Source organism: Cherax quadricarinatus, chromosome 54 (genome assembly GCF_038502225.1).
Source record: "Cherax quadricarinatus isolate ZL_2023a chromosome 54, ASM3850222v1, whole genome shotgun sequence".
NCBI lineage: Eukaryota > Metazoa > Arthropoda > Malacostraca > Decapoda > Parastacidae > Cherax > Cherax quadricarinatus.
Window position 1 is genome coordinate 14,694,846 of NC_091345.1, and position 72,089 is coordinate 14,766,934.

General features: G+C 40.9%; 1 protein-coding gene across 1 annotated transcript; it reads left to right on the forward strand.

Moving 5' to 3' along the window:
• Positions 1 to 3,365: 3,365 nt before the first annotated feature.
• LOC128699171 (angiotensin-converting enzyme) lies at positions 3,366 to 24,236 on the forward strand. Its single transcript, XM_053791729.1, has 14 exons — positions 3,366 to 3,532; positions 6,559 to 6,710; positions 8,877 to 9,041; positions 10,916 to 11,012; positions 11,802 to 11,942; positions 12,426 to 12,562; positions 12,679 to 12,828; positions 15,173 to 15,342; positions 15,501 to 15,625; positions 17,125 to 17,368; positions 17,899 to 17,997; positions 18,980 to 19,120; positions 19,384 to 19,550; positions 20,471 to 24,236. The coding sequence occupies exons 1-14, from the start codon at positions 3,469 to 3,471 to the stop codon at positions 20,578 to 20,580; spliced, it is 1,962 nt and encodes a 653-aa protein (XP_053647704.1). The 5' UTR covers positions 3,366 to 3,468; the 3' UTR covers positions 20,581 to 24,236.
• Positions 24,237 to 72,089: the final 47,853 nt, after the last annotated feature.

Here is a 72,089-nt window from a genome sequence, read left to right on the forward strand (position 1 = left end):
TGGTTGTTGTTGTTGTTGTGATTGTTGTGTAGTTGTGGTTGTTGTTGTTGTGTAGTTGTGGTTGTTGTTGTTGTTGTTGTGATTGTTGTGTAGTTGTGGTTGTTGTTGTGATTGTGTAGTTGTGGTTGTTGTTGTTGTGATTGTTGTGTTGTAGTTGTTGTTCTGATTGTTGTGTAGTTGTGGTTGTTGTGATTGTTGTGTTGTAGTTGTTGTTCTGATTGTTGTGTAGTTGTGGTTGTTGTTGCTCTGTCGTTGATGTTGTGTGTTTGTTATTGTGTGGTTGCCCCCTATTACTCTCTTAACCCGTTAAAGGGTGTGGGAATGCTAACTCCGAGAGAGAGAGAGAGAGAGAGAGAGAGAGAGAGAGAGAGAGAGAGAGAGAGAGAGAGAGAGAGAGAGAGAGAGAGAGAGAGAGAGAGAATGTGACAAGAGCGGGTCTCAAGGCTGCGACGCCTTGAGGTCAAGGCTAAAAAACTCCTCCTGGAGCGAGGTTGTTTCTCGAGACCTTGACTGCTGCTGTTGTTACTGCTGCTGTTGCTGCTAGTGCTGCTGTTGCTGCTAGTGCTGCTGTTGCTGCTGGTGCTGCTGTTACTGCTGGTGCTGCTGTTGCTGCTGGTGCTGCTGTTACTGCTGGTGCTGCTGTTACTGCTGGTGCTGCTGTTACTGCTGGTGCTGTTGTTGCTGCTGCTGTTGTTGTTCCTGCTGCAGTTGCTGTTACTGCTGTTGCTGTTGCTGGAGGCAGCGACGGAGATGACACGTAAATCAGCACCCGCAGGAACCGTAACTTGCTAACCAAGAACAAAACCTTATTTGGATTATTAACACCCGTGGATTAATAATAATCTGCTGGAATAAAGAGATCGGCTAACACGAAGAATTGGTTAGAACAAAGAGTTGGCTGGAACAAAGAGTCGGCTGGAACAAAGAGTTAGTTGGAACAAAGACTCGACTGGAACGAAGACTCAGCCGGAAAGAAAGGTCGGCTGGAACACAAAGTAAATAAAAACTCTGAGCTGATTTCAGTGGAAAATCTGCTATAACATATCAATAAAGCTGACTGGGGCACGAGAGGCTGCAGTACCAGGGAGCATGGAAGACAGCGAACATCTTCAGCGAAGTCCGGTCTTCATCTTTCGGCTCTGTCCAGGACTATCTAGGTAGGGCTCAGTACGGCGTAAGCTGCCGAATGGCCCTATAATCCCCCAACAAGAGACCCTCTGGGTGTACCTTCACGTCCTCGCTACCTCCTGTGTATTCACTCTCCCGGCTCAGGGGTTGACAGATTTCATTATCTTGTGTGCAAACCCATCCTGTGTGATGGAGTATGATAAGAAAGCCGTCCTGCGTGATGGAGTGTGATTGGAACACCACCCTGTGTGATGGAGTATGATCGGAACACCATCCTGTGTGATGGAGTATGATCGGAACACCATCCTGTGTGATGGAGTATGATCGGAACACCATCTTGTGTGATGGAGTATGATCGGAACACCATCCTGTGTGATGGAGTATGATCGGAACACCATCCTGTGTGATGGAGTATGATCGGAACACCATCCTGTGTGATGGAGTATAATCGGAACACCAGCCTGTGTGATGGAGTATGATCGGAACACCAACCTGTGTGATGGAGTATGATCGGAACACCTTCCTGTGTGATGGAGTATGATCGGAACACCATCCTGTGTGATGAAGTATGATCGGAACACCATCCTGTGTGATGGAGTATGATCGGAACACCAGCCTGTGTGATGGAGTATGATCGGAACACCATCCTGTGTGATGAAGTATGATCGGAACACCAGCCTGTGTGATGGAGTATGATCGGAACACCAACCTGTGTGATGGAGTATGATCGGAACACCTTCCTGTGTGATGGAGTATGATCGGAACACCATCCTGTGTGATGAAGTATGATCGGAACACCATCCTGTGTGATGGAGTATGATCGGAACACCAGCCTGTGTGATGGAGTATGATCGAAACACCAACCTGTGTGATGGAGTATGATCGGAACACCAACCTGTGTGATGGAGTATAACGGGAAACCAAAATGCGTGATCGAGAATAACAGGAAAAAAATCATCCTACTAAATGAGCATGATATAACATGGGATGGCATAAGGCAGGAAAACTGTCCTGCTGGATGATGAATGTGAGTACAACATCATCCTGACGGAGTGTGCCGGGGGGGGGGAGGGGAAAGGAACATCCTACGTGATAGAATACGATAAAAAAAATCCCGTGTGAAGGAGTATGACCAAAACCCATCCTGAGTGAAAGCCGTGTTAGAGGTAAGAGTTACCCTTCTAACCTAAAATATCACGTAGACGAGGATAAGCACTCGATGAGACTTTTCTTAATATTGACATTAATAATGAATCAAAAATGTATCTGCTTCCCTCACTTGGTTATTAATGGTGCTGCCACTCTGCAGACTCACGTACCCCGTCCCGTCCTGTACAACAACAGCAACACTGACTTACCAGAGGCAATAAGGTTGCTGCAGGGAACCAGGATAATCACTGGTCTGACCAGTTTTGGATACAGATTGCCGTAGGTGTCTCCCTTTGGCGATACAGGCTGGATCCTCTGTCTTCTGATACATATGGACACGTTTTTATTTTATGCCTCTGCTCACCTGGTAGTAAAATTATATATCTGTCTGTTAGCCGACTATTGTGGATTGCATCCAGTGAAAAAAAATCGCTACGCAAATGTATTAGAAACTGACTGGTAGGTTTATTGGGTTTAAGGCATGTCGACTACATGTGGGTTATTAAGGTTGCATGTCACCTGTGCAAGTCAGAGGGATACCTTGGTTCTGAAATAAAAAAAAATTATTTATCGTCTGGTTTCATTATTTTTTTTAATAAGCGTACCTGACTGAGTGTCATATCAAAGTTTCAGTAATACCTGAAATACGTATTAAAGTAAAAACTCAGCGTATATATACACTTGAGACATACACACTTTTCTGTATATATACCCTTGTTAGAAAGTTCAGTCTTGTTGGAGGTCATACCCAGGGTAAACCTCTCAATGCATAAGACAACTTCAGACCTCTGGTATTGTTAGTGTTGGGAGTAAAGGCATCCGTGCAATGCTATGTAATTATGTTGATGAAAATACGTGAAATGCTTCATAGTTACGTATATAAACTAGGATGCAGTAATTTTCATTAATATTAAGTTTATTGAAAATACCACTAGGGATATTTACTAACAAACGTGTATCCAATTACAACCAGTTACCTTAAAAAATTTTACATTTTTTTTTACGAGTAAGATGACGCATCCAATGAGTGTGAGAGGAGGGTGCGCATGCGTGGTGGTGCTGGTGTGAGCATCACGACATAAGTGCTGCACATGCGTGGTGGTGCTGGTGTGAGCATCACGACATAAGAGTGCTGCACATGCGTGGTGGTGCTGGTGGTGGAGTCATCATCACAACATAACAGTCCTCACCATGTTGTTACTGAGGTTGTGTCTCCTCTTAGCCACTACCTCCCTCACCCTCCACGAGAATGTAGGTAAGACTGAAAAATCCTTCCTAATATAAGGAAGACTGATGACAGGATAAGCAAGGCACGTGTGCAGCACTATAGTATCTTCAATGTCGAAACGTTTCGCCTGCGTAACAGGCTTCAGTTCAATACAGGCGACTGAAGAAGTGAAAAATTTCAACATTAAAGATACCCAACAGCTGCCCATGTGTCTTGCTCATCAAGTTGTCGGTATTATGTACCATTTATATTATGATAGAGATTAATGGTATGTTCAACACATGAACGTTGAGTTAGAAGATGGAGTGTAACTAGAATTACGGCGGCAGTGAGTTAGAGACAAGTAGAGGAACTAAAACAATGGAATGTTAGTACGAAGTATGAGCCAGTGTTGAAAGAAGAATAAAATTTTGTTTAGGTTATTAACCGGAGGGTTAATTAACCGGATGGTTATTAACCCAGTCAGGGTGACATTACACTGGTTTTTTGCCATTTAAGTCCTATTAACCCTCTCTCATGATGGAACCCACGCCAGTCGCCTATCACCCGAGTACCTACGTACTGCTAAGTGAACAGGGACAACAGGATCAAACCCCAATCCCCCTCAGTGTTTGAGCTGAACATGATACCAATTACTAAACCCGTATGGGTGAAAGGGAATTAATCAAGCTTGATTCAAAGCAGCGAAGGGTAACTGGAATCGAGATCCCTCCACCTTGAAGTGTGAGTGTGCTGGAGTGAGGAGCAGGTAATGAGGAGGAGGTCGAGGAGGCGTGGTGAGGATTTACAAACACTAGCTTGCCCAGCAGATGTTTGTGGTTATAGAAGGGTGGGTGCAGGAGGGATGAGGAATGATTGGTGTAATGACGAGGTGGAAGAGGTAATATGGATGAAAAGATAAACAGCATGTGAAGTATTTTACAATGGGTGGACTGCGTGCAGAGAAAATTATAGTTATAAACCAGTGATGAAAGAGGCGAAGGAAGACACAAAATGAAAGCACAATTGTATAACAAAATGGTTTATAACCAGATGCTGAAGAATTGAGACACTTATGCAACACATGGGAATCTTTATTGAAGAAACGTTTCGCCACAGTGGCTTCATCAGTCCAATACAAAGTAGAAATGAGTAAGGAGAGGAGGAGTTCGAGGTAATCAGTCCCTCAACCTGGAATCGATGTGTTCAGTCCATCACTCTTGTAGGAAGTGCAGCATAGTGCCAGAGAGGTGGCTTATATACTGCAGTCAGATGAGTTGAAGCAGGAGGAGGCGGGATCACAGTGGGACCTGCCACTTGTGTAAGTAGGTCGTCGTCCAAAGGTTCGGCAAGCGTAGAAGTCTTTGTACCAAGATCCCATGATGTTGCAGTGTCTGACAGATGTGGTGAATGGTTTTGAAAACCGACAAGTTGAAGAATTGTCGGTTTTCAAACCAATTCACCACATAACCAGATGCGTAAAAATGCCATCAATTATTTCCAGAATTTATCACCATTACAATTTTATATGATTAAGAAAAACCGTCCATTTATTTTAGCATTGCTCTCCCTTCAAGGGAGGTGCCTGGACGCTGGTAAACGGCTCTTGATCCAGGTAACTGGAGCTACCACGCGCTTTCTTGCATTAAACCAGATTGCAGGAGCAAGGAATGTTATATTGTTATAGCGAATACTGGCATGTTACAGTGGTTAAGAATGAAATAGCATGTTAGTTTTGTTAAGGACTATCATAGTCGTACCAGATGGTGGGAAGGGCTTATTGACTCTTGCTTTCCAGTAATGACACACAGGTGGTACAGCTGGACACGCTGCCACCACTGTACCTCCTTGCTTATGTACCCCAGTACATGGTGACGTATGGCGCCCTGTGATACTGTGTATATCATGTAGGGAGCTCCTGAGGACCTGTGAAGAGCTTTGCCACCAGTGATGACATATGTGTCATGTAAGGAGCTAATGGCTACTTGAGAAGACCTTTGTCACCTCTAACACTGCGGTCTGTGGTGAGCTTCATGACCCTAAGCTCACCTTAGGTTCGAAGTGCGTATCAAGGATGACTTGCACTAACTTATAATTGTTATTGGGTATTTTTTTTGTTTCACTGATAGTGTAGAGTGAACACGTAGTCTGTTCTTCCTTCCCCTTTAGAGGTATTCTCTAACTAGCGCACTCAGTTCACACACTAAGGTCTGTGGTTCGATCCCCGGTACGGGTGGAAACATTAGGACGTGTTTCCTGGTGACACCTGCTGTCCCTGTTCACCTAGCAGTATATAGGTACACGGGTGTTAGCCGAATGGTGTGGGTCGCATCCTGGGACAAAATTTATATAATTTGCCCGAAATGCTCTACATAACAAGGGGCTTTCTGTATAGTCGTATGTCATTGATGTCAGCTAGGCCTGTATACCTTGTAGATGCACTTGTAAAAATAATTATTATTATTATTATTATTATTATTATTATTATTATTATTATTATTATTATTATTAATGTCGTCATGTTTAGTTCCTCTAGTATTCCTCTTCTCAGTTCTGGGACTAGTCTCGTTGTAAACCTTCGCACTCTTTCCAACTTTACTTGCGGTTCGATACTGGCGTTGCATACTCCAAGATGGACCTGACATATGCCGTGTATAAGGTCGTGAGTGCCTCCTTGTTGAGGTTCCTGAAAGCCTCATATTTGCCAGTCTCGAGTTGCTGCAGCAGTTATTCTACTGATGTACACCTCAGGGGAACCACTTGCAGTTATGCTCACCCTGAGGTCCTTCTCTATCATGGAGGTTTGCAGCCTTTGTCCCCCGAACCTGTACTCTGCTTCCAATCGTCTTTCCCCTCCCCGATTTTCATAACCCTGCATTTCCTGAAGTTAAGTTTTAATAGCCACTTGCTAACCCAATCCTGCTGCTTGTTAAGATACATTTATAGGCTTTCTGGTCTGCTCTGTATTCTCTTTATTAGTTTCACTGTGTCCCTCCCTTCCTTTATGAGAGGTAAAGATGTCACCAGCGGTGCTGGTGATGAGTGAGTGTTATTACGTACCTCCCTCCCTGCAGGAGAGGTGCTGGTACCTTCAGCAGTGCTCGAGTCGGTAGCTCAGAAGTTCGTAGCGGAGCGGAATAATTTGTTGTCCCAACAGTGTACCAAGACAATCACAGCAGCATGGAACTACCATACCAACCTCACCCTCCACAACAAGCTGATCCTGGTATGTAAGGGCCACAAGCCTGTTCATTATACCAGGTTATGTGTTCGATATAGTTGTTAATGAGAGAGTTAAGAGACAGACACACTAGTTCCAAGGTGGAGTTAGGTTTCAGATTAAATACTATAAATGAGTAATAGGAGTAAGAAGTAATTTGTTGCATTTATTGATTTGACAAAACAAACTCATTATGGGTTGAATGAGGCAGCAATGTTGCGAGTGTTGCAGATGACAGGAACGGAAGGTAAGGTATTGGTGTTGCAGATGACAGGAACGGAAGGTAAGGTATTAGTGTTGCAGATGACAGGAACGGAAGGTAAGGTATTAGTGTTGCAGATGAGAGGAACGGAAGGTAAGGTATTAGTGTTGCAAAGTGATTACTCAGTAGCCTGTATGCCGCCACTGCCAATATTACTATCATATTTAATGATAAACACTAAACCCTTATGGGTCTTACAACGCAAGGATGTGTGAAGACTCCACCCTCCGTCCTCTAACCGCTAGACAGACAGAATTATACTCAACAATCTTTTTTTTTTTTAAAGACTTAAAAAAAATTATTGGACCCGTTCCCTCACTTCTCTGAATTATATAATGACGAAGAGTTTCATTATCCCAGGAACTATAATGGAGATGAAGAAAAACATTATACCTGAGATCAAACTGAAAATGATGGAAAGTAACAGAGGTGTGGTACATGTTACTCTCAGAGACATGACTGGTACATGTTACTCTCAGAGACATGACTGGTACATGTTACTCTCAGAGACGTGACTGGTACATGTTACTCTCAGAGACATGACTGGTACATGTTACTCTCAGAGACGTGACTGGTACATGTTACTCTCAGAGACATGACTGGTACATGTTACTCTCAGAGACATGACTGGTACACGTTACTCTCAGAGACATGACTGGTACATGTTACTCTCAGAGACATGACTGGTACATGTTACTCTCAGAGATATGACTGGTACACGTTACTCTCAGAGACATGACTGGTACATGTTACTCTCAGAGACATGACTGGTACATGTTACTCTCAGAGATATGACTGGTACATGTTACTCTCAGAGACATGACTGGTACATGTTACTCTCAGAGACATGACTGGTACATGTTACTCTCAGAGATATGACTGGTACATGTTACTCTCAGAGACATGACTGGTACATGTTACTCTCAGAGACATGACTGGTACATGTTACTCTCAGAGATATGACTGGTACATGTTACTCTCAGAGACATGACTGGTACATGTTACTCTCAGAGACATGACTGGTACATGTTACTCTCAGAGATATGACTGGTACATGTTACTCTCAGAGACATGACTGGTACATGTTACTCTCAGAGACATGACTGGTACATGTTACTCTCAGAGATATGACTGGTACATGTTACTCTCAGATACATGACTGGTACATGTTACTCTCAGAGACATGACTGGTACATGTTACTCTCAGAGACATGACTGGTACATGTTACTCTCAGAGACATGACTGGTACATGTTACTCTCAGAGACATGACTGGTACATGTTACTCTCAGAGATATGACTGGTACATGTTACTCTCAGAGATATGACTGGTACATGTTACTCTCAGATACATGACTGGTACATGTTACTCTCAGAGATATGACTGGTACATGTTACTCTCAGAGACATGACTGGTACATGTTACTCTCAGAGACATGACTGGTACATGTTACTCTCAGAGATATGACTGGTACATGTTACTCTCAGAGACATGACTGGTACATGTTACTCTCAGAGACATGACTGGTACATGTTACTCTCAGAGACATGACTGGTACATGTTACTCTCAGAGACGTGACTGGTACATGTTACTCTCAGAGACATGACTGGTACATGTTGCTCTTAGAGACATGACTGGTACATGTTACTCTCAGGGACATGACTGGTACATGTTACTCTTAGAGACGTGACTGGTACATGTTACTCTCAGAGACATGACTAGTACATGTTACTCTCAGAGATATGACTGGTACATGTTACTCTCAGAGACATGACTGGTACATGTTACTCTCAGAGACATGACTGGTACATGTTACTCTCAGAAACATGACTGGTACATGTTACTCTCAGGCTATTAGTATTATTAATGTTTATGTTTAATTGTCTCCCTCTTCCTCCTCTTCCTTCAGCTGGGGGCGCAGGAGGACTACAGGGTCCTACAGAAGGATTCGTGGATGTTGGCACAGAGCTGGAAGGAGGTGAAGCACCACCTTCAGGATCCCTCCCTCAGACACCAGCTGAAGATTATGCTGGTCCTGGGTCCCGCAGCGCTCTCCTCTCCCTACCTGGCTGCGGTAAGGGACGAGAGGGATGAGGGAGATTGAGGGGTCAGGGCTGAGGAAGATTGAGGGGTCAGGGCTGAGGAAGATTGAGGGGTCAGGGCTGAGGGGTAAGGAATTGAAGGTCAGGGCTTGAGGGTGAGGGAGCTGAGAGTCAGGGCTTAAGAATGAGGGAGCTGAGAGTCAGGGCTTAAGAGTTAGGGAGTTGAGAGTCAGGGCATAAGAGTGAGGGAGCCGAGAGGAACTGGAAGAGTCACAACCACATCAGAAAGATTCTCCTCTTAGTAAATGAATGCTCGAGCCTTCAGTCCTCCCTGCGCAGACTGACCCGTACGGGCTTAGCGCCTCTCAACAATAATATTATTATGCGAGAGCTATTATTTAATCAGTAAGCTTGACATGGAAGAAATATTTAAAACCCCATTTACACACACACACACACACACACACACACACACACACACACACAGCCAGGATCTGCGACTCGACCCTTGCAACACTAATTGGTTAAGTACATGTACATCAAAATGGTATACAATACCGACAGGTTGGTAGGTAAGACACATAGGCAACAGTTAGGCAACTTTATTCCGAAACGTTTCGCCTACACAGTAGGCTTCTTCAGTCGAATACAGAAAGTAGGCATGAACAGTAGAGATGTGAAGACGATGTAATCAGTCCATCACCCTTGAAGTCGTAGAATTTTGAGGTTGTCAGTCCCTCAGCCTGGAGAAGTTCAGTTCCATAGTCAGGAACTGTCTGATAGTTCCTGACTATGGAACTATCTATCAGGAACTATCTATCAGATAGTTCTAGGCTGAGGGACTGACAACCTCAAAATTCTACGACTTCAAGGGTGATGGACTGATCACATCGTCTTCACATCTCTACTGTTCCTGCCTACTTTCTGTATTCGACTGAAAAAGCCTACTATGTAGGCGAAACGTTTCGGAATAAAGTTACCTAACTGTTGCCTATGTGTCTTACCTGGTTAAGTACACTTGTCTGATTACTGCAGTACATTGTAAACAGGTGTAAGATCATGCAAATGACTGATACATAATATTTGCCGGGAGAGGGGAAGACCAGCCTTTGCGAATCACATTAGTTCACTCAACGTATCACCAGAGGCGCATATACCGTCAGCAGTGAGTGGAACATATAAAATCTTGCAACTGTTTTCAAGCATCGTTGTTTGCAACGTGCGTCAGGAGAGAAGTAGACTTTCCAGCACTGCATGAAGCGCATGCTTGAACAGTGTGTTCGGAAACCGCAGGAGGTGCTGAGGGTTATAAGTGAGAATGTTGATCTGTGAGGAGAAACTCAAGGAACTGAACCTTTGAAGAGTGAAAAACCAGGGAAGACATGATAATGACGTACAATATACCCTGTTTACTGTAGACATGTCAGACGGACACATACATGAATAATAATAATAATAATAATAATAATAATAATAATAATAATAATAATAATAATAATAATAATAATCTTTATTCCTACCAGTACATAATAATACAGCTGATACAGACCTAGCTGACATTAATAACATACTATATAGAAAGTCCCTGGTTATTCAGATCATTTTTAGGAACTTAGGCTAATCTTGTCCCCCAGGATGCCACCAATAACTGTCGTCTAATACCCAGGTTCCTACTTATGGCTAGGTAAACAAAGGTAACAGGTGTTAGGTAACATGCTTAACGTTTCACCCGTGCCGGGGATCGATTCCTGGACCCTCGGTGGGTGAACTAAGGACGCTACCAACCAAGCCAGAAGCACCACTACCTATAAGAACAAAGACCAGTAAGAAGGAACCCTTCCACCTCAAGACAAAGTGAATTTTTAGTGTTCAGAAGAACTGACGTTTGTTTACACTTGTGTTCCAGTATCTAAGAACTGTGGAGGGGATGAAGGAGGTGTACAGGAGCGCCTCTGTCTGTGACTACTACACCCCCGACCTCTGTGGCCTCACCCCCCAGCAAGGTAAGGAGCAGGGGTAGTAGGTGCTACCCCAGCAAGGTAGGGAACAGGGGTAATAGATGCTACCTCTGCTGTTACCTCTTCCCCCAGCAACGTAAGGAGTTGGGGTAGTAGGTGCTACCCCAGCAAAGTAGGGAGCAGGGGTAGTAGGTGCTAACCCTTTGGCCTCCCCCCCACAGCAAGGTAGGGAGCAGAGGGCAGTAGGTGCTACCCCTGCTGTGGCCTCACCCCTCCAGCAAGGTTGGAAGCAATGTGCACTAGGTGTTACCCCTGCTGTGGCCTCACCCCGCAACAAGATATGGAGCAGAGGTTGTGGCCTCACCCTCCCCAGCAGGTAGGAAGCAGGGGTAGTAGATGCTATCCCTGTTAGGACCTCACCCCTCAGGAAAGTAGGGAGCAGGGGTAGTAGGTGCTACCCCTGCTGTGGCCTCACCCCCCCCCCAACTCAGACTAACACATTTCAGCACCTTGTATGAGCAACATCCTGCTTGATGGAGTATGGCAGGGAAACGTAGCTAGCTTTTGCTCCCACTGTCACATAGAATAGTGTAGCAGCACACTGCTGGTGATTCTAATTTTGCTAAATAAACAAAAATAGTTACGGAATAGGGAACACCTATATATTTTTATATGGGGCCTCCACTAGCGAGGTTTCCCACTTCCATTCCACTAGCTATGGCCTCCACTCCCAACTAAGCACCTCCAGGTCACACTCTGGGTGGCACTCACAAGTTACTACCCAGGGTAGTACCCTCAGGGTGGCACTAACATGGCACTACCTCCGGGTCACAGGAGTGCAGGAGATCTTCAAGAAGAGCACTGACGCAGCTGAGTTGGCATATATCTGGAGGTCGTGGAGAGACCAGACTCGTGGTATACGCAAATCGTACCGTCGCTACATGGACCTGGCCAACCTTGCGGCCCATACCAACAGTGAGTGTTAATCAGTTACCACTTTGTCCTAGGCACATGTCGATTAGACATATGCGCGCGATGTGTGTGTGTGTGTGTGTTCAGGTGTGTGTTTTACATGTGTTTGGGCCTTTTTACAGTTGTGTATGTGTGTGTGTATTCTACAACAGGTGATATGTCTATTTGCAAATGTGTGTGAGCTCGTGTTTTACAGGTGTGTGTATTTATATGGATGTGTTTTTACTGGTGTCTATGCGTTTATTTTGCAGGTGTATGTGTCTGTTTAAAGATGTCTGTGGGCTCATATTTTACAGATGTGTGTACAGATGTGTGCACCGATGGTGTGTATGTGTGTACAAGTGTGTGCACAGGTGGTGGGTGTGCACATGTGTATGTTATTCAAGGAATGCATATAATTCCTTACCTTAGCTGCAGCAACATACAAAGACGCTCTTCGTAGCGACCTTAGTAACCCACGGCAATCCTGGCCGGTCACCTTATCAGATCTGGTCAACAAGGTGGAGTTGGAACTAGGTGAGTACGGTGGCGGAGGCTTCAGGCAAGACCTGCAGGAGGCGTGGCAGCAGCTGAGGCCACTCTACCTCCAGCTTCACGCCTACACCAGGAGGAAACTCCGTCAGGTAACCACTTCCTTAACTCTTGAAGGGAAGAGAAGGGGTACTTTGATGATAGTCTGCTTGCAGTCCTTTCTTAAGGAACAGTCTTTCTCACCTGTCACCTTGGTGGTCGTGGACAGGTGTACGGGCCCCAGGTGGTGACGGAGCGAGGCCCCTTACCTGCCCACCTTCTGGGAGACCTGTGGGCCCAGCAGTGGAAGGTTTGGGACCTCATCATACCTTTCCCTGGCAAGACCAACCCCAACGTCACCCTCGAGATGAAGAGACAGGTGTGTATTACTAAGTAATAGGCAGATACAAGTGTGTGTGTGTGTGTGTGTGTGTGTGTGTGTGTGTGTGTGTGTGTGTGTGTGTGTGTGTGTGTGTGTGTGTGTGTGTGTGTGTGTGTGTGTGTGTGTGTGTGTGTGTGTGTGTGTGTGTGTGTGTGTGTGTGTGTGTGTGTGTGTGTGTGTGTGTGTGTGTGTGTGTGTGTGTGTGTGTGTGTGTGTGTGTGTGTGTGTGTGTGTGTGTGTGTGTGTGTGTGTGTGTGTGTGTGTGTGTGTGTATGTGTGTGTACTTGCCAATTTGTACTCTTCTATTTGCGATTGCAGGGATTCGGGTCTCGGCTTTTTGGTCATATCATATATCATGTATAGTGTATTGACTGGCTCTTTGTCGAAGTTCCTGAAAAAGCTAATGTTATATTTGTCAGATGTGCGTATGCTGCAGAAGTTAATCAGTTTATCTGCGACTCAGCTGATATGTTCGGTACTATGCTCACCCCGAGATCCTTTTTCTTTGAGCGAGGTTTGCATCCTTCGTCCCTAGAGATTGTACTGCACTCCATTTCTCGTCCTCTTTACCTCCCCAATTTTCAAAACCTGGTATTTGCTGGGGCTGAGTGTCAATAGCCACTTGCCAGGCCAGTCCTGTTGTGTGTCCAGGTTCGTTGCAAACTTTCAGTGTCTTTTCCAGTTTTTATTTTCCTTAGTTGCACATCACCTACAGACAGGGATTCATCAGACTATGCCTTCTGGCACGTCGTTTATGTACACCAGATATAATGCTGGTCCCAATACTGATCCTTGTGGAACCCCACTTGTCACACTTGCCTAAGCAATCGTGCTTTGTTTCCTTAACTTTATGTATTGCTTGATGTACTGTAGTGCATTCCTTGCTCCTATAGCTTGTGTCCCAGTTTCTTGTGCGGTACTGTCAAAAGCTCTTACAGTCCAAGAATATGCAACTCACCCATCCCCCCCTCTCTCTCTCTCTCTCTCTCTCTCTCTCTCTCTCTCTCCTGTCTCACTACTGTTACCTTGTCATAAAACTCAAGTAGGTTTGTGCGACAGGATTTATCATCTTTAAAACGGTGCTGGTTGTTGTTATGAATTCACTCCTTCCCAGGTACTCCACTACTCTTTTCTAATTATCCTCTCAATAACTTTGCACATTATCCATGTCAATAACACCGACCTGTAGTTTAATGCTGCCTATCTCTCCCCTTTTTTAAATGCTGCAACTACGTTTTCTGCTTTCCACATCTCTTGCAGTTGCCCTATATCAATCGACTTGTTGAAGATTTTAACTAGCGGTACACACTGCATTCCTGCTCCCCCTCTCTGGGGAAGATAATGTTTGGTCCCATTGCCTTCGAGGTATCTAGATCACTCAGTAGTTTCTTCACCTTTTCTCCCGTTGTGCATTTTGTCCAGTACTCGTTGATGTATTCACTCTCTCTCTCTTTCACTTTCTGGTAATGTCACCTATTTTCTTTGTGAGCACCTTCTTAAATCTTTTTTTTTCGACTCCTTGCAGACTTCCTGGTCAATTCTTCTGGTTCTCTTCCTTCCTTTATCAGTCTTATTACCTGGCCATTTATTGTTGTCTTCCCTTTATGTGGCTGTATGGCAACTTTAATTCAGATTTGCGGTACACACACACACACACACACACACACACACACACTCACACACACACACACACACACACACACACACACACACACACACACACACACACACACACACACACAAGGAATCATCAGTGATTATACACCAGGGAGATAGTGGGTAGGTAGAGTGGCCATGAACAGGGCGAGGAGGAGGCCTCTCGATGTTATGACATTCTCACTGCGTCTCTCAGCCCTTCTTACCCTTACGTGTTCATTTCTGGCTCTTCTACTTGCTTTCCTGTTTTCTCCTGTTCTTTGTCTGTTGTGCCCCGTGGATCGATTAGTAACGTACTCTCCTATTCTTTGATTTCTTTATTTTTTTGCCATGCTCTTGCACTTGTATCTTTTACCTCTCTGTACCTCTAGTCAACCATGAGCTCTATTCTTACATAGGTCTCTTCTGCTCCTGGGTATGAATTCCTCCTCTGCTTCTAATTACTTGTCGGCTACATACTCCATCATTCCATTCGTATGAGTATGTGTGAGTGTGTGTACTCATATGTACTCACCTATATGTGGTTGCAGATATCAAGTCACAGCTCCTGGCCCCGCCTCTTCGCTGGTCGCTACTAGATATATGAGTATGTATGCATGTGTGAGTATGTGATATATAGCATTTGTCTGACACCATCGCAATCCTTCTCTGGCCCTCTCTTCCCTGAGGGTGGTGGCTCCTGCAGTGGTACACTCCGAGGAGGATCTTCCAGCTGGCTGAGGACTTCTTCACGTCTTTGGGTCTGCCACGTCTTCCAGCATCCTTCTGGCGAGACTCTCTCCTACAGAAGCCCCGTTACAGGGACGTCCTCTGCCACGCCTCAGCCTGGGATTTCTGCAACGGCAAAGACTTCAGGTAAGGACACACACACACACACACACACACACACACACACACACACACACACACCACATTCTTCGTAGTTGTAATGAACTAATATGAGCAGTTTACATTAGATGCCGATAATACGAAGTCTGAAAGATGACGCATATTAACACCAAGATATGAGACAGGATGAGTCAGTGCACGGAGGTGCGACAGGAGGACCTGTCTTCCACCCACCACGAGATGGCCCACGTCCAGTACTTCCTTCACTACCGTCATCTTCCTTACACCCTCCGCCAGGGTGCCAACCCAAGTAAGTCTTGTTACTCCTTATGTGTATGTGTGTGTGTCTGTGTGTGTGAGAGAGAGAGAGAGAGAGAGAGAGAGAGTGACTTTCATCATTTGCTTTATCTCTGTGAGTCAGACAGCTCCTCATCACTGCTGTCTTCGGTTCTCTTATTTCAACACTGAATGACTTACAAGTTTAGCGCTTTCCATAAATTCAGTATAATAACATTGTAAGCTCCTATTGACAAAATTTAATGTAAAACATTAACAAAGTGAGAACACGCACGAGAACACCCAGAAAAACACACACGAGAACGTTCTTCTACCTCGCGTATCAATCTGCTGTGTTGGACGCGCTTGTTCCAGCAGCGTTCGTCCCATCAGAGTGACAGCTGGAACGCTGCCTCAATATCGACAAGAGTTTCTCTATATAGTGCGATATTTTTCTCTCTCTGAATTTGACTGAAAAAAAAGTTCACTCATGAATATACTTCGTGTGAAAAATGTCTGCACTGAACCCTCTGATTAATTCTGAGTGCACTTTTCTCAATTGCATTTATGTAGCTCGATGGCTAGCGCACTCGGCTCATACACTCTGGTCCGAGGGTCGATCCCCGGTACGGCTGGAATAAAAAACATTAGGACGTGTTTCCATAAGACATCTGCTGTTCAGTGTTCATCAGTAAAATAGGTATCTGGGTGTTAGTTTACTGGTGTGAGTCGCATCCTGGGACAAAACTGACCTAATTTGCCCTAAATATTTTGCATAACAAGCGGCTTTGTATATAGTAGTATGTCACTGATGTCAGCTAGACCTGTATACCTTGTACATGTACTTATGGAAATAAAGATTATTATTATTATTATTATTATTATTATTATTATTATTATTATTATTATTATTATTATTATTATTATTTTATGGGGTCCACCTATGGTGTAAATTATGGGATCCACAGCCTCGGAGAAGTGGATAAAAAGGCTTCAAGGAAGAATATTTGGATTTCTTCCTGAAGCCATTTAAATATTCCACTTATTAAAAATTAAAAATTATTATTAAAAATTTATTCAGTGTGAAGGAGTCGTAATCGAGGGCCTAATGTAACTTTATTAACAGCAACGTTTTTCCCACACAATGGCTTTATAGAACTAGTTTAAGGGCGAAACGTTGTGGTTATTGAAGGCATCCAGTTCATATCAGTGTTATTCCACCACACAGAACCAAACTGACGACACTAGTTCCACATCTTAGTATCATTGTTGAGGAAACGTTTCTCCCGCCAGCTTTATCAGTCCCATGAGAGAATAAACAGTGGAAGATGTGAAGAGGACATTCGCGGTGACTAGTCCCTCACCTTGATAAATCAAGGCTGAGGGACTGGTCGGCTCACATTACGGCACTACTGCGCTCTGCAGAGGCGAAACGTCTCCACAGTAAAGATACCCAAGTGTTGCACATGCGTCTTGTAAGCCACTAACAGAATAAGAGAGAGAGAAACGTCTTCACCTGTGACATTCGTGTAGGTTTCCAGGAAGCCCTGGGTCACGTCGTACAGATGAGTGCCTCCACGCCTCAACACCTGCAGAAACTGGGACTCCTGCGAGGGCTGAAGGAGGACCGAGAGGTGGACATCAACTTCCTCCTGCAGGAAGCCACCGATAAACTGACTTTCATGGCTTACGCTCACGTGATGGACTCCTGGCGCTGGGATGTCTTTGACGGGACCATCCATGACAAGGACTGGAACTGTGCTTGGTGGGACCTCAGGTGAACTCAACATTATTATTGTTATTAACATTATTATTATAATTATTATTATTTTCCTCATCTTCTTATTATTATTAATCATTAATTATTATTATTTTATAATTAACATATTATTATTATCATCAATTATTATTATTATTAATTATTATCATTATTATTGTTATTATAATTATTATTAATTATAATTATTATTAATTATTATTATTATTATTATTACTATTACTATTATTATTATTAATTATTATTATTATTATTATTATTATTATTATTATTATTATTATTATTATTATTATTATTATTATTATTAATTATCAGTCTCTCCTCACGGTTCATACCCTTCAGATGTGGGACTAGTCTTGTTACTAACCTCTGCACTCTCTCCAGTATCTTGACATGCTTTGTAAGGTGTGGGCTCCAGTCCCTCCACGATGGTGCTGTGTACCCCGGCATGGCCATGATGTATACCTGTTTCTTAATGGCACTGCACTCTACTTCTTGATGTCACTGAACTCTGGTGGTGTTCCACACAGGTTCACCGTGCAGGGGGTCAAGCCTCCAGAGCTGCGCACTGAAGAAGACTTTGACCCAGCAGCCAAGTACCATGTGGTCGCAGACCTATCCTACACCAGGTAGATCTGAAAACCATTCCCTTTCCACGCACACAAAAACGACACACACACACACACAAAAACGACACACACACACACACACACACACACACACACACACACACACACACACACACACACACACACACACACACACACACACACACACACACAGGGAGAGAGAGAAAGAGAGGCATAAACTAGCAGAAACAATATATTATGCAATACTCCAGCAGGGCACCACATACTGAGGAAAACACTGAGAGAGAGAGATGAGGTAATATTCAGATATTGTGTCTCATGAAGAGGTAAACTCATTTAGGTTATTCGGCTCAAGGAGCGTTGAAGGCTTGATCCTCCTTCCATTAATCACCTTCCGGTCTCCGTCTCATCAGGCTCTCCTAACACGGAACTTTTCAATTAGACAAGAAATAGAATACGAGTCTCCACTTGGAGATAGTGATCATGCAGTCCCCACCTGGGGCTAGTAATCATGCAGTCTCCACTTGGAGCGAGCGCTAGTGGTTGATAGTATTGGAACACCCTAAGTTGATAGTAAGTAAGTAAGTTTATTCAGGTATACACAAATACAGTTACATAGATTATCATACATAGCAGCATATGTGTAAAGTACCTAGGATAACCCATAAAAGTCAGACAACGTGACTTATTTCCATTGGGGTCCTTTATTCCATTGGAACACCCTACCTAGTAGTTGACAGTATTAGAATACTCTAGCTAGTAGTTGATAGTATTGGAACACCCTACCTAGTAGTTGATGGTATTGGAACACCCAAGCTAGTAGTTGATGGTATTGGAACACCCAAGCTAGTAGCTGATGGTACTGGAACACCCTGCCTAGTAGCTGGTAGTATTGGAACACCCGAGCTAGTGTTCGAAATAATATCCCAGTATAAACGCGTGTTATTATTGAGTAAAATATTTTGTGCTTTCGTTGCATAAATTATCGTGGTGTTGATCAGAGGTGTGTTGTCTATTGCAGATATTTTGTGAGCCTTGTGTTGCAGTTCCAGTTTTACAAGGCTCTGTGTGTGAGGGCCAGTCAGTATGACCCTCTCCAGCCCTCCACACCTCTCCATAAATGTGATTTCTACCAGTCGAGGGGCGCTGGTGATGCTCTGAGGTACGTGGGAGTCTGTGAGAGTACGTGGGCTTTTGTGAGAGTACGTGGGCATCTGTGAGAGTACGTGGGCATTAGTATGAGTAGGTTGATAGTCACAAAAAAAAAAGTTTTAAACTCGCATGGATTTACGTTGTATATCCTCTCTTTTTCATGCATAGTATAATAACCATTAATTTTCCAATTATCATTATTATTGTTTATTATTATTATTATTATTATGCACAAAGAGAGCAGTGGTTGTTATTGAAGGTGATTCTCGACAGGACCATGATGAAGCTGGGACGGTCGAAGCCATGGAGCGAGGCTCTTCAAGCACTGACGGGGAACAGCAAGCTGGACGCCTCGGCCATGAGGGACTACTTCAGACCCCTGGAGGAGTGGCTGAAGGAGGACAATCAACGACACGGCGAGTTCGTTGGGTGGAGAGCAGGTGAGTTCCACGAAGTAGCAGCCAGAGGGCTGCTACTTCCCTGAGTATCTACCTTGTAAATCAGGTGAGTTTAACGAAATAGCAGTCAAAGTGATTTACTAAAACCGCAATAACGCGATCACAAACAAATCACATAGCACATGTTTTTAACCTGGATTTTTGCATATGTGAAGTATTTTGGATTTATCTCAGTTTCACTTATTTCTTTTAAAAATCCCTCTGTACTCTCCTGTATGTGATTACGGGGGTCGATTCACAGCTCCTGGCTCTCTCTGCGTGATGAGGCAATTTGAGCTCAAGGTTTCCTAGTTCTCCAGCCAGTGTTACTTTTCATTACTCAGAGAGCCCGCTGATTTGAGGAGCTCTGTTAGTCGTTACCTTGGCCTATGGAGAGCACGACTCTTTCCAACCTGCATTTTCTCCTTCGTAACGATGTGTCTGGAGCGTACTTCTACTGTCACTGAGCTCATCCTCTCCGTATGCTGGTTTAGGTCGTGTTGTATCATACTGGCTGGCGAAACGTCTCCACAGTAAAGCTACCCAAGTGAATATGAAAATGGTATACAATACCGACAGACTGATAAGTAGGACACATGTGCAACAGCTAGGTACCTTTATTTCGAAACGTTTCGCCTATACAGTAGGCTTCTTCAGTCGAGTACATGTGCTACCCAAGTGTTACACATGTCTGAACCATCTTTTGAGGTTAATCTTGCATAATAATGTCTGATATGTATGTACATCACAAGAGTCCAAATTAACCTCATCCTTGAAGCAGTCACAAGGCATCTAGATCAATTTTGATCATATTTTTGCCCGTGATTCTAATTTTTAAAGTTCCGCAATTTCCCTTCGTCCCCCCCCTCGCTATTCTTGTTTTAAATTATGGTTAGCCAAGTTTACTTTGGGTTTTTTTTCAGATGACCAGTATTGTTTGTATAAGAAACCAGCAGAGACCCCTCTTCCTGTAACACCACCTCCCTCATACGGCAACTCCCGCACCAGTGATCGACAGCAACAGCAGCAGTGATCCACAACAGCAGCACCAGTGATCCACAGCAGCAGTGATCCACAAAAACAGTACCAGTGATCCACAACAACAGCACCAGTGATTCTCAACAACAACACCAGTGATCCACAACAACAGTAACAGTGATCCATAACAACAGCACCAGTGATAAACAACAACAGTAACAGTGATCCACAACAACAGCACCAGTCATTCACAACACCAGTGATCCATAACGACAGCAGCAGTGATCCACAACAACAATAGCAGTGATCCACAACAGCAGCAGTGATCCACAACAACAGCGGCAGTGATCCACAACAGCAGCAGTGATCCACAACAGCAGCAGTGATCCACAACAGCAGCAGTGATCCACAACAACAACACCAGTGATCCACAACAACAGTAGCAGTGATCCATAATAATAGCAGCAGTGATCCACAACAAGAGCACCAGTGATCCACAACAGCAGCAGTGATCCACAACAAGAGCACCAGTGATCCACAACAGCAGCAGTGATCCACAACAACACCACTGATCCACAACAGCAGCAGTGATCCACAACAACAACAGTGATCCAGACAGTGGCGGATTTGCCAATAGAAAGATTAAGTGGCCACTTAGAGACCCTGACTACTGATGAGTCAGTGGCGGACCTACATTTTTGGGGCCTTGAAGCTTGAACTGTTATGGGGGCCCCTTCGCAAACCCTCCTCATGCAGTAGACCCAAAATTCTTAGTAATGTTGCTTCTGTGGTCCCTCCGGGATTAGGGGCCCTGAGGCTTAAGCTTCATAAGTTTCATAGTACATCCGCCTCTATGAGGGTACCTGACTACTGAGGGACTCCTGACTACTTAGGGACCCCTTACTACTGAGGAGCTCTGACTACTGAGGGGCCCTGACTACAGAGGGGCCCCTGACTACTGAGGGGTCCTGTCTACTAAGGGGTCAAGACTACAGAGGGGGTACTGACTACTGAGGGGCCCTGACTACAGAAGGCCCCTGACTACTGAGGGCCGTCCTGAGTACCGAGGGGCCCTACTACAGAGGGCCCCTGACTACTAAAGGGCCCCTGACTACTGAAGGGCCCCTGACTACTAAGGGGGGCCCCAAATCGTTAACTATCACTTTCTTAACCTTCCTGAGTTACTCCCGTCTGTAACATTTTCTAGCAATTTGTGGCACTGTGGTCTACAAATATTGATGCGCATATCATTAAAAGCTATTTTGATTCTGGAATCAAAAATATTTTTAACTTGCTCTCATATTTTGTTGAATATTTTAGGAAAAAATATTCATTTATATGACAACATGCTGGCAGCAACAGACATAAAATCAATTGTATTTCAGGCTTATAATGTTATTTTTTTTTTATTTTCATTAGGGCCAGAGCTGGCAGCAGTGAGGAGGGGGGCCCCCTTGCTTCCTAACGGGGGCCCTCCTTTCGTAAGAGGGTCCCCCTCCCCTAAGGAGACCACAATAGAATTAATTGTAATATTTGGCATTAATGGTTTATCCTAGGTAAATTTGTATATAATTTACGACCATATGGTGCTTTTTGTTGGGTGGTATGGTTGGTTGATGGTTTCTTGGGGTCACCGCCCCCCATACCCGTGGCCCGGTCCATTATGGACATTTAAAACATTGGTCTGCAACATATTTTTATCCTCTTCATTGCTCACCAATGACTAATTTCTCCCAATAACTGTGCTACACCGGCGAGGAGTGGATTAATAAAGGTAAGGAGTGGGGGGTGGCACTAACACCAGTCATAACAACAGTCAGTGATCAACCCTCATCACGCACTTATCCACCTCAAACTGCCAATTTTTTTGTTGTAGTTGTACACAAACTTCTTACTCAAGCTTAGGTGAGTACAGAATAACACTTAAGTGCATATATTAATGTGTGTCGAGTCAAAACTTGTGTACATTAGCTGTGTGGTGATTGTGTGTGTGTGTGTCAGCCTCCAGGGAGGCTCCTTGATCTCACAAACTGGACCAGTCCTCGTCTTCCTTGGATCAGACTTAATTGCCTCCCATTTCTACCCAGGCTGTGTGTGACCCACTGCGAATTTAACGCTTCCTTATAAATACAAGCAATGGGGTAAAAAATAACTTCGCGTGACCTAATTTTGTGTTTTCCTGGTGGGTAATTTACACACACTTCATTATGTATAATTAAGTTTATTCAACTACAGGTATACATAAATACAGTTATATAAATTATCATACATAGCAGCATATGTGTAGATTACCTAGGATAACTCAAAAAAAGTCGAAGTGACTATTTACAATAAGGTCCATGTGATAATTCTAGTTACCTAAATTTGTATAGCTACTTATGAGTACCTGTACCTAAATAAACTTAAACATTGCCTACACATGTCAAAGCCAGTCCTAGCATGAGACAGTTTAGGAAGAGAGCTAAAAGGTAGCTAATTTCTTGTGTAGTTAACATTGATGTACTTATTATTGTAAGCTGATTATTTTTAATGTTAATGTAAGTAACTCGCTCTACTTTATTCCTGTCCTGTCGTATCTTATTTTACTATAACTGGTTTTCACACACTTGAGTTATTTAGCTGTTTTAACTTTTTATTTTATAATCATGATTGATTTCTACTGCAACATACAGTTAAGCTTTAAATAATAACGATAATTGTACTTATGTGTACCTGTACCTAAGTAAACTTATTTACTTAACTTTTAGTCCAAGGAATTTTAATTTGACTCGCCTTCCTTGTATCAGACTTGATTGCTTCCCATTCCACCAGGCACTATGTGACCCTTACATATTTAGTGATTCCTGTGTATGTAATAATAATAATTAGTGTGGTGGTGTTTGAGTGGTGTGTGCCTGGGAGTAGGAGACTTGTCTGGGAGGGGTGCCACTCCCCCAAAGGGAACCACACAGGGTGCCACTCCCTCCCAAAGGGCACCACACAGGGTGCCACTTCCCCCATAGGGCACCACACAGGATGCCACTTCCCCAAAGGTTACTACTTTTCACAGGGGTGTCACTTATCTCACAGGGCCACTCCTACATTGTGCCACTCCTCCCACAGAGTGCCACTCCTCCCATAGTGCTGCTCCCACAGTGCCACTCCTCCCACAGAGTGCCACTCCCACTGGGGTGCTAGCTTTAATAAACCCAACATCTCTGACAGCATAAATGGTAGGGATTTTTCTCTTTTTCATCTAAATTTGGTGGCACAGCCAATGACAAGAAAATGCATATGGATTGCATAATGTTAAAAATTCTGCACTTTGAACATTTTTACTTGCATTTTGATTATGATTCATATAGTATGAGCATGAATTACCTATTCAAATTCAAAATTTTATTTCTTTTTATGCTGTGCAAAGATAATATAGTTTACATGTAATATAGCATTGTTAGGCATAAAAGGAAACCATTAGTATGTAATGCGTTTTGGGCAAACTAATAATAATGCTTTAAGACTACTTAAGAATTAGACATAGGCTATTTAGTAGGATTTTTTCTTTAGTTAACTACAGTTATATGCACAGTAAGAAAGGTAGCTAAATGAACAATGGTATAATTTTTTAAAATATGACTTATTATTATGACAGTAGAAGGTTGCTAATGGATGTTTATATGATAATCAACTGGTTGTAGTAGTTTGTAAATAAAATAAGATTTGCCTCGCATACTGAGTGTCCATGATTCAACCCCTGTGGCATGGTTGGAACTGTTCACACACAAGTCACAGGCTCCACATGATCATAATGTCAACAACCCCCCTTTCCTTATGAGTATTAGTCAACTTGTGGATCACATCCTGGGGGACATGATTAAAGGACCCCAGTGGAAATTAGTCCTCGATGACATATTGACTTTCTTGGGTTGTTCTGGGTGGCTAAGACTACAAGTTAAAAATCCAACCAAATCTTATCTTAAGACCTAATCCTCACACTCCCTTCCACACGTATACTCGACCCCTGAGCTCCATGCTTCCCAGGGCACAGGTTCCACCATGATCATAATGTTAACAATCCCCCTCCCCCTATGCTGATTCCCATGTGTCCTGTTGCAGAATACCACCCAAAAGACCAATAATCATAAAGGAATTTATTCCTACTCAATGTCCTGTAAAACTTTGTTGCCAATATTTGACACCCATTAGCCAAATCAAATACAGCAATCCTAAGCACCCACTTCGTATTAACATGTTGAATCAAATCAATTTAAGACTCTTCTCAAAAGCCACTTAATCACCCTAGACTAAACGCTAAATACTCAGTACACACATACTTATGTGCTTCCACATCATAACTTCAACAATCACTTTGAACCTTTTATCCATTGTTGACAGGAATATAAATGAATCATTGTTTTCACAAAAAAGCATTTTAGAATATATGAATGTATCTTTTGTCTTATACAAATTTGATTCAGTTATAATTAATAATCTACTGTACAACTATGAAATAATTACTAGCCTACTGTACAACTATGATATAATCCTTAGTATTAAGTAGTCTGTAAGCCAATAATGTTAAGTTGGCTCATAATGCCTAGGCATAATAGAGGCTCTCTTTGCATTGCAACCCACTATTGTAAATACAAAATCTCAGTGTACTGTTTGCAAAGACATAAAATATGCTAATGTTTGCTTGTGCCCCAGTTACCCTTCAAAGTCCAAATTCCAGGCCCTAAACACTAGCTCTCTCCTGCTTCCTCTCACCAGTATTTATGCACATGCCAGCCTCTTAGACAATTCGTCCATTTGCTCCTGGCTTGATTGATAGTGCTCTCAGAAAAACTGAAGGTCTGGGGGATTGATCCCTGTTCACCTAGCAGTAAGTAGGTACAGTGGTACCTCAGTATACTTCCTTAATTCGTTTCAGGACCTTGGACTTATACCAAACAGGATGTATACCAAATGAATTTTCCCCTATGAAATACAGTGGTACCTCAAGTTTTGAACAGCTCCCATCGAACAATTATGTAAGTGTATTTTGGGGGGTCTGAAACGGGCTAATCTAATTTACATTATTCTGTATGGGAACATATTCGTTCGGTATTGGCACTTGAACAGCCTTCTAGAACGAATTAAGTTCGTAACTAGAGGTATCACTGTATAGGGAAAACAATTAATCCGTTCCCATGAAAAAAATCCTATTGTTATTGGCAAATTATACATTGGTGGAGTTGTATAAAATAATTTAAACATTGCTTAATACTAAAATAGTATGTAATTTAAACACTGCTTAATACTAAAATACATACATAAATACAAAAGAATTAGATGAAATAAATATAAATTTAATCTCGCTTTACTTTGCTAATAGTACATAATAATAACACTCTTGGGCACATTAAATGTCTTATTTTACATCAATATAGACATTTTCATTAATCATCTATGATATTTTCTTCAAAATTATATAAGAAACACGTTACATAGCATATAAACCTGCTATGTTTATATACCGGGCGGAGGGAAAACATTACGTTTTCTCTGATCCAGCACCAAAGAAAACGTGTATGAATCTGCGTTTGGCCTAGTCACTCCACTTTTGTTTACAATTCTCGGCATGAATTATTCATTACTTCTCCCTTCGTTTATGATGGCATCTAAAGGTAGTTGTTAGAAACAATTAAATTCAGTGAACAAGGTATGTCGATGGTAATAATATGGCTCTGGGCTGCAGTGTAGCACATGGTGTCGTTACTCATTTTAACCCATACAAGTTCTAGCATGCGAGTTGTATTTCAAACAAAGGTCGTATATCAAGCAAAAGTTTTCACGTCCAATCAGGACGTATACCAATTTGAACTTATTCCAAAGCGGACGTATACTGAGATACCACTGTACCTGAGTGTTAGATGACTTTTGTGGGTCACATCTTGGGGGACAGGATTAACCTAAAGTGCCTGAAATACTCTGCATAATCAGTCTTTCTATTAGCAGTGGTGGGTACAGGCTATCTGAAAAGTTAGCTTTGCTAACCACTAATTTAAAAATTAGCTCTGCTAACGCTAAACTGCTAAATGTCCGAAAAAATTAGCGGAAGTTAACACTAAATGCTAACCGCTAACTTTTTCACATGAATTCTGATACGGTTTAGTTTTTTGTTCTTTTACTTTTAAACAACATGCCCATACTGTATGCAGATGACAGTGCTCTGTTAGTGTCAGGTAAAGACCCACAAGATATAGCTAATGTAATAACACTGGAACTGGAGTCCTGCAGCAAATGGTTAGAAGACAACAAACTATCGTTACACCTTGGAAAAACAGAAGCCATACTCTTTGGCACTAATCATAAACTGAGAAGGGTAAATAATTTTAAATGTCTGGTGTAATGGTGAACCCATCACTTCAGTTTCCTCAGTAAAATATCTGGTAATCCCTGTTGACCCATGCATGTCAGGAGAATTGATAGGGAACAGTGTAGTAAAGAAAGCAAATGCCAGACTGAAGTTCCTCTACAGACAGTGTCTACCTACTGAGACACAGTATCTACCTACTGAGACACAGTGTCTACCTACTGAAGCACAATATCCACCTACTGAGGCACAGGGCCTACCTACTGAGGCACAGTGCCTACCTACTGAGGCACAGTGTCTACCTACTGGGGCACAGTGTCTACCCACAGAAGCTCGCAGGACCCTGTTTCTAGCCCTTATACAATGTCATATGGACTTCTTTACGGTACTCTGCCTTGACAAAAGAACTGAAAGCTAGACTACAAATCACCCAGAACAAAATGGTAAGATTCATCCTGGACCTGGGACCAAGTGTACGTAAGCCTGGGTCCAAGAGAACATGTAGGCATGGGTCCAAGAGAACGTGTAGGCCTGGGTCCAAGAGAACATGTAGGCCAGGATGAATTACAATAATTGGATATGCTGAATGTTGAAGATAGAGTAAAACAATTGAAGTTAATTCAAGATTATAAAATTTCTCACAAACAGTATCCAGAATATCTTGCTGCCAATTTTGTCAAGGCTGAGAACCAAAGCAGTCATAATACTAGGGGAAGAGAGCACAACTTCGTAGTACCTGCAGTCAGTGGCCAGGCTTCAAACACCTTTTATTGTATAGCAATAAAGGAATGGAACAGACTGCCTGCACATGTTAAAGGCAATGATAGCATGAGCCAGTTCAAGAAGAGAGCCAAAAGTTGCCTAATGAATGTAGCGACAGAAAGGGAGGAGAATTACATATATTTTTTATTTTTTTTAGCTAACACATGTAAATAACTCATTTTACCTTATTCGTAGTATATCTTCTTTATAGTATAATAATAAGATATCTCCTTTAGAGTATAATAATAAGGTATTAAAAGGGCCCCAACGAAAATAAATCACATTGGCTTGTTTGGGTTATCCTAGGTTCTCTACACATATGCTGCTATGAATGATAATCTATGTAACTGTATTTGTGTATACCTGAATAAACTTATGTACTAGAATATAAGAGAAGTACAAAATAAGGAAAAATAATATCAGAGATCACAGTAAAACAAATGCAGCAAACGGCAGAATAATGACAACTTGCATAATGAGAACTTTCAAAATAGGAGATATGTCTCCTAAGATGGTATTGTCTGATTGAGGGGAGGAGTACGGAGGACTATAACAATGCTGCTCAGATGCTGATGCTGCTGCATTGACAAGTCATGTTTACACATAGTCAGCCAATAGTGTACCTGGCTGACTGTTGGAGAAACGCCCACAACAGACAGGAACAAACACGTGCGCCATTGAAAAAGCATTGCTTTCTGACTACCAACACCGTATGAATTTTTTTTTAGTGGACTCAAAGTTAGCAGAAGCTAATTGGTCCACTAATGGTTTCCGAAGTTAGCGGAAATGCTAATCGGCTAAACAAACAGTTAGTTCCACTAATTAGTGGTTAGCGGAACTGTGCCCACCACTATCTGTTAGTATGTTAGTGATATCATACAGTTGTATACTTATAGAAATCGAGATTATATTATATCAAGTTTATATTATAAGTTTATATTGTAAGTCCTACTCTAAGATTATTTTCATATCTTAGTGACTATATTGTGTGTGCAATTAGTGTATATTTCAATTATATCATTGTTCAAGGCCCTTAACTATCTTTTGCTAACTAGTACCAACTACCTCATGTTATTTTTTTTTACTTTTTATAGTACAATATATTGCTCAACTTATTATATATGTATAACAAATCAGATCTTACTCCCAAATCAATATTATATCATAGTGACTATATGTCATTTTAACTTTGTTTACCATTACTTAATTTAGTCCCTTATATTTTTTCTCTTTTATTTTAGCTTTGTATAGCAACCTTAGTTCATATATTCACAATTGTTAAAATAATCAAGGTGCTATTCTCAGGTACTAAAGTGTAATAAGCTCATTATTTTGCCATTATATTCATTTATTTGATTACCACTTTTTTGTTCACAACAAATTATTTTAGTCCCTTTTATATTGCCTCATTTATTTTAGCTTTAAAGAACTACCTTAGCTCATATTACATTTGTTAAAATAATTCAGGTGCTATTTTATAGCTTTAGAATATTTACTTTGTCTTATACTTAATTCTAACTATAGATTCACTATAAATCTTATGATAATGAGCATTGATCCTGATACCAACCTCTTATCTAATGACTTAAAGGAATCAAACAGTAACTGTAATTACTACACAGCAGAACAATCAAAGGCACTTCTCAGAGCCAACAACAACATAACTGTCTTTAACTACAATATCAGATCTTTAAGCAAACATTACGATGACCTCATAGCATTACTAAATTCCCTGCATGCCAGTATGTCCATCATTACTCTCACCGAAACCTGGCTAAAGCCTGATACTACAGATGTCTATGCCATTCCTGGTTACACAGCCATACACAACTGTAGGCCAGATCAACAAGGGGGTAGCACAGCTATATACTACTCAGACCAACTAGAATGTATCACTAATACTTGCACAAGGGATGAAAATGGGGAATATATTGTGAGGGAAAAGTTCAATAGATAGGAGTAGCGATATAGTAACAATAGTTTCATTGCCGGTTACTTGTTAAGGTAGGGTAAGTCCAGCTCCCGCTATCCCCCCCATTTTTCCCCCCTCCCCGAAAGTGATAGTTTGCTTGCCGGCTACTTGTTAAGGTAAGGCAAGTCTAGCTCCCGCTATTCCCGCCTTTTTTCCCCCCCCCCACCCTGAAAGTGATAGTTTGATTGCCGGCTGCTTGTTAAAGGTAGGGTCAGTCTAGCTCCCGCTATCCCTTCCCCCCCGTCTTCCACCCCCCCCCCCCCCCGAAAGGTGACGTGTGGGGCTCCGGTCCAAACAGTAATCACTAGACTCACAGCTCCCAGCACTACTGTAAGTACATGCCTGCCTTGTATTCTAATGGATTTATTGGTTGAAAGCTTCACTTTTGACCAATAATAAACTTAGTCCTTTCAGTCTTGCTCTAAGTTGACTGTTGTAATAATCACCACATCTTTTAGGTATTGTACTTATCATGGAGAGTGATTTCTTAAGCAGTGGGTAACCTGTCTATCTTTCCAGCTTGGATGACAGAGAGGGTCACCTGCCAATCAACGAGTAGAATTGAAGGAGATGGACTAACGTTCTGAGATGTCCCGAATTTTGATCCACTTACCTGTTTGTGTATGCAAGTAGCAGGATATAACCCCTCATCATTGCAGGGGAGAAAACCTGCTTTCCTGTCATCTGGAAGGATTATTGAAAGCTAGAAAATCTGTGAAGAACGAGCCGGTGGGTTGTCATCAACACCTGCGACCCCCCCCCCCCCACCATCATCAGCAACGGCTACGATTTCAACAACACGCAGTGTCACCAACACCAGACACCCACGTTTTATATACATTTATATTAGCGTTGAATTCAGTTATCATTTATATTTTTCATTTTTCATTTTCTTTAATGTAGGATTAATACTTCATATTTAAGTGTTTTATATTTTATATTTTCTAAATAATAAAGTGTTTATGTTTGTCAGTTTTTATTCTTTTTCTATACATTAATTTTCCTGAGGAGGAGCCAGCCTTAGTAATACTGAAGTTGTTACAGGGCTGAGTAAGCCTTCACAAGTGGCGACCTTGCCAGGATCAACTCTACTGAATCAAGATTCAACTCCATCTCGAATCTACCATTGGAACTTCAACGCCGCATACCACAGACGGTTACCACCAGCCATGAGTAATCATTCTCTATGGTAGGACTACAGTACAGGTATTTAAAAGATTTGGTGATTGTTATAGTCTCAATTTATTGTAAGTCAAGTCAAGGCAGGAATACTAGTTAATTCTGCCATCTATTTTTGTGTGAGCTTGAAACACTTTGGAGGATTAGACTCTAGGGACCCGAGATTTTCCAGTGACAATTTGTTTCATTGAGCTCTTTATTTTATCAAGGGAACCATCATTGGACACTCTTGATTCGTTGGCGAGAAGATTGGATGGTCAAGTGACCCCATTCTACTTACTGTTTGCTCGGAGCCAGCATAGAACCCTTCGTTTTAATTAATACATATTGTTTAATTGAAGTAGGGATCGAGCCCTCTGGTTTATTTACAGTTTGAGCGGAGCAGGAATTGAACCCTCCGTTTTCTTTAATACCTGTTTCATTTCCCCTGATAGTTTAAGTTATTCTTGCAAGCATGGAGGAATACCAGTTTTGGATGAACGCTGGAAGTAAGTTAGGAATAACAGGGAAAAATTTAGAATCTTTCATTAGTGCTAAGATCCAGGAAAGACTTGAAAGAGAGAGAATTGAGAGAGAAGACAGTTAGAAAGGAAAAGAGAAGAGAAAAAGGAGAAAGAGAACCTTGAAAGACAGGAGAAAAAGGAGAGAGAGAGAATTGAGAGAGAAATCCAAGAAAGACAGAAAGAGAAAGAGAAGACAAAAAGGAGCGTGATAGACTTAATCGTGAAGAAAGAACTAAAATACGTGAGGAACAAGCTAAGATACGTGAGGAACAGATTAAATTAAGAGAACTTGAGGAAAAAGCAAAGGATAGAGAAGTTGAGGAAAGAAAAACTAGAGAACGTGAGGAAAAAGCTAGAGAACTTGAGTTAATAGAGAGAGAAAAGGATCGCGAGCTCGAAAAATCTCGTCTAAACGTCCGGATTGTCCTTCTAAGAAGGTCCAAAAAGTTGGAAGATGTTTTAAAGACTGTAATGACCAAGCACCCTTCTGTTCAGGAACAGTTAATGGACTTAATGTATCTACCATTTTATGAGACACTGGATGCACATGTATAGTCATTTCTGATAAGCTGTTCCCTAACCTTAAAGAAACTCATTCCTCTGCTATACTTTCAGACTACTTGGGCCGTACGGACACTTTTCCTACCATCCGTTGTTACATTAGGTCTAAATGGTTCACAGGTTGGTCTGAAGCCGTACTAGCTCCCATCACTTCTTGCTCCGTACTAATAGGTAATGTAAAAGGTGCCATTCTTCCTTCTGAGGTTGACCTTTCATCACCAAAGATGGACATAAGTGTTTCAGATCCTCTTCCTGTAGAGTCAGAGAAGCCCCTCGAAAGTTCAGATGAGACAATGTCTCGTGAGATTCATGTGGGATTAAAAACCAGTGATGCTACTCTCGAAAGCGAGGTAGTAGGATCACCGGTTCACTTGTTAGATGAAAGTGAAGATATCACCTCCGATACCATAAATGTCTTGACTAGGGCTCAGACCAAAGCCCAGGCTTCTCCTACTGTCCATCCTTTGATTTTCCCTGACTTTAAGCCTTTAGATATATCGAAGGACTCCTTTGTCAATTTACAACGTAATTGCCCTTCTCTTCAGAATTGCCATAATGCCGCTAAACAAAATCAAGTTATCCAAAGGAAAAACTTTTCATATAAATTTGAATATATAAAAGGTATCTTGTACAAGTCAGTATTCAAATTAAATTCAGATGAGATAGACTATTCCATCTTAGTTGTTCCAAGTCAATGCAGAGAGACTGTTCTTAAAATGGCTCATGACCTGCCAGTGGCCGGACATTTCTCGCATCGTAAAACCTTAAATAAAATTAGGGAAACCTATTTTTGGCCAAAAATGTCCTCAGATGTCACTACCTATTGTAGATCGTGTAAAGTTTGCCAACTGTCATCCTCCCGAGGTACCAGGCGAGTACCTATGGTCAAAATGCCAGTCTTTACGGTACCTTTTGAAAGAGTAGCTATTGACATCGTTGGTCCTTTATCTCCACTTTCATCTGGGGGACATAGATATATATTAACATTAGTTGATTATGCTTCGAGTTTCCCTGAAGCCGTTCCCTTAAAGACCATAACTACTACAGAGGTGGCTGAAGCCCTTTTGTCCATCTTCTCCAGAGTGGGCATCCCTAGAGAAATTTTGTCTGACCGTGGGACACAATTCACATCTGACTTAATGCAACATCTATACCAACTTCTGGGAGTGAAGCCTCTCTTCACCACACCCTATCATCCCAGCTGTAATGGGAGGATTGAGCGCCAGCATTCGATTCTCAAGTCCATTTTAAGGAAACTTTGCTCCCTTAAACCTAAGGAGTGGCATCGTTACCTACCCTGTGCTTTGTTTGCCATGAGGGAAGTTCCCAGTGACTCTTTGGGGTTTTCACCTTTTGAACTTCTCTATGGTAGACAGGCCAGAGGCCCATTGTCCATCCTTCATGACTTATGGACTAATGAGGAGGTGAGTGCTGAGGTTCAGTCTTCTTACCAGTTTCTCCTTGACCTTAGATCCAAACTTGAGGAGACCTCTGACATAGTTTTGAAAAACCTAAGCTTGTCAATGGACCAGTACAAAACCTATTTTGATTCCAAAAGTCAGAGGAGAAGTTTTAAAGTAGGGGATGAAGTTCTTGTACTTTTGCCTATCAAGTCAAATAAATTATTAGTAGCATGGAAAGGTCCATATAAAGTATTAAAAATTTGTGGGAAAGTTGACTACCTCATAGAAGTCAAGGGGAAACCTAAGCTTTATCATATCAACATCCTTAAGAAATATTACCGAAGAAATTCAGTTAACTGCCTTAATAACTTTGACTTAGTTTTTCCACACGAACTTGATACGACAACTGAAGAATGTAAGGTGTGTGTAATTGACACCTCTAACTTAGACTATGATGAAGAACTACATGACTTGGTGACTCTTGACCACTCGGGAGCAACCAACATTAATATTAATGAATCTTTGGATGACCATAAGAGACATGAACTACTTCAATGTGTGAGTAACTTTTCAGACGTCTTTACTGATATTCCAGGTGTTACCTCCACGGTAGTCCATAAGATTGACTTAGTGACGGACAATCCTATCAAACGAAAATTATACCCAGTTCCAGTTCACCTTAGGGATGCATTTGACCGAGAGGTAGACAAATTATTAAAACTAAAGATCATTGAACCTTCAGTATCTGCATATTGCTCACCAGTAGTCATGGTTAAGGAGGAGGATAATTCATATAGACTTGCTATTGACTTCAAAGGCCTTAATGCTTTAACTCGGTGGGATGCTGAGCCTATGCTCTTAATAGATAGCGATCTACACAAATTTTATGATGCTTCCTTCTTTTCAGAGATTGATATTGCGCAGGCATATCATCAAGTAATGTTAGATCCTTCTTCTAAGCAGTACACCACTTTTCCTACACACCAAGGACTGATGCAATATAGAACTATGCCCTTCGGTTTGGTAACTGCCTGTGCTACCTACATGAGACTGATGAGAAAGGTCTTGGGTAATATGCCAAATGTTTCAGTTTATTTTATAACATTTACGTAATGACATCCACGTGGGGCAAACATATCCAAATATTAACATCAGTTTTGCGTAGGTTACGCTCACATGGCCTCACTGCCAAGCCGAAGAAATGCTTCCTTGGGTATAACAAGATTAGATATCTTGGACTGATACTTTCTAATAACTCTCTGCAGCCTCTCCCCAGTAAGATCAAAGCTTTATTAGAATTTAAATTCCCCAAAACCAAGAAGCTCATGCGTAGCTTTCTTGGTTCTGTAAATTTTTATGCACGGTTTATCCTGAACCTTACTGATCTTACAGGCATCTTATCCGACTTCCTTAAAAAGTCTGTGAAGGAACCTCTTGAACTTTCCGACGTAGCTCGGGAAAAGTTTAATGAGATTAAAAGTATCTTTTCGAAAGACCCTATACTTAAGATTCCAGATATTAATAAAACATTTTGCTTAAGAACTGATGCCTCCAATATTGGCTTAGGTGGTGTTACTACAATACCATGATGGTACTCCCTTCCCTGTATGCTTCCTAAGCCGGAAACTCCTTCCCGCAGAAACGAGATACTCCACAATAGAAAAGGAATGTTTAGCCCTTGTGTGGGGTATCTCCAAACTTAAATTTTATTTGCTGGGAAAAGAATTCATTTTAGAAACGGACCACAAACCTTTGATATACAGTGGATCCCCGGATAACGATCAGCTCCCAACTCGACCAATTATGTAAGTTTATTTTTGTAAGTGCTTTTGTAGGTGTATTTTTAGGGGTCTGAAATGGACTAATCTAATTCACAATATTTCTTATGGGAACAAATTCGGTCTATAACGGCACCCAAACAGACTTCTGGATTGAAATAATATTGTTATGTGGGGGTCCACTGTACCTAGAAACTTTTAAGGGAACCAACAGTCGCCTCTTGAGGTGGACATTGGCACTTCAGGCTTTTAAGTTTCATATTGTGTATATCAATGGTTCATCCAATTATTTCTCTGACTGGTTAAGTCGTGACAGTCAGTAGAAGATTTGTTGCCTTACGCGACTTCCACATGTTAGAACTTTTTCCTCGCCTATTCTTCTTATACTCCTTGACTATAAGTCTTGGTATGGGGGAGTGTGAGGGAAAAGTTCAATAGATAGGAGTAGCGATATAGTAACAATAGTTTCATTGCCGGCTACTTGTCAAGGTAGGGTAAGTCCAGCTCCCGCTATTCCCCCCTCCTTTTTCCCCCTCCCCGAAAGTGATAGTTCGCTTGCCGGCTACTTGTTATGGTCAGGCAAGTCTAGCACCCACTAGTCCCGCCTTTTTTCCCCCCCCCACCCCGAAAGTGATAGTTTGATTGCCGGCTGCTTGTTAAGGTAGGGTCAGTCTAGCTCCCGCTATTCCTTCCCCACGTTCTCCCCCCCCCCCCCCCGAAAGGTGACGTGTGGAGCTCCAGTCCAAACAGTAATCACTAGACTCACAGCTCCCAGCACTACTGTAAGTACATGCCTGCCTTGTATTCTAGTGGATTTATTGGGTGAAAGCTTCACTTTTGACCAATAATAAGCTTAGTCCTTTCAGTCTTGCTCTAAGTTGACTGTTATAATAATCACCACATCTTTTCTGTCTCATAAACACGCTAGATAACAGGAATATCTTGCTACTCCTACTTACACTTTGGTCACACTTCACAGACACGCACATGCATATATATATATATACATACATCCCCACCTGCTTTTAACATTTCTATCTTTATCCCATCAATCCCGGCTGCCTTACCCCCTTTCATTTTACCTACTGCCTCACGAACTTCCCCCACACTCACAACTGGCTCTTCCTCACTCCTACAAGATGTTATTCCTCCTTGCCCTATACACGAAATCACAGCTTCCCTATCTTTAAATGTTGATGAAGATAGGGAAGCTGTGATATCGTGTATAGGGCAAGGAGGAATAACATCTTGTAGGAGTGAGGAAGAGCCAGTTGTGAGTGTGGGGGAAGTTCGTGAGGCAGTAGGTAAAATGAAAGGGGGTAAGGCAGCCGGGATTGATGGGATAAAGATAGAAATGTTAAAAGCAGGTGGGGATATAGTTTTGGAGTGGTTGGTGCAATTATTTAATAAATGTATGGAAGAGGGTAAGGTACCTAGGGATTGGCAGAGAGCATGCATAGTTCCTTTGTATAAAGGCAAAGGGGATAAAAGAGAGTGCAAAAATTATAGGGGGATAAGTCTGTTGAGTGTACCTGGTAAAGTGTATGGTAGAGTTATAATTGAAAGAATTAAGAGTAAGACGGAGAATAGGATAGCAGATGAACAAGGAGGCTTTAGGAAAGGTAGGGGGTGTGTGGACCAGGTGTTTACAGTGAAACATATAAGTGAACAGTATTTAGATAAGGCTAAAGAGGTCTTTGTGGCATTTATGGATTTGGAAAAGGCGTATGACAGGGTGGATAGGGGGGCAATGTGGCAGATGTTGCAAGTGTATGGTGTAGGAGGTAGGTTACTGAAAGCAGTGAAGAGTTTTTACGAGGATAGTGAGGCTCAAGTTAGAGTATGTAGGAAAGAGGGAAATTTTTTCCCAGTAAAAGTAGGCCTTAGACAAGGATGTGTGATGTCACCGTGGTTGTTTAATATATTTATAGATGGGGTTGTAAGAGAAGTAAATGCGAGGGTCTTGGCAAGAGGCGTGGAGTTAAAAGATAAAGAATCACACACAAAGTGGGAGTTGTCACAGCTGCTGTTTGCTGATGACACTGTGCTCTTGGGAGATTCTGAAGAGAAGCTGCAGAGATTGGTGGATGAATTTGGTAGGGTGTGCAAAAGAAGAAAATTAAAGGTGAATACAGGAAAGAGTAAGGTTATGAGGATAACAAAAAGATTAGGTGATGAAAGATTGGATATCAGATTGGAGGGAGAGAGTATGGAGGAGGTGAATGTATTCAGATATTTGGGAGTGGACGTGTCAGCGGATGGGTCTATGAAAGATGAGGTGAATCATAGAATTGATGAGGGAAAAAGAGTGAGTGGTGCACTTAGGAGTCTGTGGAGACAAAGAACTTTGTCCTTGGAGGCAAAGAGGGGAATGTATGAGAGTATAGTTTTACCAACGCTCTTATATGGGTGTGAAGCGTGGGTGATGAATGTTGCAGCGAGGAGAAGGCTGGAGGCAGTGGAGATGTCATGTCTGAGGGCAATGTGTGGTGTGAATATAATGCAGAGAATTCGTAGTTTGGAAGTTAGGAGGAGGTGCGGGATTACCAAAACTGTTGTCCAGAGGGCTGAGGAAGGGTTGTTGAGGTGGTTCGGACATGTAGAGAGAATGGAGCGAAACAGAATGACTTCAAGAGTGTATCAGTCTGTAGTGGAAGGAAGGCGGGGTAGGGGTCGGCCTAGGAAGGGTTGGAGGGAGGGGGTAAAGGAGGTTTTGTGTGTGAGGGGCTTGGACTTCCAGCAGGCATGCGTGAGCGTGTTTGATAGGAGTGAATGGAGACAAATGGTTTTTAATACTTGACGTGCTGTTGGAGTGTGAGCAAAGTAACATTTATGAAGGGATTCAGGGAAACCGGCAGGCCGGACTTGAGTCCTGGAGATGGGAAGTACAGTGCCTGCACTCTGAAGGAGGGGTGTTAATGTTGCAGTTTAAAAACTGTAGTGTAAAGCACCCTTCTGGCAAGACAGTGATGGAGCGAATGATGGTGAAAGTTTTTCTTTTTCGGGCCGCCCTGCCTTGGTGGGAATCGGCCAGTGTGATAATAAAAAATATAATAAAATCTAGGTTTTTCTCCTTTTTCTAAATAGCTCTTGTTCTTTTTTATTTCTTCTATTGTCCATGGGGAAGTGGAAAAGAATCTTTCCTCCATAAGCCATGCGTGTCGTATGAGGCGACTAAAATGCCGGGAGCAATGGGCTAGTAACCCCTTCTCCTGTATACATTTACTAAAAAAGAGAAGAAGAAAAACTTTATAAAACTGGGATGCTTAAATGTGCGTGGATGTAGTGCGGATGACAAGAAACAGATGATTGCTGATGTTATGAATGAAAAGAAGTTGGATGTCCTGGCTCTAAGCGAAACAAAGCTGAAGGGGGTAGGAGAGTTTCAGTGGGGGGAAATAAATGGGATTAAATCTGGAGTATCTGAGAGAGTTAGAGCAAAGGAAGGGGTAGCAGTAATGTTAAATGATCAGTTATGGAAGGAGAAAAGAGAATATGAATGTGTAAATTCAAGAATTATGTGGATTAAAGTAAAGGTTGGATGCGAGAAGTGGGTCATAATAAGCGTGTATGCACCTGGAGAAGAGAGGAATGCAGAGGAGAGAGAGAGATTTTGGGAGATGTTAAGTGAATGTATAGGAGCCTTTGAACCAAGTGAGAGAGTAATTGTGGTAGGGGACCTGAATGCTAAAGTAGGAGAAACTTTTAGAGAGGGTGTGGTAGGTAAGTTTGGGGTGCCAGGTGTAAATGATAATGGGAGCCCTTTGATTGAACTTTGTATAGAAAGGGGTTTAGTTATAGGTAATACATATTTTAAGAAAAAGAGGATAAATAAGTATACACGATATGATGTAGGGCGAAATGACAGTAGTTTGTTGGATTATGTATTGGTAGATAGAAGACTGTTGAGTAGACTTCAGGATGTACATGTTTATAGAGGGGCCACAGATATATCAGATCACTTTCTAGTTGTAGCTACACTGAGAGTAAAAGGTAGATGGGATACAAGGAGAATAGAAGCATCAGGGAAGAGAGAGGTGAAGGTTTATAAACTAAAAGAGGAGGCAGTTAGGGAAAGATATAAACAGCTATTGGAGGATAGATGGGCTAATGAGAGCATAGGCAATGGGGTCGAAGAGGTATGGGGTAGGTTTAAAAATGTAGTGTTAGAGTGTTCAGCAGAAGTTTGTGGTTACAGGAAAGTGGGTGCAGGAGGGAAGAGGAGCGATTGGTGGAATGATGATGTAAAGAGAGTAGTAAGGGAGAAAAAGTTAGCATATGAGAAGTTTTTACAAAGTAGAAGTGATGCAAGGAGGGAAGAGTATATGGAGAAAAAGAGAGAGGTTAAGAGAGTGGTGAAGCAATGTAAAAAGAGAGCAAATGAGAGAGTGGGTGAGATGTTATCAACAAATTTTGTTGAAAATAAGAAAAAGTTTTGGAGTGAGATTAACAAGTTAAGAAAGCCTAGAGAACAAATGGATTTGTCAGTTAAAAATAGGAGAGGAGAGTTATTAAATGGAGAGTTAGAGGTACTGGGAAGATGGAGGGAATATTTTGAGGAATTGTTAAATGTTGATGAAGATAGGGAAGCTGTGATTTCATGTATAGGGCAAGGAGGAATAACATCTTGTAGGAGTGAGGAAGAGCCAGTTGTGAGTGTGGGGGAAGTTCGTGAGGCAGTAGGTAAAATGAAAGGGGGTAAGGCAGCCGGGATTGATGGGATAAAGATAGAAATGTTAAAACCAGGTGGGGATATAGTTTTGGAGTGGTTGGTGCAATTATTTAATAAATGTATGGAAGAGGGTAAGGTACCTAGGGATTGGCAGAGAGCATGCATAGTTCCTTTGTATAAAGGCAAAGGGGATAAAAGAGAGTGCAAAAATTATAGGGGGATAAGTCTGTTGAGTGTACCTGGTAAAGTGTATGGTAGAGTTATAATTGAAAGAATTAAGAGTAAGACGGAGAATAGGATAGCAGATGAACAAGGAGGCTTTAGGAAAGGTAGGGGGTGTGTGGACCAGGTGTTTACAGTGAAACATATAAGTGAACAGTATTTAGATAAGGCTAAAGAGGTCTTTGTGGCATTTATGGATTTGGAAAAGGCGTATGACAGGGTGGATAGGGGGGCAATGTGGCAGATGTTGCAAGTGTATGGTGTAGGAGGTAGGTTACTGAAAGCAGTGAAGAGTTTTTACGAGGATAGTGAGGCTCAAGTTAGAGTATGTAGGAAAGAGGGAAATTTTTTCCCAGTAAAAGTAGGCCTTAGACAAGGATGTGTGATGTCACCGTGGTTGTTTAATATATTTATAGATGTGGTTGTAAGAGAAGTAAATGCGAGGGTCTTGGCAAGAGGCGTGGAGTTAAAAGATAAAGAATCACACACAAAGTGGGAGTTGTCACAGCTGCTCTTTGCTGATGACACTGTGCTCTTGGGAGATTCTGAAGAGAAGCTGCAGAGATTGGTGGATGAATTTGGTAGGGTGTGCAAAAGAAGAAAATTAAAGGTGAATACAGGAAAGAGTAAGGTTATGAGGATAACAAAAAGATTAGGTGATGAAAGATTGAATATCAGATTGGAGGGAGAGAGTATGGAGGAGGTGAATGTATTCAGATATTTGGGAGTGGACGTGTCAGCGGATGGGTCTATGAAAGATGAGGTGAATCATAGAATTGATGAGAGAAAAAGAGTGAGTGGTGCACTTAGGAGTCTGTGGAGACAAAGAACTTTGTCCTTGGAGGCAAAGAGGGGAATGTATGAGAGTATAGTTTTACCAACGCTCTTATATGGGTGTGAAGCGTGGGTGATGAATGTTGCAGCGAGGAGAAGGCTGGAGGCAGTGGAGATGTCATGTCTGAGGGCAATGTGTGGTGTGAATATAATGCAGAGAATTCGTAGTTTGGAAGTTAGGAGGAGGTGCGGGATTACCAAAACTGTTGTCCAGAGGGCTGAGGAAGGGTTGTTGAGGTGGTTCGGACATGTAGAGAGAATGGAGCGAAACAGAATGACTTCAAGAGTGTATCAGTCTGTAGAGGAAGGAAGGCGGGGTAGGGGTCGGCCTAGGAAGGGTTGGAGGGAGGGGGTAAAGGAGGTTTTGTGTGCGAGGGGCTTGGACTTCCAGCAGGCATGCGTGAGCGTGTTTGATAGGAGTGAATGGAGACAAATGGTTTTTAATACTTGACGTGCTGTTGGAGTGTGAGCAAAGTAACATTTATGAAGGGATTCAGGGAAACCGGCAGGCCGGACTTGAGTCCTGGAGATGGGAAGTACAGTGCCTGCACTCTGAAGGAGGGGTGTTAATATATTTTTTATTATCACACCGGCCGATTCCCACCAAGGCAGGGTGGCCCGAAAAAGAAAAACTTTCACCATCATTCACTCCATCACTGTCTTGCCAGAAGGGTGCTTTACACTACAGTTTTTAAACTGCAACATTAACACCCCTCCTTCAGAGTGCAGGCACTGTACTTCCCATCTCCAGGACTCAAGTCCGGCCTGCCGGTTTCCCTGAATCCCTTCATAAATGTTACTTTGCTCACACTCCAACAGCACGTCAAGTATTAAAAACCATTTGTCTCCATTCACTCCTATCAAACACGCTCACGCATGCCTGCTGGAAGTCCAAGCCCCTCGCACACAAAACCTCCTTTACCCCCTCCCTCCAACCCTTCCTAGGCCGACCCCTACCCCGCCTTCCTTCCACTACAGACTGATACACTCTTGAAGTCATTCTGTTTCGCTCCATTCTCTCTACATGTCCGAACCACCTCAACAACCCTTCCTCAGCCCTCTGGACAACAGTTTTGGTAATCCCGCACCTCCTCCTAACTTCCAAACTACGAATTCTCTGCATTATATTCACACCACACATTGCCCTCAGACATGACATCTCCACTGCCTCCAGCCTTCTCCTCGCTGCAACATTCATCACCCACGCTTCACACCCATATAAGAGCGTTGGTAAAACTATACTCTCATACATTCCCCTCTTTGCCTCCAAGGACAAAGTTCTTTGTCTCCACAGACTCCTAAGTGCACCACTCACTCTTTTTCCCTCATCAATTCTATGATTCACCTCATCTTTCATAGACCCATCCGCTGACACGTCCACTCCCAAATATCTGAATACGTTCACCTCCTCCATACTCTCTCCCTCCAATCTGATATTCAATCTTTCATCACCTAATCTTTTTGTTATCCTCATAACCTTACTCTTTCCTGTATTCACCTTTAATTTTCTTCTTTTGCACACCCTACCAAATTCATCCACCAATCTCTGCAACTTCTCTTCAGAATCTCCCAAGAGCACAGTGTCATCAGCAAAGAGCAGCTGTGACAACTCCCACTTTGTGTGTGATTCTTTATCTTTTAACTCCACGCCTCTTGCCAAGACCCTCGCATTTACTTCTCTTACAACCCCATCTATAAATATATTAAACAACCACGGTGACATCACACATCCTTGTCTAAGGCCTACTTTTACTGGGAAAAAATTTCCCTCTTTCCTACATACTCTAACTTGAGCCTCACTATCCTCGTAAAAACTCTTCACTGCTTTCAGTAACCTACCTCCTACACCATACACTTGCAACATCTGCCACATTGCCCCCCTATCCACCCTGTCATACGCCTTTTCCAAATCCATAAATGCCACAAAGACCTCTTTAGCCTTATCTAAATACTGTTCACTTATATGTTTCACTGTAAACACCTGGTCCACACACCCCCTACCTTTCCTAAAGCCTCCTTGTTCATCTGCTATCCTATTCTCCGTCTTACTCTTAATTCTTTCAATTATAACTCTACCATACACTTTACCAGGTACACTCAACAGACTTATCCCCCTATAATTTCTGCACTCTCTTTTATCCCCTTTGCCTTTATACAAAGGAACTATGCATGCTCTCTGCCAATCCCTAGGTACCTTACCCTCTTCCATACATTTATTAAATAATTGCACCAACCACTCCAAAACTATATCCCCACCTGCTTTTAACATTTCTATCTTTATCCCATCAATCCCGGCTGCCTTTTTCCCTTTCATTTTACCTACTGCCTCACGAACTTCCCCCACACTCACAACTGGCTCTTCCTCACTCCTACAAGATGTTGTTCCTCCTTGCCCTATACACGAAATCACAGCTTCCCTATCTTCATCAACATTTAACAATTCCTCAAAATATTCCTTCCATCTTCCCAATACCTCTAACTCTCCATTTAATAACTCTCCTCTCCTATTTTTAACTGACAAATCCATTTGTTCTCTAGGCTTTCTTAACTTGTTAATCTCACTCCAAAACTTTTTCTTATTTTCAACAAAATTTGTTGATAACATCTCACCCACTCTCTCATTTGCTCTCTTTTTACATTGCTTCACCACTCTCTTAACTTCTCTCTTTTTCTCCATATACTCTTCCCTCCTTGCATCACTTCTACTTTGTAAAAACTTCTCATATGCTAACTTTTTCTCCCTTACTACTCTCTTTACATCATCATTCCACCAATCGCTCCTCTTCCCTCCTGCACCCACTTTCCTGTAACCACAAACTTCTGCTGAACACTCTAACACTACATTTTTAAACCTACCCCATACCTCTTCGACCCCATTGCCTATGCTCTCATTAGCCCATCTATCCTCCAATAGCTGTTTATATCTTACCCTAACTGCCTCCTCTTTTAGTTTATAAACCTTCACCTCTCTCTTCCCTGATGCTTCTATTCTCCTTGTATCCCATCTACCTTTTACTCTCAGTGTAGCTACAACTAGAAAGTGATCTGATATATCTGTGGCCCCTCTATAAACATGTACATCCTGAAGTCTACTCAACAGTCTTTTATCTACCAATACATAATCCAACAAACTACTGTCATTTCGCCCTACATCATATCGTGTATACTTATTTATCCTCTTTTTCTTAAAATATGTATTACCTATAACTAAACCCCTTTCTATACAAAGTTCAATCAAAGGGCTCCCATTATCATTTACACCTGGCACCCCAAACTTACCTACCACACCCTCTCTAAAAGTTTCTCCTACTTTAGCATTCAAGTCCCCTACCACAATTACTCTCTCACTTGGTTCAAAGGCTCCTATACATTCACTTAACATCTCCCAAAATCTCTCTCTCTCCTCTGCATTCCTCTCTTCTCCAGGTGCATACACGCTTATTATGACCCACTTCTCGCATCCAACCTTTACTTTAATCCACATAATTCTTGAATTTACACATTCATATTCTCTTTTCTCCTTCCATAACTGATCATTTAACATTACTGCTACCCCTTCCTTTGCTCTAACTCTCTCAGATACTCCAGATTTAATCCCATTTATTTCCCCCCACTGAAACTCTCCTACCCCCTTCAGCTTTGTTTCGCTTAGGGCCAGGACATCCAACTTCTTTTCATTCATAACATCAGCAATCATCTGTTTCTTGTCATCCGCACTACATCCACGCACATTTAAGCAACCCAGTTTTATAAAGTTTTTCTTCTTCTCTTTTTTAGTAATTGTATACAGGAGAAGGGGTTACTAGCCCATTGCTCCCGGCATTTTAGTCGCCTCATACGACACGCATGGCTTACGGAGGAAAGATTCTTTTCCACTTCCCCATGGACAATAGAAGAAATAAAAAAGAACAAGAGCTATTTAGAAAAAGGAGAAAAACCTAGATGTATGTATATATATATATGCATGTGCGTGTCTGTGAAGTGTGACCAAAGTGTAAGTAGGAGTAGCAAGATATCCCTGTTATCTTAGCGTGTTTATGAGACAGAAAAAGAAACCAGCAATCCTACCATCATGCAAAACAGTTACAGGTTTTTGTTTCACAGTCATCTGGCAGGACGGTAGTACTTCCCTGGGTGGTTGCTGTCTACCAACCTACTACTGCAGTTTAAAAACTGTAGTGTAAAGCACCCTTCTGGCAAGACAGTGATGGAGTGAATGATGGTGAAAGTTTTTCTTTTTCAGGCCACCCTGCCTTGGTGGGAATCGGCCAGTGTGATAATAAAAAAAAAATAATAATAAATCTTTTAGGTATTGTACTTATCATGGAGAGTGATTTCTTAAGCAGTGGGTAACCTGTCTATCTTTCCAGCTTGGATGACAGAGAGAGTCACCTGCCAATCAACGAGTAGAATTGAAGGAGACGGACTAACGTTCTGAGATGTCCCGAATTTTGATCCACTTACCTGTTTGTGTATGCAAGTAGCAGGATATAACCCCTCATCATTGCAGGGTAGAAAACCTGCTTTCCTGTCATCTGGAAGGATTATTGAAAGCTAGAAAATCTGTGAAGAACGAGCCGGTGGGTTGTCATCAACACCTGCGCCCCCCCCATCATCAGCAACGGCTACGATTTCAACAACACGCAGTGTCACCAACACCAGACACCCACGTTTTATATACTTTTATATTAGCGTTGAATTCAGTTATCATATATATTTTTCATTTTTCATTTTATTTAATGTAGGATTAATACTTCATATTTAAGTGTTTTATATTTTATATTTTCTAAATAATAAAGTGTTTATGTTTGTCAGTTTTTATTTTTTTTCTATACATTAATTTTCCTGAGGAGGAGCCAGCCTTAGTAATACTGACTGAAGTTGTTACAGGGCTGAGTAAGCCTTCACAATATAATAGCTAAATTCAAATCCAGATACCTACAAAAACCTCTCGGTGATAAACATCTACAGAGTACCACAGTCAAACATTAGCCGTTTTAGTGAAAACCTAGGAAGTATGATAACTGATGCACGCATGAACAAAGATCACTTACTACTCTCGGGTGACTTCAATATAAATCTCCTACAAGACCAAGACCCACATGTTACTGAATTCACAAACACTGAGTAACTGCATGTTGCTACCAACAGTAACAAAACCTACAAGAGTTACAGAGACTAATGTTTCCCTACTAGACCACATCTGGACCAACACCATATCCCCCTTAAGATCAGGCATAATCACAAATAATACCACAGACCATTACTCTACCTTCCTCATAACAAACCTTGGCAAATTACCTGTAGACACTACTAAAGTCACTTTCAGACTTCACAATGAGGCAGCTATCAATAACTTCACAGCAGCAGTGACAAACATTGACTGGCACACTTAGCTAGAAATCTATACAGATATTGACGAATGTATTAATAATTTTCTAAAAAAAAACTAATACCTCTATAACAAGCACTGCCCTAAAAAACTAAACAGATGACTGCAAAGAGACTGAACAGTCCCTGGCTAACACCCAGTATCCTCAAATCCATAAATACAAAGCACCTATACAAAAAACAGTACAGAATGGGCCGCATAACCAGAGACCAAACAAAACGTTACTCGTCAATCCTAACCAGCCTAATAAGAAGGGCTAAAAAATTGTATTATGAGAACAGATTATCCAACTTACGAGGTGACATAAAAAAGACCTGGAAAACCCTATCAGAAATACTAGGAACAAAAAAGATAACACGAAATAGCGAAATTGAATTAACAAAACCAGATGAACCCCAATTCCCACCTACTGAAACAGCAAACAGACTCAATGATTTCTCCTCCACTATAGGAAAAAACCTTGCCAATAAAATCCCAAGCTCAGATACCCCGCCCAATGACTACCTCACTGGCAACTACCCGACCACACTGTTCCTAGCTCCGACTAACCCAACTGAAGTCTCCCTTATTATCAACAAACTAAAAAACAAGACAGGAGATTTAAATACCTTACCACCCATTATATACAAAAAAGTGTCACAGGTGCTATCACCAATCATTGCAACACTCTTTAACAAATCCATTGAATCCTCTACCTTTCCTACAGTTCTCAAAATAGCAAGGGTCACCCCAATCCATAAAGGAGGAGACCACACAGACTTGAATAACTATAGGCCAATATCCAACTTACACCCTCTCTCTAAAATCTTTGAAAAATTAATCCATAAGCGTATCTATTCCTACCTCATCTCCCACAACATACTCAACCCCTGTCAATTTGGGTTCAGGCCTAATAAAAATACTAATGATGCTATTATCCACATGCTAGAACATATACAGTAATAGAGAAAAAAGAAGTCCCACTGGGGATCTTCATTGACTTGCGTAAAGCTTTCGATACAGTTGACCACGACTTGCTCCACATAAAATTGTCGCACTATGGTATGGGAGGGCACTCCCTCAGCTACCTAAAGTCATACCTCAGCAACAGAAGCCAATATGTGTACACAAATGGGGCTAACTCTTCTGCACAGCCAATTACAGTTGGTGTCCCACAGGGAAGTGTCCTAGGCCCTCTTCTCTTTCTCATATACATAAATGACCTACCAAATGCATCGCAACTACTCAAACCCACACTATTTGCAGATGACACTATATACGTCTACTCTCACCCGAGCCCAGTCATGCTAGCCAATACTGTAAATACCGAATTACAGAAAATATCAACCTGGATGAGGACCAACAACCTTACTCTAAACATTGACAAAACCTACTACATTCAGTTTGGTAACAGAGCTGCAGATGTGTGTCTTAACATAATGATAAATGGATCACCTATCACAAAACTCAGAGGGAAAATTCCTAGGAATCCACCTTGATAATAGACTCAAATTTCAAACACATATGCAACAAATTTCCAAAAGAAATTTCCAAGACCGTAGGCATACTATTGAAGATACGGTACTATGTTCCACAGTCAGCCCTCCTGGCCCTATATCACTTGCTTATTTACCCCTATCTCACCTATGGAATTTGTGCATGGGGCTCAACAACAATAAACCATCTCAGACCACTAATCACCCAACAAAAGGCTGCAGTCAGAATGATGATAAATTCCCACTACAGACAGCACACTCCACCAATATTCAAAACTCTAAACCTACTCACAATACAAAACATCCATACTTATTACTGCACCTACTACATACATAGAACACTTAACTCTGACATAAACCCTCCCCTCAAACATCTCCATACCAACCTCAACAGAACACATGACCATAACACAAGGCACAGATCACTCTTTGATGTTCCTCGTGTCCATCGCACGCTATGCAAAAACTCAATGCACATAAAAGGCCCTAAAATCTGGAATTCATTACCTGTGAATATAAAAGAAACACTGTTTATAAGTTCAAGCCTCTTCTCAAAAATCACTTCCTCACCCACAACTAAATAAATACTGAATAATTGTATCTCATAAATTGTATCTCATATATGTATCTCATTATTGTATCTCATAAATGTCAACCTGTGACCCAATCAAACTTTGTTACTATTTAACTTCATTACCTAACAGAATACTCCATTCTACTGATTACACAGCAACACAGTAAATGACCATATGACCTGTCTTTGTAATACTCATTTGTACTATATTGTTATCTGTTTTACAATAATTTTTGTACCACTGAATATATCATTGCTTAGTTAATCTTAAGTTAATTTTAAGCCTGCCCATAATGCTCTGCATACAAGGGGCTTTGGCATGCTGCACTTTAAAAATTGTATTCCTTGTACTTCTCTGTATCATGTTCAAATTAATAAATAAATAAATAAAAGATTATTATTATTATTAACACACCAGCCGTCTCCCACCAAGGCAGGGTGACCCATAAAAAAAGAAATGCTTCCACCATCAATTACACTATCACTGTCTTGCCAGAGGCATGCTGATACTATAGTTCAGATACTTCTCCAAATTGCAAATACATGTATTCCCACTCCTCCTTCAGAGTGCAGGCACTGTACTTATCACCTCCAGGTTTCATGTCTGGCCAACTGGTCTCCCTGAAACCTTTCATAAATGTTACCTTGCTCACACTCCAATAGCATGTCAAGTCATAAAACCTACTTGTCTCCACTCACCTCTATCTAACATGCTCACACACACCTGCTGGATATCCAAGCCCCTTGCATGCAAAACCACCTTCACCCCCTCCCTCCAATCTTTCCTAGGGCAACCCCTGTCCTGCCTCCCCTCCACTACAGATTTATAGACCCTCCAAGTCATCCTATTTTTCTCTGTCCTCTCTAAATGTCCAAACCACCTCAACAACCCCTCTTTATCTCTTTGGAAAATTACTTTTAGTAATCTTGCACCTTCTGATTTCCAAACTATGAATTCTCTGCATAATATTTATGCCACACATTGCCCTCAGACATGACATTTCCATTGCCACTGCAACCAGCCTTGTCCTCACTACAACATTCACAACCCATGTTGATGGATTCCATGCAACAACCTATACATGATCTCTGGTTCCCTTTGGGGGATGGATAACTTCATGAATACTCCAAATTACCCCATTTATATAAAGGGTATAAAGAGTCCACTGGGGCTCCTGACTTCCCTCTGTTGTAACACCATGCAGAGCCTGACTCTTCATCTTGCTCAGTTCTTTCAAAGACATCATCACCTGCAAAAACCACAAGCTGTTCCTCAGATCTGCCTTCCAAAGGGTGCTATTTGGAACACTATACACTCTATACACCTGTCTTTGATGACCTCTGCATGCAACACTACTTTTATTATACACAAGCATCACACTCTTGCACATACCTGTGCACGCAATATCATGGATTGCCCTTAATGGTTTAACACTGCCCTTTGGCAACATTAAACCCATTGGGACCATAGAGTACCTGGGGAATGGGAGGTAATCAGGTTTGATCTGAGGAAGATAGCTGCATTTTATTTTATCAAGAACCTTTCATTAGATTCATTAGTGTTACTTGAAATTTTTATTATTTTTTAAACTTATTTGCATGTTTATCATAATTTTTTTTAACGCACTGACCATCTCCCACCGAGGCAGGTTGATCCAAAAAATAAACACTTTCACCATCATTCATACTATCACTCTTGCCAGAGGAGCCCAGATACAACAGTTTAGATGTCACTCTAAACAGTAAGTATCCCAAACCCCTCCTTTGGGGTGCAGGCACTGTACTTCCTACCTCTAGGACTCAAGTCTGGCTAGCTGGTTTCCCTGAATCCCTTCACAAAATGTTACCCTGCTCACACTCCAACAGCTCATCAAGTCTCAAAAACCATTCGTCTCTGCTCCTGTCTAACATGCTTACACATGCCTTCTGTGTGCCCAAGCCCCTTGCACACAAAACTTCCTTTAACCCCCCCCATCCATCCTTTCCTAGGATGATGCCTACCCTACCCTGCCTTTCCTCCCCTAACAGATTTATACAACCTTCAAGTCACCCTATTTTGCCCCATCCTTTCTAAATGACCAAACCTCAACAACCCCTCCTCAGCCCTCTGAACAATACTTCTAATTTCCACACTATGAATTCACTGCATAATATTTATGCCACATATTGCCCTTAGACACGACATCTTCATTACCTCCAGTCTCCCTCTTGCTGCAACATTCACAACCTATGCTTCACACCCATATAAGTGTGTGTCAACAGTGTATTACTTGTGTATCATATATTGTGCTAGTCCATTTATAGACAGGCTCTCTGGTCAAACTCTAAGTCATGTGACCCCTGTTTAAACCATGCACCTAGACAGGAGCCCTCTCCCTCGCTCTTGACCAAGCCAGGGACAGGCAGTTAAATAGGCTAGGCTCTTCCACGTACTTCAATATATTGCCTCCATAACAGTTCAGCAGTTGTTCCCTTGCTACCATCACTTCTTATATCAAACCCTAACAAGTGTTGGTACCACCATACTCTTATATATTCCCTTCTTTGCCTCCATTGATAACATTCTTTATCTCCACAAATACCTCAGTGCACCACCCACCTTTTTCCCTTCATAAATTCTGTGGTTTACCTTGTCCTTCATATACCCATCTTCCAACATGTCCACTCGCAAATTTTTGAACACATTCACTTCTTCCATATTCCCTCTAATCTGATATCCAATTTTTCCTTACCTAACTCGTTTGATACCCTGTCTTACTCTCATCTATGCTCACTTTCAACTTCCCTCCTTTACACACCCTACCAAACTCATCCACTAACCTTTGTAACTTCTCTTCTTGAAATACATGATGAAAATAAGTGAATGAAGTATAGGCATATAGAAATTTCTCCATGAACGTAAAGGAATGGTTCAGAGAAACGATATGTTGATGAATTACACACGTGCAACGTGGAAACGTTTCACCACACAGTGGCTTCATCAGTCCAATACAAAGAAAATAGTGAAGATCAGAAGGAGATTAAGGTAATCAGTCCCTCAGCATAGAATCAATGTAACTAGTCCATCAGTCTTGATGACAATACAACATATGTGCAAAGAAGGGGCTTATATACACTGCAGACAAGTGAGATGAAGCAGTGGTTGGTGTCACCTTGGATAAATCTACAGATGGAAGTGGGTCATGCCTATAGGCTAGGCAAGCGTAGAAATCCCAGTACCAAGCTCCCAAGATCTTGATACAGGGATCTTGATCCCAAGATCTTGATACAGGGATCTTGATCCCAAGATCTTAATACAGGGAACTTGATCCCTAGTTCTTGATACAGGGATCTTGATCCCTAGTTCTTGATACAGGGATCTTGATCCCTAGTTCTTAATACAGGGATCTTGATTCCAAATTCTTGATACAGGTATCTTGATTCCAAGTTCTTGATACAGGGATCTTGATCCCAAAGTTCTTGATCCCAAGGTCTTGATACAAGAATCTTGATCCCAAGATCTTGATACAGGGAATGCTATGCTTACCTAACCTATAGGCCTGACCTCTGGATTTGTCCAGGGCGACACCACCTATCACTGTTTCACCTCACCTATCTATGGTGTATATACAGTGCTAGTCATGGCATTATGCCGGGTGAGTGCCCCAGTATAATGTCGTGATGAAAATCAATGGCCTACCATACAGGGGGTCTTTTTTCATCAGTGCATTATGCCGGGTAGCAGCTGTTAGCATGGTCATGGCCTGCCGCCACACTCCACAGTGCTCACGTGGCTCTTGTGGTGAGAGGAAGTGTTGCACTTTTGTCTCTCATGTGCTCCATCTTTTGTCCAGTGTTCCCTTTGGTTTTGGGGCTATACATGTTTGATTATAGGTAAAAGGAAGTCTTAAACACCGGAAACTATAGCTCAAATCATAGGGCTTCACAAAGCTGGGCACCAGATGAAAGAAATAGTGGAGAAGGTTGGTGTGTGTGTGTGAGCTTTCAGTGAGGAACTGGGTGAAATGTTTCAAGGCTGGTGGCAGTGTCGAGTTACCGTCTGCCAAACCTTGGCCTGGCCCCTTGAAGAAGACATCTGTTCGTGTGTTAAAAAAGCAGAGTACACCTAAGATAACTGCTAGAGAATTGAAAGAAAAGAACCCACATCTCTCAGAGGTGTCTGTAAGAACTGATAACAGACGTGTGTCAGAACTGAGCTACAGTAGTCACCGCCAGGTTAAGAAACTGATCCTCTCCAAGCCACAGAAGAAACGTAGGCCGGATTATGCAAAGAAATATCTTCACTGGAATCCTCAACGGTGGTCTGAAGTACTTTGGAGTCATGAAGCAACCTTCACCATGGGGGACATGTGTACTGGCCCAGAGGTAGTGACCCGCTATACCCACGCTACACCTGTGGGACCACCAAATGCCCAGACTCATTTTGCTTCCCAAAAACGAGTATATGAACCAGTATAATTACCTGGAGTTATTGTGTGACAATTTACCTAAGGCGTCTGACAAGTGTGGGGCTACAGTTTTTATGCAGGACGGTGCACCGTGTCATACTGCCAGATCAGTAGTTCAGTGGCTTAAGGACTGTGAAGTAAGGTTCTTTAATGACTGGCCAGGCAATTCCCCAGACCTAAACCCTATTGAGAACCTCTGGTCAATAGTACAACAAAGTTTACTGGGCAAGGATATCAATACCATCCCTCAGCTGGAGGCTGCTCTGCATGAGGCATGGAATAATATACTTCCCCAAACCCTGAAGAATTTGTGTGAGAGTCTTCCTACATGGCTGAGGGCATGATTAAGCGTAAAGAATGCAGCATCAAATATTAAAACCTCAGTAAATGGTGTGTGTTTGTGTTTTGGTACATGTGTGGGGGAGGGGCGGAATAATGCCATGACTAGCACTGTAAGTCCCGTTGTGTATATGCTGTATACTCATCAAGATTAATGGATTAATTGCATCAACTCCAGGCTGAGGGACTAATTACCCCAATCTCCTTATGATCTTCACTATTCTTCTTTCTATTGGACTGATAAAGCCACTGTGTGGCAAAACACTTCCACAATAAAGATACCCAAGTGTTGCACATGTGTCTAATTTGTCAAATTCCCCCATGCACCTACTCATATTTCTTTTCTGCAAATTCCCCCTTTGGTGGTGAAGGGCTCATGATCAAAGAAATTTAATTTTATCTCTTGGGATCAAACCTGAATGCTTCCCATTTCCTGGGTTCTGTATTGCCCCAGTTGCTTTAGTGCTTCCCAATAAATATAATTTGTAAATTTGTAATTTCTAGAATACATTCCTCTTTTCATATTATAGTGTGTGGATCATTTCTTAATATACAGTAGCCCCTTGTTTAACCCTTTGACTGTTTTGGTCGTATATATACGTCTTACGAGCCAGTGTTTCGGACGTACAGTATTAATATGCATAAATTCTAGCGGCTTCAAATCAATCAGGAGAAAGCTGGTAGGCCCACATGTGAGAGAATGGGTCTGTGTGGTCAGTGTGCCCCACATAAAAAAAATTTATGATTTAGGATTTAATAAAAAAAAACTGACCTTTTTTTTTTTTGGATTAAAACGCCGACTTTGAGGTGTATTTTCGTATAGTATTTATCGTTGTATTCTCATTTTCATGGTCTCACGTGATAAAATGGAAAACATATTACAGAAATAGAGATGATTTTGATTAGTTTCACAATGAAAATGACCTTGAAATTGAGCTCAAATTAGCGGAAATGTTCAATTTTTACCAATGTTCAGGAATAAGCAAATCACACCACACGTCCAATACACGTCAACTGGGGAGTCTGATATTCTTTCACTAGTGCACTGATATTATTTATGCCATTTTTACAATAATGCAGTAGTCTGCATAACAGTAAATTTTGTATTTTTTGTATGAATAAAAAATCAAAATAGAAAGCAATAGTAATATAAGAGGGGTCTAGAGACGTGACTAATGAACAGAGGATATGTTATTATAGTGGAAAGAATGTCTACATTGTTTATTCTGGACCCTATTTTGAAATTGGCATCTTTATTAATTTGCTTGAAATTGGCCAAATTGCCAATTTCTGACCACTCAATTGGGTAGTTTAAATTGGTAAATGGGCGGTTTCTTGTAATCAACTGATAGAAAAAATGGAGTTCTAAAGAAATAGCTATGAGTTTGGTCAACTGGAACAACGGAATTGGTCAAGCACAGGGCTCAAAGTCGGCGAAATCGCCAATGCGTACAGTGGTCCCTCGATAATAGTCGGGCTCGATAGTCATCCTTTTCGGAAATCTTCGCATTATTTTAGTCCAAACATTGGCTTGCAAATGGTCGGTTGACTCGCTAATCGTCGTTCATCCTGTACGTGTACTCACGGCTCTGAGCTGCCTCGACCTCCCTTCCCAGCCAGTGTGCCATTGTTTACCAGTGAGCGACAGTCCTCTCACGTGTTCATACGAAATATTTCATAATATTTCATTCATTTTAGTGCTTGCAAGTGCTAAATAAGCTACCATGGCTCCAAAGAAAGGTAGTACCAAGCCTTTGGTAAAGAAGGTGAGAAATATGATTGAATTTAAGAAAAACATCATTGAACAAAATGAAAGTGGCGTACGTGTGGCCGAACTTGCCAGGATGTATAACAAATCCTGTACAACCATATCTTCCATCATGGCCAAGAAAAAGGAAATCAAGGAAGCTGTTGTTGCAAAGGGGGTATATATGCTGACAAAAATGAGATCACCAGTACTCGAAGAGTTTGAGAAGTTATTATTGGTGTGGATAAACGAGAAACAATTAGCAGGAGATAGTCTTATGACATCGATTATTTGTGAAAAGGCTAGGTAGCTGCATGACGATCTGGTAAAAAAATTGCCTGCAGTGAGTACTGATATTTGTGAATTTAAGGCCAGCAAAGGTTGGTTTGAGAGATTTAAGAACCGTAGTGGCATACACAGTGTGATAAGGCATGGTGAGGCTGCCAGTTCGGACAAAATTGCAGCTACAAAATTCGTAAGTGAATTCAAGGAGTACATAGAAGCTGAAGGACTGAAACCTGAACAAGTGTTCAGTTGTGACGAAACAAGCCTCTTTTGGAAGAAAATGCCAAAGAGGACCTACATTACTCAGGAGGAAAAGGGACTGCTAGGACACAAGCCTATGAAAGACAGGCTGACACTCATGTTCTGTGCTAATGCTAGTGGGGATTTTAAAGTGAAGCCGTTACTTGTGTACCATTCTGAAAATCCCAGAGTGTTCAAAAAAAACAATGTTATGAAGAGTAAATTGTGTGTGTTTTGGAGATCTAATAATAAGGCATGGGTCAAGAGGGAAATTTTCGTCGCGTGGTTCAATGAAGTGTTTGGCCCTAGTGTGAAGAATTACCTCCTGGAAAAGTAATTGGATCTTAAGTGCCTCCTGCTCATCCTCCAAACCTGGATGACGTAATTCTGCAGGAGTTTGGGTTCGTCACAGTAAAGTTCTTGCCTCCAAATACCACTCCTCTCCTCCAGCCCATGGACCAGCAGGTCATTTCAAACTTTAAAAATCTCTACACGAAAGCAATGTTTTATAGGTGCTTTAATGTGACCTCAGACACTCACTTGACCCTAAGAGAGTTTTGGAAAGAACACTTCAGTATCCCCCATTGCATAAGCCTTATAGGTAAGGCTTGGGAGGGAGTGACTACCAGGACTTTGAACTCTGCTTGGAGAAAATTGTGGCCAGATTGTGTCCACAAGAAATTGTGGCCAGATTGTGTCCACAAGAAATTGTGGCCAGATTGTGTCCACAAGAAATTGTGGCCAGATTGTGTCCACAACTGACATAGGCTCATCAGGCTGACCCTGATGAACCTATGTCAGTTGTGAACTCTATTGTGGCATTGGGGAGTTCCATGGGGTTGGACGTGAGTTTGGAGGATGTGGAAGAGTTGGTGGAAGACCACAACGAAGAGCTAACCACTGAGGAGCTGCAAGAGCTTCAGCAGGAACAGCAACAGATCGCAGCTCAGAATCTTGCTGCAGAGGAGGAAGAAGAGAGATGGAAGAAGGTGCCCTCTTCAGAAATTAAGGAGATTTTTGAAATGTGGGGTAGGATGGAAAGATTTATGGAGAAACATCACCCTGAGAAGGATGTTGCACGCCATATCGGCAACTTGTACAGTGACAGAGTCTTGGCCCATTTTAGGGAAGTTTTAAAGCGACACCAGAAACAGAGCTCTCTGGACACTTTTTTTATGAGACAGGACTCCAGTGACTCTAAAGCTGGTCTTAGTGGCATTAAGAAACAGAAAAGAGAAGTAACCCCAGAAAAGGACTTGGTACCTAAGTGTTGATGGAAGGGGATTCCCCTTCCAAACAGTAACTAAACCAATCTCTCTCCTCCTCCAGTCTTCCATACACTAAGAAGAATCGCCAATAAAGATAAGTGTTATGCTGTTAATGTTTCATTCATCATGTCCCATTGTATTGTTTATGTACTACACCTATATTTCATGTAAAAAAAAATTTTTGTTTTAATACTTCTGGGTGTCAGGAACGGATTAATTGTATTTACATTATTTCTTATGGGGAAAATTGATTGGAAAATCATCTATTTCGATAATCGTCGCACTTCCGGGAACGGATTAACGATGATAAACAAGGGACCACTGTATATGTTGCCGAGATGGCTAACTTCGCAGGAGCGTAATTCTGTGAGTTTTTGACCAAATTTTGTACTTTTGGTGTCATTACCATCGAGAAAAGATTCTCTATCATTTCATAAGAAAAAATAATTTTTTTCCAGAAATTTTGCGACTTAGAATGACAGTTTCAGAAAGGGGCTTGCGACAATGAAAGGGCTAAAAGACATTAGTTATGTTTTTCAAACTGGCATCAAATAAAAAATAGTTTAAAACAAACTGAAGAACATATAGGAAAATAGGGTTATGTTCCTGACCTTGTTTAAATTTATCTGTGTCAAAAATAATAAAGGTTTTGAATTTTACATTGTAGATGATGTTACTTGTTGATCTAAAAATATATGCTATGTAACCATCTCCTAAATTAAAGCTTAAGTACTAAATAAAGTCATTTAATAAGGTGTAGGGTAGGCAGGTATTTAATGCTGATATTTGACACATTATAATGTCTATTCCTTCCAGAGAAAACAGAGAAAGCTAATACACTGCCAGTAACTATTGTAAATTTAATACACAATCTTATCAGCATAAAATATGCAAAAAAGTTAGCAAAACAGAATTTTACCTTACTTCATTTATCCATACTGATTGGTTAGACCTGTAAATAATAGGCAAAGTACTTTTGTCTTTATCTTTTAAAGCATGGGGAATCTTGCATGGAAATTCCCAGCAAGAGCTTAGGTATGCAGTTAAAATTGTGGAACCAGCCAGAACTCAACACACTTTTGTTCAGGCACTTCTTCGTTATCACAGTTTTAGTATGCTAAGGCTTTCTTTTTTATTATGATGAAATAAAGTGATGGACCTTTCTTGATTTCTGCTCGGTCCACTTGCTCAATAATTTTTCCGTCTTATTTAGTTGTTGTGACCTATATGTTATTATTTTTATCAGGTTACAACCAAGGTTACTCATTACAGAAACATATCAGTCCTTCACCCTTGAAGGTGTTCACTCTTTTAAGTCCTAATCTTTCTGAGGTAGAGACAGGAGGATGGACTACTAGAGTCAGATGAGGGTGCTGTAGTCGAAGGCACCTGTGACAATGCCCTCAGCTGTTGTACTCTATCTGACTCTAGTATACAAGTGTCCATCCTCCTGCCTCTACTTCAGATTAATCAAGGCCAAGAGATTGAACACCTTCTTCAAGGCTGAGTGACTGATTATTACCTCATATTTCACTGTCTTCCATATACAATATCTGCACTGAATTGATAGTCACTGGTTGGTAAAACACCTTCATAATAAAAATACCCAGGTGGTGCATGCCTTATTCATACCCCAAGAGGTGTGTATCTCACAGTATATAAACAATAAGAGTTCATTTTTAATTGTTATTTAATAGTTTACAATATTCATGACTTATGGTGAACAGATTACATGCAGCCTTAATAATGCCCTTTTAGTTGATGGACTTGTAACCCAACACCCAGCCATCCAGTTGCAGTGCTAGAACATTTATCATAAACAAATTTTTATTTTGGCTTCACACATAATTTGCAACTTTTAATATGGAAAAGAACAAAAGGTACAATCTCATGACAGGAACAATACATAAATAACCCGCACATAGGAAAAAGAAGCTTATGATGATGTATCATTTCTACTTGGACCATTGGCCAGTCACACTAGTGTGGTTATATTGTAAGAAAAGTAGATAATTTTGCTTGAGAGTTAAAGGTGGGCAGATGAGAACATGTGGTAACCATGTGAGCAATGCAGAAGTTGAAATGAGTGATAATTAAATGGTGGAAGAGTTTTGTGAGGTGAATAGTACAGGTACCATCCGACTTACGACCGAGTTCGGTTCCGACCAACCGGTCGTAAGTCGAAATGGACGTAAGTCGAACCTTACTACTGAATATCAACATCACATTTTTGTAATGACTTTATTTTATTGTTTTATTTTGGTATTTCATTTTTTACTTTTTATGCTGTTAGTACTGTATTTTATACTGTAAGGTTTAGGATAAACACTGTGTACAACACAAACAGTTGTTTATTTCCCAGAAATTTGGCATACAAAACACGGTTGTAAGTCGAATGGTCGTATGTTGAGCAGGTCGTAAGTCGGTTGGTAGGTGTAATTGTATTTTGCAACATTGTTAACCGTTTCTGTCCATCATGTAGAACTATGTCATTGAGGCCAGGGATCCCTATTTAGTTCTACATCATGAGCTCAGCTCACATAGGTAAGCTGTGAGTGCTGAATTTTGGCCTAAATATGAGAGAATGGGTCTGTGTAGCGAGTGTGCACCATATAAAAAAAAACCTACCCCACGCTGTGCATGATGGGAAAACAAAACTTTCACTGTGTGTATGGTTCATAATAGTAATTTTTTTTTTTTTCTTTTTGCTGTTTCTTGGTATCATTAGAAATAGAGATGATTTTGATTGATTTCAGGACTTGGAGTAGCTTGAAACTGAGTTCAAATTAACAGAAATATTTGATTTTTGCTGATATTCCAAAGGACAAATAAGGTCCCCCATCCCCCTACAACCCCTAATCTGTTTTACGAGTTTTTAATAGATCTAATTCAATTGTTGGGACACTGTAAACCATGAAATTTTTTTCCTGGTTATATTTTATTAACTAAGAAATAGAGTAAACCTTTCTTTTTGTGTGAATAAGAATTCAAAATGGAAAGCAAGTGTAATATGGGAGAGGCCTGGGAACATGATTAATGAACATAGGAAATATTTTAGTGCAAGGAATATCTACATTGTTTATTATGGTATTTTTTAATTTTGTTTGAAATTGGCCAAATCACCGAACTCTGACCGCTCTATAAGGTAATTGAAAGTAATTGAATGGGCAGTTTCTTGTGCTTAGTTGATAGGATGGAAGGTATACAGGTCGCCCATCACTAATCCGGCATCATTGGAACCTGTAGTGTGCTGGATTAGTGAGTTTACCGGATTACAGAGTGGTTAGGTTAGAATACACTTAGCCCTTTGACTGTTTCGGTCTTCAAATCAAAGCTGGTAGGCCCACATGTGAGAGAATGGGTCTGTGTGGTAAGTGTACGCAGTATAAAAAAAATCCTGCAGCATGCAGTGCATAATGAGAAAAAAACCTCCGACCATGTTTTTGGATTAAAATGCTGACTTTGAGGTGCATTTTCGTATAGTATTTATGGTTGTATTCTCGTTTTCTTGGTCTCATTTGATAGGATGGAAGACATATTACAGAAATAGAGATGATTTTTACTGGTTTCATGATGAAAAGGACCTTGAAATTGAGCTCAAAGTAGCGGAAATGCTCGATTTTTGTCGATGTTCAAGAGTAAACAAATGACGTCATTGCCCAATAAGTGTCCAATTAGCCATTTTAATATGCAGTCACGAATGGGTTGACATTATTTATACAATTATTACAATAATGCAGTGGTCTGCATAACAGTAAATCTTCTACTTATTGTGTGAATAAATATTCAAAATAGAAAGCAAGAATAACATAAGAGGGGACTGGAAGCATGACTGATGAACAGAAAAAATGCTATTTTAGTGCCAGAAATGTCTGCATTGTTCATTTTGAGCCCTATTTTGAAATTGGCATTATTTTTAATTTGCATGAAATTGGCCAAATTGCCAATTTCTGACCACTTTATTGGGCAGATGAAATCGGTAAATGGGCAGTTTCTTGTACTCAATCGATAGAACAAGTGGAGTTCTAAAGAAATAGATATGAGTGGTCGACTGGAACAATGGAATTGGTCGAAAATATGGCTCAAAGTGGGCGAAATTACCGATGCGTAAACTTATGCTGTCAACATTGGGGAAAGATTCTCTATCATTTTATAAGATTTTTTTTTTTTTTTTTTTTTTTTCAAAAATTTTGTGACAGAGAGAGAGACTAGGATTTGGGGTCGCAACAGTTGAAGGGTTAATTAACCTATCAATAGAGAGACTTTCTGCTACATCTTCCTCGTTTTCTCACTGCTTTATAATTCACTGGCTTGCTGCTATGGATTTGCAACTGTCTGCACAATTTCCGAGTCAGTATAATGATGAAATTTGAGTCAGTATGATTTGAGTTAGTATTATGATGAAATTTGAAATTATGCTAGCTGAAATTAGTGCAGGATTAGTGATGGAACTGGATAACTGATTGCCAGATTAGTGATGGCTAACCTGTACTAGCGAAATAACTAAGAATTTGTTATAGAAACAAAGGAATTGGCCTAAAATAGGATTCAAAATGGGTGAAATCACAAGTGCTTAAATTGCACCAACACCACTAACTTCACACCAGTCTTATTCTGTAAATTTTCCATCAGATTTTGTACTTTTGGTGTCATTACCTGTACAAGAAGATTCTCTACCATTTCAGAAGAATTTTTTTTGACATCAAGAGTAGGTTTCATTTCAGGAGTCTGGACAGTGAAAGGGTTAAGAGCTTTCTGTGGGGGATGCCCCCACAGGTCGACCTGATTTATATTGCATCTCATTCATGCGCCCCCTGATGCTGGGCCACCTTAATGAATTGCTATTAGAAGTTTGTACCTAGTATGGGCCTCTTCTTTGGGATGGGTGTCACTCTCCCTACAGAGTACAGTGGACCCCCGCATAGCGACTTTAATCCGTGCAAGAGGGCTGATTGTTATGCGAAATGTTCGGTATGCGAATGAATTTTCCCCATAAGAAATAATGGAAATCAAATTAATCCATGCAAGACACCCAAAAGTCTGAAAAAAAAAATTTTACCACATGAAATATACATTTTCCTACACACAAAGAGAAGGATACATGCACAATAGTAGAGTAGTACATGCACAATATATATTGTGCATGTACTACTCTACTAAATGAAGAATAAATGACACTTACCTTTATTGAAGATGCAGCAATGACTGATGAGACACTGTGTCCTGGGAGTGCCTTTTCCTCCTGAGTACTGTAGGTCCTGTTTGGCATTTTCTTCCAGAACAGGCCTTATCACACTGTGTATGCCACTACGATTCTTAAATCTCTCAAACCAACCTTTGCTGGCTTTAAATTCACCAATATGAGCACTAGTTACAGGCATTTTTCCCTGTTCACCTGGGTGTTAGTCGACTGGTGTGGGTTGCATCCTGGGAGACAAGATTGAGGACCCCAATGGAAATAAGTTAGACAGTCTTCGATGACACTGACTTTTTTGGGTTATCCTGGGTGGCAAATCCTCTGGGGTTGATTGTTTCTTGGTATTCTCAATAAGCCACACCAACAACGGTGCTACAGCAGCAGCAGCAGCTGACGGTAGTACAACAGCAGCAGACGATGCTACAGCAGCAGCAGACGATGCTACAGCAGCAACAGACGATGCTACAGCAGCAGCAGACGATGCTACAGCAGCAGCAGACGATGCTACAGCAGCAACAGACGATGCTACAGCAGCAGCAGATGATGCTACAGCAGCAGCAGACGATGCTACAGCAGCAGCAGGCGGTACTACAGCAGCAGCAGCTGACGGTGGTACAACAGCAGCAGCAGCCGACAGTGCAGCAGCAGCTGACAGTGCAGCAGCAGCTGACGGTGGTACAGCAGCAGCAGCAGCTGTACCACCAATAGTAGTGATGGTTGATTGGGGTTTATTATACAACCTGGCCAGCTCGGAGACACGCACTCCACTTTCATACTTATCAATGATCTTTTTCTTCATCTCTATAGTAATTCTCACCCTTATTGCTGTAGGGTTGGCACTAGAAGCTTTCTTGGGGCCCATGGTCACTTATTTTCCAGAAAAAATCACCAAAAACACTGTAATAATACGAAATGTTCCGATTGTATGCTTGGATGTTACCGCGGAGGCTGGCTGGTAAACAATGCCACCAGCGGAACATGTGAGCATGGCTCAGGCCGCACATTGGACGCGTCTCGGACGAAGAGCGGTGAGCGGGTTTTTGGGCGGTATGCGAGGCAAAATTTTTGCAAAAAAAGCGAGCGGTATGCGGATTGTACAGTATGCGATGCGTGCGGTATGCGGGGGTCCACTGTACTTTCCTGACTAGGAACCCAGCTTCACTTTTGGTATAAATGGGAGGCTCCAGAATTCCTTTATAAGGAGGGACTTTGAGGTGGCAGTCCAATTTGAATGGGGGTAGAGAAATTGATTTTGAGCCTGAGTTATTATATTTATTTGAGAGGCTTTGAGGGCTGGGGAAGATTATGGGGGAACTTCAGCCTTCCCATGACTGTCATTAGTACCATCAGTGGGCATAAATGGTTAGGATATTTCCCATTTTTCCTAAATTTGCTGACACTAATGGCCAGTTTCACTAAATGAGTTAGGGATATGAATTGTGGAATGCAAAAAAAAAAAAAAAGTATTTGCTATGTAATTATGCTTTATGTAATATGAATAGCAAAAATAGCAAATTCATAGTAATATTGTAAATTTGACCATGTTAGAAATAGTACATGTTTAACCCTTTCACTGTCAGTGCCGTATAGATACGTCTTACGAGCCAGTTGGTGACATACAGTGGACCCCCGGTTAACGATATTTTTTCACTCCAGAAGTATGTTCAGGTGCCAGTACTGACCAAATTTGTTCCCATAAGAAATATTGTGAAGTAGATTAGTCCATTTCAGACCCCCAAACATACACGTACAAACGCACTTACATAAATACACTTACATAATTGGTCACATTCAGAGGTAATCGTTATGCGGGGGTCCACTGTATTAATATGCCAAAATTCTTGTGGCCTTCAAATCTTGGGGAAGAAAGCTGGTACACCTACATGTAAGAGAATGGGTCTGTGTGTTCAGTGGAGGCCTGGTCGTGGACCGGGCCACGGGGACGTTGATCCCTGGAATGCCCTCCAGGTATGCAGTATAAAAAAATCGGGGAACCGGTGGTGCATTGTGAGAGTCCCATTTCAGTAGGCCTTGTTTACCATGCTTTGTGGTAATATGTACCTCACTTCCCGGCGAATGGAGAGTGTTCTCTTCCCAAGTGATAGTTCTAACACAGATGGAAGTGTCAGTGAAGATGAATTTAATGGTTTTGAGGAGTTTGTGACCGAAAGCAATGCCAAGGATACCAGAAATAGTGCTGAAAACCCTGATGACCATCAACCTAGGATAACCCAAAAAAGTCAAAGTGACTTACGTATTTCCATATGGGTGGTGAGGAAGACAGCACGCTTGTTGGGGAAGACAGTATGGGTAATGGGTGGTGGTGGTGGTTGTGTAATGCGTCATTTGACAATGTGTCCAGTGACTCTGTGTGTATATATATATTATAGAACAATAGTAATAAACAACTTTTTTTATTGTTGGTTTGTGTAAACAGATTTTGTAACTAATATATTGATAATGTTTGTGGAGTTATTGTGTTGCATACAACAAGTGGATATATATGCATTACACATTGTATTGGTCTCACAGGCCACGAAAGGTACTTGAAAAAATTAAATATTAAAAAATAAAAGAAAAAATGCAGCAGCGAGGAGACGGTTGGAGGCAGTGGAGATGTCCTGTCTAAGGGCAATGTGTGGTGTAAATATTATGCAGAAAATTCGGAGTGGGAAAATTAGGAAAAGGCGTGGAGTTAATAAAAGTATTAGTCAGAGGGCAGAAGAGGGGTTGTTGAGGTGGTTTGGTCATTTAGAGAGAATGGATCAAAGTAGAATGACATGGAAGGCATATAAATCTATAGGGGAAGGAAGGCGAGGTAGGGGTCATCCTCAAAAGGGTTGGAGAGAGGGGGTAAAGGAGGTTTTGTGGGCAAGGGGCTTGGACTTCCAGCAAGCGTGCGTGAGCATGTTAGATAGGAGTGAATGGAGACGAATGGTACTTGGGACCTGACGATCTGTTGGAGTGTGAGCAGGGTAATATTTAGTGAAGGGATTCAGGGAAACCGGTTATTTTCATATAGTCGGCCCCTCAAGGAAGGTTCCTTGATGTTGGTGACGGGCTCTTGATTTAGGGAATTGGATCTGTGCTCCAGTTCCCCGAATTAAGCCTGAATGCCTTCCACATCCCCCCCCCCCAGGCGCTGTATAATCCTCCGGGTTTAGCGCTTCCCCCTTGATAATAATAATAATAATTCATATAGTCGGACTTGAGTCCTGGAAATGGGAAGTACAATGCCTGCACTTTAACCCTTTCAGGGTCCGTCCCGTAGATCTACGGCTTTACGTTCAGGGTCCAAACCGTAGATCTACGCCATGAGCTCAGCTCACTCTGATAAACTGTGAGTGGTACATTTGGGCCTAGATATGAGAGAATACATCTATGTGGTATGTGTGCACCACATAAAACAGATCCTGCAGCACACTGTGTATAATGAGAGAAAAAAATGAAATCATGATTTTTCGATTAAAACAGCAACTTTGCAGTGTTTTTTCGTATGTTTTTTATAGTTGTATTTGCGATTTCTTGGTCTCATTTGATAGAATGGAAGACATATTACAGAAATAGAGATGATTTTGATTGGTTTTTGCACAGGAAATGGCTTGAAACTGAGCTCAAAGTAGCAGAAATGTTAAATTTTTGCCGATATTCAAGAGTAAACAAACGACCTCACACGTCTAATACACGCCAGCTGGTGGGTCTAATATACATTCACAAATATGGTGATGATATTTATACAATTATTACAGTATTGCATAACAGTAAATCTTCTATTTTTTGGTGTGAATAAAAATTCATTATGTGAATAAAAAATCAAAATGGAATTTATTTGTAAAGCCTCAAAACATAACTAATGAACAGAGGAAATGTTAGTTTAGTGCCAGGAATGCCTACATTGTTCATTCTGGACCCTATTTTGAAATTGGAATATTTTGAACTTTGTGTTAAATTGGCCAAATTAACAATTTCCGATCACTTTATTTTGTAGTTGAAACAGTTGACTTGGCGATTTCTTGTGCTCAATCGATAGAATAGAAGTAATACTAGTGAAATAGCTAAGAATTTGGTTGATTGGAATAATGTAATTGGCCTAAAATGGGAGTCAAAGTCGGCAAAATCGCCGATTCGTAAATATCGCTGACACATCAAAATTCGCGAGAGCATAATTTCGTCAATTTTCCACCAAATTTCGTACTTTTTGTTTTATTACCTTCACAAAAAGATTCTCTACGATTTCATAAGAAAAAATAACAAATTTTTTTTTTGAAAATTCTTGGACACTGGTGCGTGACTCCAGATTTGGGCCTTGGACCCTGAAAGGGTTAAAGGAGGGGTTTGGGATATTGGCAGTTTGGAGGGATATGTTGTGTATCTTTATATGTATATGCTTCTAAACTGTTGTATTCTGAGCACCTCTGCAAAAACAGTGATTATGTGTGAGTGTGGTGAAAGTGTTGAATGATGATGAAAGCATTTTCTTTTTGGGGATTTTCTTTCTTTTTTTGGGTCACCCTGCCTCGGTGGGAGACGGCCAACTTGTTGAAAAAAAAAAAAAAATAAAAGTAAACATAATATTACCAAGTGAGGGGCAGCCGCCGATGTTGCTGTAAGCGGTTCACTTTGTCAACTTCATGACTCTATATCTCGGTAAGTACTGATCACAATTTTTTTTTTTTTTTTTTTTTTTTTTTTTTTTTTTTTTTTAAAAAAAAAAAGATATTAATATTTTGGTAAAAAAATTTTTTTTTTTTTTTTTTTTTAGAATATTTTTCGACACAGAGTGGCTTCAGGATCAGAGGCCTTGACAGTGAAAGGGTTAAAGCACTGAATAACTAAACAATTCTAGCCCTTTAGATAAGGATAAAGATTTTATATCTTTGCAGTTACAATGTGTAATTGCAGTTTTGATTTGATAAGTACAAAGAAAGTCACTATCAATACAGACAATTCTCATTCATATATATGTTCACTTGTCTTGGCTTCAATAAGGTTCATCGCAAACTTTTCACCCAGTTGATACTTGCTTCTGGGCCTCTGGCTGGCTTCAACTGGGAGCCTCTGTGCAACAACCCCTGGATATCAACCTTAGACAATAGTAAAGACCCTATTTTCACCTAGATGAATATTTCCTCAATCAATGCTTCATTTTGCAGGTTCCCTGGGACTGCTTTAAAGATTTGTTGCAGTTCTTGCTGACCTAGGATCCCTATTGAAGACAGCCATTCACTCTTTTTGACTCATAAGTCTTAGAGTTAACTACACAGCCATGTTCAATTAATCAGTCAATCAGGTTTATTCTCTGTAAAGATTACAATGCAGGGTTTATATATTATAGGATATCGGTTACAATGTGTGGTTTACATATTATAAAATACTAATTACAGAGGGGGGCCACTGTCATGCCTACCATGACTAGGCATTTTGGGCAGACTAAGATTAATTCAAACCCTATATTGGTACAGATTATGGAGCATGTAGATATTAAGGCTAGGTAACTGCATTACAGTTCATAAATATAGCAGTGTGAATGGTTTTGTTTCAGTACGATACATAGTTTCTATTAAAACTCCTATATTGGAGTATCTTAGGCAAACTTATGACTAATTTAAGATTCATTAGGCAATAGTTTTGTTACGTATTTCTGTATTTACAGTCAATTGGGTGAGTGTAAGTGTGAATTGTGGGGAATCACAGATATCGAGAGTAGGTCTAGGTTGTTTTTCGTATGTGTATGATGCAAGAGAATAGGTGGTTATCATGTAGTTAGCTGACGGTGGGGTGTGTCAGGGAGACAAGATGTTTTCTAACGGTAGTTTTGAAAGTGATGGTTCTGTCTGCAGTTCTAGAGTTTTCAGGTAGGATGTTCCAGATTTTAGGTCCTTTTATGTACAGTGGAACCTCAAATATCGAACTTAATCTGTTCCAGGAGTTAGTTCTAAATTCGAAAAGCCTGAAAAGTGAAGCAATATTTCCCATAAGAAATAATGGAAATACAATTAATCCGTTCCAGAAACCCAAAAATATTCACAAAAAGAATACATTTTATAGAGATAAATTATAGTTTTACATACAACAAATGTAGTGTTCAATTATTTATTAATAAATTTAAATAAACATATAAAATAACATTTTACTTACCTTTATTGAAGATTGGTGATGGCATCTGGAAGATAGGGAGGAGGAGAGAGGAAGTTGGAGTTAGTGTGTGTTTGGAAGGAGAATCCCCCTCCATGAGGACTTCAGGTATCAAAGCCCTCTCTGGGGTTGCTTCCCTTCTCTGTCTTTTGATGCCACTAGGACCAGCTTGAGAGTCACTGGACCCCTGTCTCACAAAATAACTGTCCACAGTCCTCTGTTTCTGGTGCCTCTTTAAGATTTCCCTAAAATGGGACATGGTTCTGTCACTGAACTTATTGCAAAGATGGCTTGTTTCAGCTTGCTCAGGGTGGTACTTCTCCACAAACATTTGGACATTATTCCACTTGGACATCACTTGTGTATTATTTCCTTCTTCACATCTATAGTGTTTCTCACTTTCTTTACCACAGGGGTACCACTAGCAAGTTTCATTGCTCCAATTGTAGCTTATTTCACAGTCTCACAAGCACTAAACACAATGAAATAATCGTAAAATGTTTGAATGAGAGCACAGGTTAGCGTTCACTCAAGCATCAACAAAACCAGACTGGCTCACGGTGCCTGCGTGGGGACGCAGACAGAGCAGGCTGCTGGACAGGGCTGGTACCTGGCGGTTCGAAAATAGGGGAGAGTTCGATAATAGGAACAAAGTTGGTTTGAAAATTTTTTTTTATTTTCAAAGAGTTCGATAAGTGATACGTTTGAAATTTGAGGTTCCACTGTATATCGAATTTTTGTATAGGTTTAGCCAGACACGGGGACTGTCATAGAGATTTTTGTGCCTGGTGTTATGCCTGTGGGTCCTGTCACAACTATCAAGAAAGTGTTTTAGTCTGGGTTAATATTGGAATTTAAGGTTCTGTAAATGTAGGTTGCACAGTAGTAAGTGTGGATGTTCTGTACAGTGAGTAAGTTTAGATCTTTGAAAAGTGGGGGTGTGTGTTGCTTGGGATTGGATTGTATGATTATTCTTACTACAGCTTTTTGTTGGGTCATGATAGGCTTTAGGTGTTGCTGCTGCTGCTGATCCCCAGGCACAAATAGCATAGGTGAGGTAGGGATAGATGAGTGAATAGTACAGTGTGAGAAGGGCTGAGCGTGGCAAGTAGTAAGGTATCATGGAAAGGATCCCAACCATTTTGGATATACTTTTTTTTGTTATGTGTTGGATATGGGTGCTGAAATTCAGGTTGCTGTCGATATGTAGGCCTAGAAATTTGCCCTCATTAAGTTTAGCAATAAGAGTGTTGTCGATCTTAATGTTAAGTTGTGCAACACCTGCTCTGTTACCAAACATAATATAGGTTTTGTCAGTGTTAAGTGTAAGTTTATTGGCTGTCACCCAAGTAGATATTTTTAGTAGTTCCTCGTTAACAATGGTGTTAAGGGTGGCAAGATTTGGGTGGGAGTTGACACAAGTCATGTCATCAGCAAAGAGAATGGGTTTCAGGTGTTGTGAGATGTTGGGAAGATCACTGATGTATAAGAGGAAGAGCAGGGGACCAAGGACACTTCCCTGTGGCACTCCGGTATCAAGTGGCCATGTTGATGAGGTTGTGTTAGGAGATAACCTTGCTAGAATGAAGTCTACACAAGAGACTGTTGTAGTTTCATCATACATTTTCCACATTGCTTCATTTTGTTTTCATATAATGTTTAAAATTAAAATAACTAAATAACACATATGTTTTTATTATGTTTTGAGATTTATGAGCTTATTGTAAAAAAAAATTTATTGTTTTGATTTTAAATACAAAATAACAGTTATGTACAGCTTCTCACTTAGCAATGTACTCGTTTACTGACTACTAGGAGTTACGACCAGCTTTCTGACCAGTATGCAAACCTAAGTAATGTATTTTAAAGTTGATTTCCTCTATTGTGTTTATTACAGGATACAGTACACTACTGTATAAACATTTAACCCTTTCTGGGTCCGTCCCATAGATCTACGGCTTTACGTTCAGGGTCCAAACCGTAGATCTACGCCATGAGCTCAGCTCACTCTGATAAGCTGTGAGTGGTAAATTTGGGCCTAGATATGAGAGAATACATCTATGTGGTATGTGTGCACCACATAAAACAAATCCTGCAGCACACAGTGTATAATGAGAGAAAAAAAACGAGACCATGATTTTCGATTAAAACAGCGACTTTGCAGTGTTTTTTCATATGTTTTTTATAGTTGTATTTGAGATTTCTTGGTCTCATTGATAGAATGGAAGATATATTACATAAGTAGAGATGATTTTGATTGGTTTTAGTGCTGGAAATGGCTTGAAACTGAGCTCAAAATAGCGGAAATGTTAAATTTTTGTCGATGTTCAAGAGTAAACAAATGACCTCACACATCTAATACATGCCAGCTGGTGGGTCTAATATACATTCACAAATGTGATGATGATATTTATACAATTATTACAATATTGCATAACAGTAAATGTTCTATTTTTTGGTTTGAATAAAAATTCATTATGTGAATAAAAAATAAAAATGGAATTCATTTGTAAAGCCTGAAAAAATAACTAATGAGCAGAGGAAATGTTAGTTTAGTGCCAGGAATGCCTGCATTGTTTATTCTGGACCCTATTTTGAAATTGGAATATTTTGAACTTTGTGTTAAATTGGCCAAATTACCAATTTCCGATCACTTTATTTTGTAGTTGAAACAGTTGACTGGGTGATTTCTTGTGCTCAATCGATAAAATAGAAGTAATACTAGTGAAATAGCTAAGTCGGCAAAATCTCCGATTCGTAAATATCGCTGACACATCAAAATTCACGAGAGCATAATTTAGTCAATGTTAGATCAAATTCCGTACTTTTTGTTTTATTACCTTCAGAAAAAGATTCTCTACCATTTCATAAGAAAAAATAACAAAATTTTTTTTTTTTGAAAATTCTTGGACACTGGCACACCCTTTGAAATTTGGCCTCTGGACCCTGAAAGGGTTAAAAATATACAGGTTGCCCATCACTAATCCGCAATCAGTACGTAATCAGATTCCATCAGTAATCTGGCACTAATTTCAGCTAGCATAATTTCAAATTTCTGGGGTCGCTACACCAACCTACCACTACTGTTTGGTGGCACTACTTGCTGCGTAAGTCATTCCAGTTTCTTTTTCTCCATATATTATTATAACCTGCTGACTTTTAGCCCTAGCCGTGGTTCCAACGAATGAAAGAAATGCTTCTCATTGTGTAAAACACATACATCGTACATTGTCCATAAAAGATAGAGTGGCTGTGAAGCCACTGTTGGTCACCATGAGCTTAGCTCACTCAGATAAGCTGTGGCCGGTAAATTTGAGCCTACATATGAGAGAATAGGTCTGTGTGGTAAGTGTCGACTACAAGAGTCCCCTCAAATTTGCAGGGGTTACATTCCAAAACCACCCACAAATTTGGAAAAAACTGCGAATTCTGGATGCAGTTAAAAAAATGCCTATAAATACCTATTTTTATAGTTTAAACCCTAAATATGCCCCCTAAACACTTTAATTGAATTTCGGACTCAGCTTCATACATCACTCTTAAAAAAAAAAAAAAAAAAGCCTAAAGATAAACCTGTATACAGTACTGTACTGCTGTGTCTCCTGCAGTGCTAGAATGTAAAATACCAATGTTACCCCCATATGTGCTCATTGTACTTTAATTCATGCAAGCCTGTTTTCTTTGGTTTACTGTAATTCATGCAACCCCATTTTTTTTTGGTATACGTAGAGTAAATATACAGTAATAATTTAATTTAGTAAAAGTAAAGTTAAATGTACGGGTATTTTCCCATAATGAATTATACCGTTCTCTCTACAACACTAAAAAATTTATAGTAGTATTTTTTTTTATGGAAATTTTGCTGAATTTACATTAATATTTGTGTTACAAAATTATTAAATTATATTTTTCTTAGTATTTATCATTAAAATGCATAAAAAATTATATATTGCCATGAAAAAAAAAAAATTCTGTGAATTTGCAGGGATTTCCACGAAAAATTATTAGTTAGGTTCTAAGGAAAAATCCAGATTACTGAAGCTGCGTATTTGGAACCACGAATTCACAGGGGTCTGCTGTATATAAAAAAAATCCTGCAGCATGCAGTGCATAATGAGAAAAAACTGTGACCATATTTGTGGTGTAAACCCGAGTTTACGATCTATTTTCGTATGGTTTGTATGGTTGTATTTTCTTTTTTTTGTGGTCTCATTTGATAGAATGGAAGATATATTACAGAAATA

Bases quoted from the DNA above. Each gene is read 5' to 3' on its own strand.
- LOC128699171 (XM_053791729.1), top strand. From the start codon at position 3,469: ATGTTGTTACTGAGGTTGTGTCTCCTCTTAGCCACTACCTCCCTCACC. The intron at 3,533-6,558 runs GTAAGACTGAAA...CCCTCCCTGCAG, and splicing joins CACCCTCCACGAGAATGTAG to GAGAGGTGCTGGTACCTTCA. The intron at 15,343-15,500 runs GTAAGGACACAC...GATATGAGACAG, and splicing joins TGCAACGGCAAAGACTTCAG to GATGAGTCAGTGCACGGAGG.